Here is a 72,089-nt window from a genome sequence, read left to right on the forward strand (position 1 = left end):
GCACTAGGGTAGAGGTTAATCTAAGATCACTGGCGGATCTAAGAGCACGGGTTGGGCGATAGACTGAGATAAGAGAGGAGAGGTAGGGGGGTGCAGCATTATACAGAGCTTTATGGATGAGGGTTATTATTTTAAACTATTCGAAAGGAGACTGGCAGCCAGTGCAGCTACTGGCATGAACTGTAAGCATACATGGTCCCCTTATCAAACGAGCTGTGTCAGGCAGAAATTTGGGTTGTTTTCATGGCTTCCATGTTAATTTTGTCGCCACCCTGCTGTGTAATCCACAAAATATACTGGCAAACTTTTATCATGTACCGATATTATTTGAGCGCTTCTTGCTCACCTCCTTTGGTTCCTCTCTGACACCCATTGGTTTGAAGCCTGAGTCCAATTAGGGTATGTCGCCATGCCACTCTCTAGCCTGCTGCCGCTGCCTCTGCATGCCGTCCCCTATAGTGTCAGGGTCAATTATTGGATGTTTTAGATGCTATCTAGCTTCATTCTGTCACTCTGTCATGGCCATGCTGTTGCCCATAATTTTGGCATAATGGTGCGATTAGGCAGCCTCAGAGGCATCCATGCATGCTGCCCCTGCTGTTTCCTGTCCATTTCCGTGGTGTTTCCATCCTTTTCTGAGGTTCCCAGGTGTTTGGCCAAGCTTCCCTGTGCAGAGCCTTGGTCCCCTTGAAAAATGCTCGAGTCTCCCATTGACTTCAATGGGGTTCGTTATTCGAGACGAGCACTCGAGCATCGGGAAAAGTTCGTCTCGAATAACGAGTACCCGAGCATTTTAGTGTTCGCTCATCTCTATTAAAAACCTTTTAATGTACATTGTGGGAATAGTGGATTATAAAACTATGAAATAACAAAAAACACCTAGAAATACTCACCTCTGCTCCTCTTCATCTTGATCCCGGCGGTGTCCTCCACTAGTCTTGACATGGCGGGATCACCTAGAAAATAAACTTATAATTAGCCATCCGGAGTGCGAGGACAACATGTCCGGAACTCTGGTTTGCTAACTATGCACGCCCCCGTACTCCCCTCTCCCATGGGAGGTGACTCTACGCAAGAGGTGTGAATTCATCTCTTATTATTCTGGCATTTGGCAAATATAAATAATTTTGGTAATCCTATATGACATGATATCATGTCACCTTGCACACCCCCATTCATGCTCCTCCACCCGCACTTTGTCAGCGTAAGAGGGAAAACAATCACAATTCCTGGTACTGTATTGCAATAGGAATTGTGATTACTTTACGGCTTTTGCGGCAAAAAACTGTTGTACAAGGGCTGATAAATATCTCCCAATGAGTGTAACGTCTGTATTTCACTGTAATCAAAGCATTACACCATCTCACTGACATGTTTCAGACTAATTGGTCCTTATTCACAGCTTTTCCATACTGAATACATTGTGATCTTAAATACAAGTATCGAGAACACTACCACCCATTAACAAGTGCCGGCTAATGAGCTTGTTAGACAATACAAGAGCAAGTCTCTGTTCACATCATGGTCCATTACAGTAAACAAGACAATAACATTGTTTTCACCCTTGCAGGATGTAATGTTGAGATGTAACTACTTCAACACCAATTATTTTTATGTTTGAAAGGCATACCACAATTTACTATGTGTGCCATTAACTCTTTCCTTTATTTGTGATTAGATATATAGGTATAGTAATAACCCTCAATTGTAAAAATACTGTAACTTTCATGTCAAATATTACAATGTTACAGAATTTCCAGCAAGACATAACATACCCCAAAACAAATGGTTGCAAAGGCTTTTCATGAATTCTTAAAAATCATGAAATGGGGCAAGGGTGTCAAAAACAAGAAAACATACATACCTTGCTCCAGTCCTCAATTTCTACATGACTCCATTTGTTCTAATCTTCAGGGCCTGTTGGAACTTTGGCCTATGAGTTTTGCTCTTTGTAACAGAGGATAACACTTACCCCAGGTCCCTTGACCCTACCTCCCTTACTCAACTGCTGAAGATTTGGATGTCCTGGAGTTTGTAGTCAGAGCAGGGTAAGGCTGCACTTAGGCTATATTCACACTGCCGTTGCCCGCCCGTACCGTAGCGGGCAACGGCAGTGTACGGGGAGAGGAGGAGGGGGTGAGCGCAGCTCACCCCCGCCCCTCTCCATAGCAACCTATGGCGCACGGCGCCGTATTACGGGAAAAGATAGGACAGGTCCTATCTTTTTCCCGGGTACGGAACGGTACGGTGCCGTGCGCCCATTGCTGCCTATGGGGGACGTATATCGGCCGTATATACGTCGGCCGTATATACGTCCCCCATACGTTAGTGTGAATATAGCCTTACACAAACATAGCCGGGCAGGCATACGTTCAGCGTGCTGGAGAGGAGGCAGGGTGATGCCTACCCTTTCGATTGAGATGCACGGATTACGGCATGTCCTATCTTTTCCCTGTGTATGGAGAAGTACACGTGGCATCGCACTGCTCTGTGCGGCCATTGCAGTCTATGGGGGGGGGGGGGCAAGCATCCCCCATACATTTATTTATTTTTACATCCTTCCTAGACCTCCTGGAAATTTCCAGGATTCTTGGAAAACCCCTGTAAATATGCAGAAGTGTACCTTATTATCTCTTCTATAGAAAAAGCTACACAATCTGCATTTGAGTGAGATGTTAAGACTCCCATACACATAAGAATAAAATTGGTCATGCTGCCTCCTGTCTATCCCTCAACTCTCTTTTGATGGCAGATATCAGGATAATAAGGACTAGGCTACCTGGAGGAACCTGAGTATTTTGTTCTAAGGAGACAAACGCTGCCAGAGCACCTTTCCAATGTGTATGGGGTTCTTTAAGCTACAAAATCAGATCGGCTATTGTTTATTAAATATTAAACACATTTTCCATCAGGAGATAACTAAACCTGATAACAATCACTGTAAGATGATACAGTTTCCCTGTTGAGTCTAAATACAAAGGGCTGGAGAAATATATTCACTTAGCTATACTAATTCTAATACTGGCAGCAATCCAATAGCCCAGAGGGGAATCATCTTCTTATTAAATTGATTGTACCAAGTATTCTTTTTATCCCATAGGATAGGCATAACTAATGACAGGTGCTGCAACCCCCACTGACCATGAGAATGGACTCTCACCGATCCTGAGAATGGGGGTCCCATTCTCATGAATTAAATAAAGGGTGAAGGTTGAGTATGTGTTTTGTTACTCTAATCAATCCTATGGGAACATCAAAAGTTTCAGAACCATAGCTCAGCCTGAGAGAGCTAAAAATAGCACCAAGCTATGTGCCTTCCCATTCCATACTCTCCAACAGTATTGAATGCAATGGCAGGACATATGCTCGACCTGTCTCTTCTTTCAATAAGTGACTACAGGAACTGTGGTACAGAATAACACTGTAGCAAACCTAAAGAAATAATTCCTATTAAACAGTTGGTAACATGTGTACGGGCTCAGTTACAAAGTCCCATGAAATGTGTGAAGTAAAAAGATAGCAAATCTCAAGATTAAAACTGGATGATGTTACAACCACAACATTTGGACTTGGGGGAATCAGGATTTTATCTGACGTTGTTTAATGCTTCAGTATCATCTTATTGATTAGGACAGTCAGAAAATGGATTTTCATGTCCTATATGTCACCTTGAAATGGAATTGGATCTCCTCGTAAGTCTCAATATCTGATATAACTATCTAACATTTTTTTAAATGGAAATGGACAGCTGTTATTAACCCAATAAATCGCTGATAGTTTCCTATCAAGCAAATTAAAGGAAAACTACCAGTTACGTTACGTACCGGCTTGCTACTGCAAATGCCCGGCAGACGTCCTGTTCTAGCCAGAGAGCTGTTTTTTGTGAATGGTCGCTATGCGCATTCACATATTTCAAGCGGGTCCGGAGACCAGGGAGTCCCTTTCCATGTGCTTGCGTGGCCACCACTCGTCATCAGCAAAGTTTAAAAAAATCCCCTGCCCAACATACAGGGGCAGATTTATCAAGCAGTCTGAAAGTCAGAATATTTCCAGTTGCCCATGGCAACCAATCACAGCTCAGCTTTCATTTCACCAGTGCTCATGAATATTTTAAAGGGGAGCTGTGATTGGTTGCCATGGGCAATTGGAAATATTCAGACTGCTTGATAAATCTGCCCCACAGTGCTACATATAAGGCACTCCCTGAATTCTTCCAACATAGTGACATGTAAATGTCACCCTCCTGTCTCTCCAGCTTTCTAATTGCAGTGCCATGTGGACATGTGACGAGCTCAGAGAGTAGCCATCTTCCATCCTGTACCTGATACACTGGGAAAGAGACACAGGACTATAAGGCCAATATCATTTTTATTATTCATTACTATTCATTATATCATTATATGTCCACAGCATTTTTCTGCTAAGAGGAGCAAAATTGGTAATACTTTTGTGCATAAGCAGTAAAATGATAAAACATTCTGGCATGGGCCCCCATGTACATATAGAATGGGAGTATATTGGAGAGTATTATTACCAGATGATGCTTGCTCTATACATTTATGATATCTTTCCCTTGCTACCCGTTCAAGTCTCATCATCAAACATCTGACAGGATTTGGCTTTCCTCTTTTTTACAGAATAAATGTAACATATACAATGAGCTAGAGATACTGGAGCATACCCCTCCTTACCCTTTCCCTGTTCTCTTACTTAAAGTAGTACTCTAGAAAGAGAAAGCTTACAGGGAGGAAAAGGAAAGTCCTACCAATTAAGGCTACATGCACACTGCCGTGTGCCCGCCGCACCGTAGGACAGCGGGCACACAGCAGCGCGTGGGGAGAGGAGGAGGTGAGCGCCGCTCACCCCCGCCCCTCTCCATAGGAACATATGGGCAACGGCGCCATAATACGGGAAAAGATAGGACATGTCCTATCTTTTCCCGGGCTATGGAGCGGGACGGTGCGCACACGTACGTCGGCCGTACATACGTCCCCCATACATGTGTGTGAATTCAGCCTAAGACTGTAATCAAAACAAAGTTCGCCTTATCTTTGTTGAAAAAAACCTATATACAGGCGGTCCCCTACTAAAGAACACTCGACTTACATACGACCCCAAGTTACAAACGGACCTCTGGATATTGGTTATTTATTGTACTTTAGTCCTTGGCTACAATAATCAGCTATAACAGTTATCACAGGTTTCTGTAATGAAGCTTTAGTGTTAATCCTGAATCTTATGACAACCCAACATTTTTAAAATCCAATTGCCACAGAGACCAAAAAAGTTCTGGCTGGGATTACAATGATAAAATATACAGTTCCGACTTACATACAAATTCAGCTTAAGAACAAACCTACAGACCCTATCTTGTATGTAACCTGGGGGCTGCCTGTATATCATAAAACCTCCACATTACAGCAGGTAAGTACAGATCTATAAGTATAAAGGTTTGGAAGTGATGACTGGTTACTAGAGAGCTGTCTATCTTGAGATCCCCCCTTTTTCCAATATAAATATTCACTTGTGTCAGAAATGCTTATGTCGTGAAAGCGTTCTAGTAGAATAAATCAAGTGCAGCAAAGAGTACAAGGAATCATAACATAAAATATTTCAAGCTAGGGATATGGTTAGAATAAAAGATATGCTTAGAATAAAAGATTCTCAAACCTATCATCAGCTCCATTTCAATCATCCAGCTGAACGGCCTTTTACCACCTGGTGCTCCAGCCATGTCTATATGGAAATGCGCACTGTGGTGATCCAATTCTAAGAATTAGACACCATATAAGAAGCAACATACGATAGATTAACATTCTGCATATATCCCTGTTCTTCATTACACATATAGCGAATTTACCATCAAATGTAATTCAAATTTTTTCCATTTGTGCTGAAGAGATTTCTTTTTATTCTTCCTAACATACACTGTATAGGTTTGGAAATTTCGGTTCTCTACAGTAGTTAGCATTATCAAGCATGTGAAGATCCTTAGGCAGTGGCTACGCAAGTGGCACATTTTCCAACTGCCATCCACATGCTGCAAAAAAAAAAAAAAAACCTGAAAAAAAGTATTTACGCTGCAGATTTAGAATCTGCTACTGTAATTAGTGTTAAGCGGACCTGAAACGCAAAGTTTGGGTTCGTATCTAACTTTGTGGGTTCAGGATCCCTAGACTGGACCCTGAACTTCAGTAGCTTCATTATTGAACTTCTCCTCCTACGATTAATGCCTGCCAGCTGTCAGGCACCAGGGGTAGTGGACCCACCAGACCACCGCAGACGATGACGCAAGCCGACACCTGGGAGTGGAGTCTTAGTGGTACACAGTTTTCACCAAAGCCCGCTGTAAAGCGGGTTGGACTTGCTGCTGCGTGGTACCACCAGGTCGCTCCACAAGCATGACTTGGCATAGTAGGCATAGTAAAAAATCGTCAGGCAAAACTGTGGTCAGGGACAGGCAGAAGGTCGAGACAGGCAGCACAGGATCAGAGTGATAGGTCAGGGCAGGCAGGATTGAAGGCAGGATCAAAGTCAATAACAGAACCGGGGTCACAAAAGGAAATCACAGAATAGGCACAAGGCATAGATAGTAAGCTTTCTTAATGGCCATTTGGCACAGAGATCCGGCGGGGTGTGCAGGGAGAGGCTGGCTTATCAGGGATTCTAAGAATGGCCAGTACCAATCAATGGTGCGCGGGCCCTTTAAATCTTCAGGAGCCAGAGGGCGCACCCTAGGAGGCAGGAATGCATGTGCCAGACCGCCGGAGCCAGAACAGGAATGAGGACAAGACATGGGTCTTGAGGGCACCTGTGACAGCAGCAGTATTAAATTGTGTTTGATGATGTTGTCGGTGTAACGGTCACACAGACAACAGAACTAAAAGTCTCTATGGGAAGAGTCCGGTGGGAGGAGTCTGTGGATCCTCTGGACCACCGCGGGAGATGGTATGAAGCCCTCGGGGGCAGCCAAGGTACAGGATATGCAGGAAACAGCCCGAGGCTGGGATGACAGCAGCAACATGGAGGAACACTGGTAATGCTGGCACGGACTGCAGACACTGCTGGACTGGAGCCCTGGAAGGCACAGCAGGAAGCACGGAGGCAGACTGAAGACACAGGATAGCAGGAGCACACGGAGGTACACTGGTAACACTGGAGGCAGGGACACGGAGGTGTCTGGGAACACTGGAGACACACAGGAACAAGGAGGCGTCTGTGAACGCAGGAGACACACAGGAACACGGCAAACCGTCTGGGAACGCTGATGGGCTTTCTCTTCTACAGGAACGGCTTAGGAAAGCCTGGTATGGAAACCATAGGAGATCCTAGGAGAAGATCTGGCAGGGAGGAAAAGGAGGTGCCAGATTAGCACCGGGAGCACGCGGCCTAGAAGGCAGGAGGCATGCGGCCTACACGCCGGGACCCGAAGCACAGCGAGGAGCCAGGAGAGGTAAGTCCGGGCAGGGCAATGGGACCAGGCATACAGTGGAGCACGGGTGTACGCGCAATCCGAGACATGGATTGCGGCAGCACCTGAGACAGTTGTGAGCAATGACCCACCCCAAAATGTCAGCGCACAGCACTAATAGCATGCAAGTACTTTAAATGCTGCTGGCGACTTTGCCAGCAACACACCTGACACCCATGATTGGAACCCGGACCTGATCAAGACTGAAAACTGGTCTGCTCATAATTAGTTGTAATTGATCTACTGCAAACTCTTACCCTACATTATACAGTATTTTTTTTTACATTGCTGCAGGTCTTTTTGTCACTTGGATGGGATTCGCTGCTGGGGCAGTGTGTTCCCCTGGCGATATAGAAGGTAAATTCCTCTTCCTGCATCAGGCAAATAATTGCTGATTCTGCTGCTAATATCTGCAGAGTCCCTTTTAGTGTCCTGAAAATGCTTTGCTCTTAGCACTTTGCCTTCACAATGCATCACAATTCCCTTTGTTTTGCTCTGAGTAAAAGCTGGAGCAGGTTTCTTGATGAATACCACAGCAGTAACTCAGAGCAGATAGTAGAGACTGTGAAGCCGTGTAATGAAGAGATCGAAGTGAACAGCAGTGAGGGGACATTTTGCTTTTCTGAATCAAACTACAATCTTGGAATGTAAATTCAGCAGCCTTGCTGCTACTCAGGGGCCACTGGTACGGTTAGACTCCCTTAAAGAGAGCCTTAGTGCTACTCACGGGGCACTGGTACTGTTTGACTCCCTTAAGGATAAAGAATTGACCCAATGTTATTTTATGCAGATTAAAACCTACCAGTGTGGGCCAGTGTGGGGGCATCCAGAATCATCTTTGAAGTGAGATGTTAATTGTTTGGAGAGTTTAGCACTGAAATAAAGCTCTCCCACTCTCTGAATGCTCCCTCCTTTGTGATTAACATAATTAATCAGACAAGGAGAAAGGCAGATACTTGAATCCCTGTGTGAGAGATATATTCCTCTACAGGCACCATTTTGGAGATCAAGCGGACATTTTAGTTTTAGCCGGGGGCCAGGCTGAGCACTGTCCAGCCAATGTCATGATCAAACTTCATTTTTGTATAACCTGTTTGCTTGTTTGCCAGTTTCTCCTTGACATTTGTTAGAGATAGTTGTCCTTCAGCCTGTTTTCTTCCCCTTATCTTGTTTTGGTTAGCAAGAAGCTTTAGGAGCCATTCTTGGTACATTTTGTAGCTGGGATAATATAAACATATCTGAAAACAAGGCCTTGCAGAAAACAGTTATTAACCTTTTGGTAGAATGTCTTAGAGAATGTTCTGATATATTCATTATGGCCAATAGAATTGCAGTATTCTATCACCTTTCCACGCCTCCTATGCTGATGATGTTATGCTTTATATATGCTGCTGCGCAGTAATAAACTGGAGAGTTTCTGCATTTTCTAAGAGACTGGTGTGTCTTAGTTTGTTCTCTCATCCCGGTACCGGGGAACCATGAAAGGGTCAATATGAAAGTCACCTTGCAAATGATAAGCACTGTTTTAAAAATCTCTTACACTTGGATGCAGGGCTGTCAGTAACATTGGATATTCTTAGGTCAGAAGAATTTGACTCTCCGCCTCCTTGACTTTACGTTTTACATCTTACTTCAAAGTTGATTTTCTGGATGATGCCACCACACTAGTCTTTAAAGAAACATGGAATCTGGAAGGGTTAACCCATTTAACACCACACTGTATTTGTTTTTATAGTGATTTCTACTGACTGTTTCCCCTTTAAACCCATTCTGACAAGGATTTCATGAATGGGCATTTTAAGCCAATTTTCATACTTAGTGGTTTAAGGGCCACAACTTTTTTGTGCAATATCTTAAACATTTTTGCTGAATTTTTTTCATGCCCCTCTTAATAATAGTTAAAAATAATAACATTTTAAATAACTTGTTTTCACGTTTTGGGGGAGGGGATTAAAGTTACAAAAAAAGAGAAAAAATGTATAGTAAATATTATTTTTCAGTTTTCAAATTAACTCAAAGTGACCATTATAAAATTATTCCCTAGTGTGTGTATAGTGTCGGGCAAACGGGTATATTAAATATTTATTCATATTTTGTATGTGTGTAGTTTTTTTTACATTATACATTATTAAATTTTATGAAATCATAAAAGACCCCTGGCGGACATTTCCACCATGTTAGTTATAAAGTTACTTGGATGCTATGACTATCTGCCTGAAAAGCAAAAAAAATTGAAATTTGACAAGGAATAATGTTTAGAAATTTTAGCCAAATTTCAGTTTTTTTCATAACTAAACACAAAAGATATGAAAAGGTTTCTATTACTTTGCAGTACAATGTGTGACAAGAAAATAATCTCAAAATCCCCTGGATATGTTAAAGCGTTAGAGATGTATAACCTCCTATAATGACACAGGGCAATTTAAAAAAAATCAGACTTGGTCCTAAAACCCTAAAATGGCTTAGGGCTATTTGAGTCACAATAATAATAATACTGTATATACTCGAGTATAAGCCAACCCAAGTATAAGCTGAGACCCCTAATTTTACCACCAAAAACTGGGAAAACCTATTGACTTGCATATAAGCTGAAGGTGGGAAAATGCATTTGTCACAGCCACCCAATATCTAACCAGCCAGTGCCCTGTGGTATATAGCCAGCCCCCTGTGGTATTTATCCAGCCACCCCCCTGTGCTATATAGCCAGACAGCCCCCAGTTTGCCCAGCACATAAAAAAAATAAACTGACATACTCACCTTCCGGCAGTTCCCGATGCTCGGCGCAGCTCCCCGATGCTCCCGTCCCCGCTGCTCCACTTCTTTCTCCCCTCTGCTGTAACAGCCAGCAGAGGCATGGCCATGCGCTCTGATGGCTGTCGCCTCTGCCGGTTGTTACAGCAGAGAGAGGAGAGAAGAGGAGCCGCGGGGAGCCACACAGAACATCAGGGAGCCGCGCCGAACCTATGGGGGAGTATTCAGTTTATTTTTTTATAGACTCCTGTATAAGCCGAGGTGAGGTTTTTCAGCAGTTTTTTTGTGCTGAAAAACACGGCTTATACACAAGTATATATGGTAATAGTCCTATACAGATCATGAGGTACATATACAAACTAAATAAGACATCACAGAGTTAGTCAAGATGAAACAATACGAATTAGGTTGCCCCTAGCAAGAGCTTAAAATCATATTATCATTTATCATATTACTAATAAAGAGTAACAATAATTTCACAGATGCAAAGCTATAGGATATCAGAGAAGAAAATTAATAAAACAATAATCTCAATAAAAAAGAATGTCTAAGGACAATGATGTTTCAGATTTATAATAAGGGCACAAGTGTAATAAAATATAATATACATGGTTGGATCCCCGGTGATCAAACATTTATCCTCTATCCTGTGGGTAAGAAATGAATGTTTTTAATGACTTCTCTGCTTCTTGAACTTCATTGCATTTTAGTGATGGATGAAAATGATGACAAAAGTTCTACTGGTATAAGCAGTGATACAATGTAAGGATCTGTTGGAATGTGTTTCCCCTCCTACTGTGTGAGATTACGGCTGGTGGGGAGTGTAACAGCCTGTCTCCAAAAGCCCTTCTGACTTATTATCATAATTTTAAAAATTGATTTTAGAACAAGACAGGCCATGGATAACAAATATAATAAGATTTCCACAGTCACGGTGCCTGAATCTCTTAGTAAGTGTCCCTGCTTTATAATGATGGATTTTGATGTCATATTTCCTTATATACAATACCTTTATCTCTGCCTATATGGAAGAGGATAGCAACAACTGAGAGTAACCCTACATTTTCAGGTCACTAGAACAATGAGTGTGACAAATATAAAATAATGAAAGACATCTGGAATTGGGCGAATACTTTTAACATGATGTACAAAATTGAGGAACCTTACATTTTGTAAGAGTACATTCCAGAAGTAATATTTTATGTCTTGTTGTCTCCAGTTAATGTGTTCGCAGTGATTCCATACATCCCAGACACCCTGACAAATTACTTATAACACACAGTTCCGGTTCAACTCTCTTGTTGGATTAACGTTACGTTTCGGAGCCATTTGAAGTTCATCTGCTTTGGATTTTCAAACATGATTTTGATCCTAACCACAAAAGATTATCTGTGTCTCTATGTCTATTTCAATGTCTTCCTCTGTATCCTGAAACACAAAGATCTTCTTTTTTCCTGTGTAACTTTCCAAGTCTCCACAAGCCTCTTTGCGTCTGTCTTCCCTTTATGTCGGTTTCCAATATTCTTCTGCATAAATTGGATGCGAGGCAAAGTGCTTTTAAATATTATTTTTCAGTCTTCACTCAAATCTGACATTGCCATCTGATACATTGCTTTTAATGTTCTACACCCCACCTGTGATATGCTTCTTACATCTGCTATCGCTATGTTATTGGCTGCAATAGGCAAGTGTTATCTGCACATTGCCATAATGTTCTGTCCTGCAAATACGCTGAACCTTCCAGTATACGATTCCTCACAGAATCCATTTAAGTTTCACTTCTTTTAACTTCAGTATTCAGAGCCTGGAGCTTGCTCTTTATCTTTGATATCCTACCAGGAAAATGGCACACTGCTGTCATGCAAGTAAATATATATCTATAGTTTCCAACATGTGAACACAATTTCTTCTGACACTGTGCAGCTGGTGTGATGCATAATCTCCATTATATACAGAAAATGCTAACTGGACGCTGTGGACATCACCAGAATAATGATCATTGAGATCTATAGAAAGAAAGACAATATTTTGTTATGTTACAAGTTAAATTCTATATATTGTATCTATCACATAGAGAAGCCTCTTGACATTCATTCCAATAAAAATGCTGTAAATTAAGACCTTTGTGTTGTAATGGGCCGGTAGTAGTCCGATTGATAAAATGTTTTGATTTCGTACTGTTCATATGAAATTATTTGAAGCTCAAAATGAACCTGTCACCATGAAAGAGCAGGGAATTTTACAGGTAGTAAGTTACTGAGCAGGGGATGCTGAGCAGATTGTACTTAGTGGGAGAGATTTATTCATAATTTTGGAGCACAACGTGGGACATAGATATTATCACGCGGACACTGTGAGTGACTGAGCTATTTTTAGGGGCATAGTGTGGAGATGTGCTGAAAGGAGTTGAAGGTATAGTTTGCATCAATAAGTCACAGCTGAGAAGTCCTCTTTAACTTTTGGACCCAAACAAGTGAAATTGTCACCTGCGAGTTGTTAGTTGTTATATATGCTTGTGTCTCTAAATTGCGACATAATTTCCAACACCTTTGTGTTGTGATGGCCATCCATAGAGTAGTCCAATACTATACTAATAATTTGGTACAGCTTGAAAACATGTTTACAGAAATAAATAATAAAATATCCAGGAAAGATGGAAAATGTAACATAAAAAATATGGAGGAGCCACTAATACGGCATACTCCCGTATATGCCACAAAGTCACAGAGTCAAAGATATAAAATTAGTGCTCTACTCCTTATACTGTTTGTCAAATGGTGAGAGCCTCTCACCACCTCTTCATGGACTGGAAATAAAAGATATCCCCGACTCCTTTAGTGGGTTGAAACACAATCCTCGTCTCGTTACCGTGTCCACGGCGTGTTCCCAATCCTACATCAGGAGGTATGCGAAAGGATAGTGCAGATTGCCTGGTTCAAAAAGGAAATAGTATTTATTGTATATACTCACACATTCCAATTTAAAAGCGCGCATGTAGTAAAAGCATAAGACGCCTAAAACACCTCGCCCGACCCAGGTTTCGCCTATTCAGGCTTCTATATATATATATATATATATATATATATATTTTAATGATACTATAGATATTCATTATTTATCATAATTGAATATACAGGTGCACCTGACTTACAGACGACTCCTAGTTACAAAGGGACCAATAGATTTTTAGAGTTTACTTTACTTTAACCCTAGGCTACAATAAACAGCTATAACAGTTATCAAAGGTGTTTGTAATTAAGCTTTATTGTTAAGCCTGGATCTTAGGACAACCCAACAATTTTTAAATCCAATGGAGACCAAACAAATTTTGTCTGTAGCTAAAACTATAAATATACAATTCCGACTTACATACAAATTCAACTAAAGAACAAACCTATGTAACCTGGGCACTGCCTGTATACATATACCGTATATACTCGAGTATAAGCCGACCCAAGTATAAGCCGAGGCCCCTAATTTTACCACAAAAACCTGGTAAAAGCTATATTTTTTTTTACTCGAGTGTAAGCCGCGTTTGGGTTTTTCAGCACATTTTTTTGTGCTGAAAAACTAGGCTTATACTCGAGTATATAGGGTAAAATTGGAATGGAAAAAGGGAAACTATACCTCCAGAGCTACCCTCAAGTTAATAGCCAAACCAGTAAGCCTCTTCCAGAACAAATATATACTTAATTATAGACAGTGAGAGTTTGCTTCTTCAAAGTGGAGCATTGATAGATAAGGAGTTGCCTTCTTTTGAAAATCTGCAGACAAAGTGTAATGGCTACAGAATTTACCTCAGTGGTTGGCTGGTTTCTGATGTGTTTTATGACACAATGTTGCCATAGTAGTTTGGGGAGCTGAACCTTGGCTTTGCAAAGATTTATTTCCACTCCATAATCCACAACAATTAGACTACACTGCTACAGTATCATTCTGCTGATTTATTGCCTGGAAGTACCATGTGGCAAATCCACAAGTAATACACTTTGCTTTGGTACCCTTAAAGCGCACCTTTGTATCGCAGGCAGACGACATTGGCGGCTACAGAAAGCGATGTTCTTCAGGACTTCTTTTATTATAACCATCCCTCTCTTTCTGTACAGTCCATAGAGCAGGTGACGGTTGTGACTGAGCGGGACTGATAGCGCAAAAGTGGGGGTGAATAAATTAAAATACGAGGCGCTCTGAGGCGCTCCGGTGGTATAGCCGGAGTGCCCCAGGCTAATTAGAATAATTTTATAACTCTATATTGTCCTTTAATGTCCTTTAAGACTCCAGACACCTTTTAGACTCCCTTCCTGTATGTTGCTCTATTTTGGCTAGAGAAAGAGGTATTTTCAGGTTCTATTTTTACCCATTTCAAAATTTGTGAGAAAAAAACTGAAGGAAAAAAACCCCAGCCTCCCTGTGTATTACATGTATCTTCCAGCATTTATTATAAATATGTAAAAAGCAGGCAGCACTCCTTGGTTCAAATTTCAAAATAAGAGGTGAACTTTATTGAAAAAGTGGCGATGCTTCTGTGTATAACACCTTTATCAAGCAACTAACAAATGATCCTCACTGAGTATATATAGCAAAACATAGTAGGTGATTAGCATAATGAGGCATGTCTTAAAGTGCCAGTGCAATATTGTGTAATTCATCATTGTACAAACACATAAAAAATACATCCAAAGGTAAAGTGCATCGATTTCAAATACAAGTATATAACAACGTCATTATTTGATGTCTGTTTATACAGTACAAAGTGGAGATGGAGCATATATCACGCTCACATTCTCCAACGTGGGCATCCAAAGCCACTGCAATTGGCAACCTACTTTGTCCCACATATATGTGGGTATTTAGTGGCACAATTTAGCCACAACCATGGATATATTATATGGATATATGTTAAAGTAATCAACCAGCTGGCACAGGGCACAAGATGTAAAAAAGAAAAGACAAAGCAAAAATCATAATGGTTCATATGAAAAAATTGAGGTATCATCCACCAAGCGAGATGTCATCTATGCAATATATATGTATTCTGATCTTTCTGATACCGCTCCCTATAAGCATCAAAGCCAACCTTGTCAAAGACTGTGATGGTACAACAACATCGTGAATGAAATAAATTCTTAGCATGCTTCTAGGGGTTCTTAGAAATTCCAAGGAGCATGAGAATCACTTGGGAAACATCATGTTTGGGTCCTTGAAAGCAGTGCTAGCAGCACCTGTTCTCAAGCAACCTCTTGTTTACTATTGGCAGTTCCAAGAATTGGATATTTACTGGTATCTTTTCAATGAATGTAGACTTACGGTATATATGCACTTTTTATATATTCCGTTACACAGTTCTTGTGTATATAACATTAAATGAAAGAACCAGATGCTGACATTGTTCTCTGAAAGGGGGTTTAAACTACCTTTTACTTTTTTTTACATTTTTTTACTAACATGACCAATCCATAGGAGGCTCATTTGTGGTTGATATATAAGGGGTGTGACAACCTGCAACCCAACCAATCAGTATAAAACAGTGGGGCCAGCCAAATATCCTCAGAATATATAATCTGTGTCATATCAATAAAAGGGAAAAGAGCTGGAAACAGAAGCTTCCATTTCCATAGGTATAGGCGCTATGCTGTGAGTAACGACTTGTGCTTCTAACTCTGCCCATGTATAACTTCAAGCACCAGAGACTGCCTTGAACAGGTGTTAGCTGTGGGGTCCACATTGATCTGATGCTAATGACCTACAATGAAGATAAGACATCAGTATAAAAAATGACCCCTAGTCCAGACACCATCTCTAAAGATTCTATAATCACTAATTCTATATATTTGATTATATATTGGCAAATTTTCTTTCCATCAGTGCCTAATACTGTCTTTTTTGTTTTGTTCTTACCCATCCCGGATATTTTTTGTGATAGGTAAATATAAGTAAACAATACTAATCCTCTATTGGATATTATATTGTGCTGAACACATTTCCAGCTTATGGAGTAGCTAAATGTTATACTTTCAGATAGATTAATTGGGAAGGTACAGTATGTAAAGTTTGGAGGGTCTTTCCTGGGTCACAATATTTATCCCCTATCCTATGGATAACTCATCAATATTCAATCAATATAGATTGTGAGCACCCACAGGCAGGGTCCTCCTTCCACCTGTACAAGATCTCACTAGTCTTTGTGCTTGCCTTTCTTCTCATCTTAATGTAATATATGTGAACACCTTATTGAATGCCCTGCACCACAGGATTAATGGTAGAAATAAATAATAATCAATTGGATTCTGAGTAGAGATGAGAAATACATCCAAGATTTGATTTACAGAAGCATTGTCCAATCTTTGAAAATATTCAGATCGGGTCCAAATCTCTTCAGTCTGTAGCAATGTTGTTCCAATTATCATGGAAATGGGTATATAAAAAGCTCCTATTTTGGAATTATTTTAATTTCCATCTTCTCTTCTCAAGATCTGAGATGAATGATAGCTCTAGCCAGCCTCCATTTTAAAAGATTCTGTAATGGAAGGGATGGAGACAAGGACAGAGAGCCCTGATACTGAACCTAAATGGTGGCCAGTTCATGGGCGTCAGGCCCACCCTATGCCAAATTGCAAATATGTAACATGACAAAGAGAGAAGAATAGTCAACAAAGTATCAAATCACAAAAGCAGAAGAGCAGCCTGAACACGAGCCAAGATTGCAACACCAGAAATACAGCAAACAGAATGTCTTTGAAGCGGGTCAAGATAAACTATAACCACCAGTGAACTGAATGTGAGCAGAAAATTATTGGGAAACCAGACCCCCCGCTCCAAACTGATTGGTGCAGAGCCCTGCTCGTTACAACAGTTGCATGGACCAGGAAAGGTATGGTGAAATCCACTCCTAAACAGCCAGCAAGCGAAGTCCATGTTCACACAAACAAATAGAATAAAATGCAAAGACAAAATCAGTGTCTCTTCAGTCACACATCACAGATTGAGGATCACTCTGACACAGATGTTACAGATTTGTTTGAAGTGAATCATAGAAAAGATTTTGATTCAATATTGGTGCCTTAAAATGCCAGACTAAATTTACAAATCAACAAATATATTCACTGATCTCTATTTCTGACACTGTGCACCCCTGTGATCAGCTGACTTCAACAGCCTCTAGCGCTCTGCTCTTATTTAACTTTTCCTATTTAAGTGAATGGGAGCATGGCTACCAAACCCTGTCAAAAGAGATGATGTACAGTCTATCTCTATTAAAGGACATTTCTAAATTTGTGATTTTAATTTGCCACAACTCAACATTAAATATATACGTTTAACTAAGTTGTATCATTAACATCATGTTATACCACCCAGTGTTTAGGCTTCTCTGTTACGTGCCATGGTATTAACAGATACTCTTTTTCTTCTCTTTAATCTCCTTTTCTTTCTTTTAACAAGATGGCACCTTGCCGAGTACTTCGGTGTGAGCTATAATTATATCTGATGTGTTTGTAGATTTGTTCATTTCCTGTCTAGCGCTGCCTGTAAAAGACCACATCAAGATATAAAAACAGTATATGATACATGGGTCGTTGATGGATAGGCCAAACAATGTCATTTTACTTAGTTAAGGGATTTGGTATTGACTGCATTCTGCAAAAACCCTCAAATGTATAATGCTGTTATTTAACCCTCATTCAAATAAAAGTCTCATTTTCATGTTCCAGTATGACAGCAAGATCAAAATATCTAAACTCATCTTGGATCACTTTTTTGTGAATTATTCAATCACTGTTAACCATTAACAGAAGCTAACATATTATGGAAGAATTTACTATAGAAGAAGCAGTGGCGTAACTAGGAGAGGCAGGACCCCATAGCAGACTTCTAAATGGGGCCCCCTTCCCGCTTCTAAATATACATATTGCACTCATATATACACTCACATTTATATACCAATATCCATGAACACACAGTTATTCACTCATACACACACATTTAAACACTCTTACACATACACACACCCATATAGAGCATATACACACACATACAGTGCCAAATACAGACCTGCAGTATATATACAGACATATTGTATATACACACCATTACAAGATTTTTCCAACGCAATTCGATTCAGTGTCTGAAAAACCTCAACTACCTACTGAATCTGCAAACACACAAATAGAATCACTAATCTTTAGTTTAGTCTATATATTTCATCCATTTTTATGTAGCACTTTGTTCACCATATTATACTAGCGGTCTAGGCTTCTAATAAAGAAGGAATCACAACAACTAGACCAATAAGCTGGGGATTGCCGGTGTTAGCTTGTCTCATGGCTCATCCTTATTATATAATCAGAAATTACCAGATAAAGATAAAACTGTATTCTGAAATCATACATGTGTTATATTTAGATAACCATTATGGGAGGAATAGACGCTATGTGGGAGCAACATTGAGCAGATGGGACTTAACAAAACATGCTTGGACTAAATACAGCTCTGTTCTGAGAATAAACCATTAATGAAGGAAATGGGCAGATTGCGTTGGTCATTTATTTTTCGCCCAAAGGTCCTTATTTAGAGTAAATGTATTTAGTGGTCAGTGAACACAGCGGAGATGTAAATAGGGTCATTTAAAATAACTGGAAAATTGTGTGAGATGGCACATGCTCTGACTGCTGAATAAATCATTATATCCAGCCGAGTCTTCACAAAGACTAAAGTGGATTTTCTGAAAGCCTGCAGGTCGGAGAAAGGTGAACTCTAAAAACTTTGTGCTGCGTTCTTTCTATGAATAACACATTTTCTCTGTTTTTCTGATAGTTGCTACTAACAGTTTACTGCAGAATATATAACATATAGCCTATAGGATTCAACACTACTTCACCTCTGTTATTTACCAATGGGTTTTTATAAGATACAATGTGCTGACCAAAGATTTTTGAGCAAAATTAAAAGAAAAAAAAAAAAAAAAAAAAGATCCCTTTAAATTGTTGTGTTAAATTATTAAAAATAACATGTCGATTTGTCTCTATTCCTTTCTTCTGTATCTCTACAAATTGTCAATTGCAATGCCTATGATACATCTCCTGAGCTGGCCATTGGCAACATGGATTTCACTTAAGAAGCAACAAGGTATGGTTTGGAAAGTGACGACCAAAGGGATAAGGCACTGGCACACTCTGGAGGCTCAAGTCTTTTCTCAGGGTAGATCAGACTTAACAAAAAATGTATTGCATTCACACTAAAAATAATACAAATATGGTCAACTCACCTTATGATGCACTGAAAAGCTGCTATGAAGTCCTTCAAACTGGTGCACGGAGGAAAGGACAGGGAGGGAGGAAACCGCATCAGCCAATGGTGTGAATATGATCCAAGGGAAGAAATTTGCTCCTCCAGCACACAAAATAATATGGTACAAAAATCTTGGTTCCTTTATTTAATCCATACTGAAGTTTAGACTCTGCATTTTCAAGGAATAATTCCTAGTTAGAGCAGGTAGAAGGAAAAACCCACATATTACACTGGTACAAAGGTAAAAATCCAATAATGGCATAAAAAGAAGGCAAACCTACACGTTTCAGACCTTTACATGTGGCCCTTACTCATGGGCCATGAGTATATTTATGTTCTGTAAAAGATATAGTGGCGAAAGACCGTTGTATTGGTTGGGGTCATTGTGGTTGGACTCCATTAGTCTGAGAATATACTCTACTTTTTAGGAAAGGAAACCTTTGTATTTTGGATAAGTGCTGTAGCCTCATCACATCTTTCCGACATACATTTTACAGTGACTTTTCTTGGTATTACACATCAGCCCCAATCACTTGAATAGGACTGGGTTGAATAGCCTCGAGCATGGTCCACCCCACAGTGAAGCAGCAAACAAAAGAAGTTCCAGGTCCAGCTCATGGGATGTGGCATCCCTGGCCTGTAAAGTAGAAGTGACACTAACAAGATTATTATTTGACCCAGGTGCTGGGCTTTGAACCCAAATCTGAAATAGTGACTTACCCTAAGAATAGGTTATCTAGAGTAACCCTTTAAGTAATACAAGACAACGAAAAACTATGAACTGACAAAGTTACATTTTACTGGATAGTTTGAGAACTCATAGCAGATGCTGGTATTGTTTACTGCAGTATAACAATATGAGGATGACACTCCTGTAGAATGCGAATCATTCCAAAATCAATATCATAAACCTATATTTAGAATTGTAAGCTGCCAATATTTTATATTTATCTGTAGTCATTACTACCTCTAGTGCCTACAAATGGCTTAGTCCGACCATTCAACTGCTGTTTTTGACATTATGTTAGAAGACCGCAGGAATTAACATTTATTTTATCTTTTTTTATTTTACATCCCACATGTTACCATGGAAACTAAAAGATGCAATTGTAATGTGTAATATTAATGGAGCACCTTGAAGAAAGGGAATTGGGTCTCTCTAATTGAATTTATTCCAAACGGAAGCTCATTGTCCAGATGTGACTCTTCAAGGCTTTGTTGTAACTTTTGCAGATTTCTTTTTCATTGCACTTATTAAACAGTTTGAGTTCAGGTTTTTTATCCCTCATTTTTAATTTAATCATGAAAATAGACTTTATGGATCATGACTTGCACTAATAAAGGACAGACCAATATTCTGTATTGCAGAACATTATATATTGGTGCTTTGGGTAGCCAGGAGGTCCAAAAAGCTCTCATTAAACATATAGAGGGTTATTTATCAGGGCTTGTACACCAGCTTTCAGACTGGGCTGGTGTGGGGCATAGAATAAATGCATACATCAGGAGGCCAAAGTCTCCTGATACATCTGGCTCCAAAGATTATATCATACACTGCACATTTAGCACCGTCATATGATAAATAAACCCCATAGTTTTCCTTATTAATACGTGTGGCATTTGAGGAGTTAAGGTCTTTATTGAATTTGTGACTTTTTTAACTAAAGTCACAAAAAACTTTGAAGGGAGAATGTCTTAGGTTGCAAAAATACCGTATATACTCGAGTATAAGCCGACCTGAGTACAAGCCGAGACCCCTAATTTTACCACCAAAAACTGGAAAAACCTATTGACTCGAATATAAGCCGAGGGTGTAGTATACAGCCAGCCCCCTGTAGTATACAGCCAGCCAGCCCCCTGTAGTATACAGCCAGCCTGCCTCCTGTAGTATACAGCCAGCCTGCCCCCTGTAGTATACAGCCAGCCTGCCCCCTGTAGTATACAGCCAGCCTACCCCCTGTAGTATACAGCCAGCCTGCCCTCTGTAGTATACAGCCAGCCTGCCCCATGTAGTATACAGCCAGCCTGCCCCAAGTAGTATACAGCCTGCCCCAAGTAGTATACAGCCTGCCCCATGTAGTATACAGCCTGCCCCCATGTAGTATACAGCCTGCCCCCAAGTAGTATACAGCCTGCCCCAAGTAGTATACAGCCAGCCCCCAGTATGCCAAGCGAATAAAAAAAACAAACTTAATACTCACCCTCCAACGATACTCACCTTTGATGCTCAGCATGGCTCCCGGTCCTCGGCGGTGGCTCCCGGGCCTGGCAGCGGCTTCCGAACCTCGGCGGCAGCTCCTCCATTCTTTCTTCACTGGCGGCTCCCGGTCTCTTTGCTTACTTCGCTAGCTGGCAGTCGCGTCCATGCGATTTGCTGGCGGGCGCACACTATGATGCGGCAGTGTCGTCGCCGATGACATCATCAGCGGCGACAGCGCCGCATCATAGTGTGCGCCTGTCGGCTAGATCGCATGGACGCGACTGCTGGCTAGCGAAATAAGCAAAGAGACCGGGAGCCGACAGTGAAGAAAGAAGAGAGGAGTGGAGCCACTGCCGAGAATCGGGAGCTGCCGCCGAGGATCCGGACACCGGAGGGTGAGTATTATTATTATTTTTTTTTAGTTGACTCGTGTATAAGCCGAGGTGAGGTTTATCAGCTCATTTTTTGTGCTGAAAATCTCGGCTTATACACGAGTATATACAGTAGTTTCAAATAAATAAGAAAAATCCAAGCCAAAAATTACATATATGAGCCCCATTGTTGGAAATGCGCATTACCCGTCAGAGGGAGAAGTGGAAGGCAGCTGGCACTTTTGATAAAACCGCCTTGTGGTTTTACCAAAAGCGCCGGTTGCCTTCTACTTCTCCCTCTGACGGGTATTGTGCATCTTCACCACGTCTTTTCTGGAATCCTGGTCTGGCTTAAAGCATGGATCTACACTGGCCTAGCTGCTACACTTACATAAGGCGATCTAACATCTTCTCCAAGGTGAGAGTCCCATCTTCTCTCGCTATCGTTACCAGTTGTTATAACGTTATGTAATTTCTGTTTCATAGCATTTGGAATTTTTTTTACAGCCTCCCGGTATATTGAGTTGGATACTAAATACTGACACTAGGAAGGACAATTTTCCCCATACAGCTATATAAGAACATATATAAAACTAATATAACTAATTTATCTAATATAAATTCTTCTTGCCCTTCACCCCAATGGTAGATATACCTTGTGATGACCCTGAGACTGCTTGTTTCTAGAGAAAGAGTACAAGCCGGTAACCCATGTATTTCTATTTGTTGCTGGAACTGGAAGAGGGGCTCAGAATGGCAAAAATAACAGCAGTTTTTGCACATGCCCAAAGGTATTTGTGAATTAGCCTAATCTTATGTTGATAACAAAAGAAAACTTTGTGTACATGCAGTAATTTTCATGATGCCACACAAGTACCCCAGCTACTGCATTGTATAAATTGGCCCAGAACAACTACCACCAATTTTCATTCATCATCTCTAAACATTTACTGCTAAATTATATGTGTTAGGGCAGCATTAGAAATAAAACAAATTGTAATTTCAATATTACCATAGTCTATCACAAGATACAAAGAATTTAAGTTGCCGTATCAGTGTTCACAGGTAAAACAGAAGCATAAAATGTTTAATGCATTCATGCAAAACTTCTATGTGTAGAGACAGAATATATTTATTGTATTCTCATCTGAACGTCCCTGAAACATATTGTTATTGTGCGCTGTGAACTTCTACATTCAGAACAATTTTTATGGTTTGGATTTTACAATAGCATTTTGTTTTTCAGGACTCACATTAGGTCTCTGCACACAATCGTTCAGTTACATACTTAATGCTAATGGCATGCTTTCTGTATTTGCTTCATGTCAGACAAAAGTAATTTTTTATGTTAACTTTTTTATAATAAATGTACAATATCAAAGTTATACTTTGATACTTAATTTTTTTTTTTAAAATTTAATGATTTCAAGGTGTTGTCTGGGTACTAGAAATTGATTGTTGTCCCTTCTGATCATCTGCCAGAATTCTTCTTCTGAGCACCGCTGTACCTTCGTAGGCCTCTGAGGTCAGCTTCATTCATCACCTTTATTTTATAACTAAAACCAGATAGTAAAACAAATTTTTTGTAATGTGTTTCTCTCTTATGACTCACAGGCAATCATGTAAGTAAAGGAAAAGGTTTTGGGATATTCTAGAAACATAATCCAGGTCTAGATTGATACAGTAGGATAAAATGGTGACCTTCCAAAATGGTGAAACCTACCCCGATAACATATAGCTCATTAAAAACTAATTTTACTCCACCATCCAATCTGGACTACTTTGTCCCGATGTAACAGGTTAGAGAATACCCCCAGCCCAGACTATACCACAGTGTATAAAGTGGCCTAGACCGTATTATACCCCAGATATACTTTGGTCTAGTCCAGACTATACATCAGGGTATAAAGTGGCTTAGCCCAGAATTTACCCCAGATATACTTTGGTCTATTCCAGACTATACACTGGGGTATAAAGTGGTCTAGCAGAGATTATACCCCAAAAATACTTTGTGTCAGGACCGGGAGTCTGTGGACCCTCTGGACCACCGCGGGAGGTGGTACTAGCTGACCTGGGACCAGAGTCTAAGTGGAAACCCGGTGTTCACCAGAGCCCGCCGCAAAGAGAGATGGACTTGCTGCGGCGGGAACCACCAGGTCGTTCCATGGGTGCGACTAGCCCGCGGTGGCTGCCAAGGTAGCAATACAGGAGACAACACTCACGTCAGGAATCGCAGGAGCTGGCACACAGGAACGCAGGACCACAAAGACAGACTGGCACACAGGAACTGACTGGCACACAGGAACGCAGGACCACAGGAACAGACTGGCACACAGGAACACAGGACCACAGGAACGGACTGGCACACAAGAACGCAGGACCACAGGAACGCAGGAATCACAGGGGAGCTTTCTCTTCATGGGGAAGACTTGAAGATCCAGCAAGGGTCACAGGAAGAGGCAGAACTTCTAACAGGCCAGCGCCAATTACCAGCGTGCTGGCCCTTTAAATCTGAGCGAGCTGGCGCGCACGCGCCCTAGGAGACGGGGAAGCGCGCGCCGAGCCGCGGGAGCAGGAGAGGACATCGCTGGAGCCGGGGAAGGTATGCAGAGTGGAGCTCCGGAGGAACGCCGAGGGGCACGGGTGCGCCCGCGATCGGAGACAGAGATCGCGGGAGCACCCGTGACACTTTGGTCTAGTCCACACTACAATAATTACTGATAAAATAAGTTCACAGTGAACCACAATAGTATGCACATCAACCATCTAGTCAGCAAAAAAGGGAAAGGGACAGTACTGGGACCGCCCTTGTCAGGGCGGGAGCAATATTGCGGGGTCAGGATACAAAGCGATCGTAGGGCTTAATAGGTCCTGTACCTCCACACCAGTACCACTCGACCAGGAGACGGAGCATCGAAGACTGGTTAGATCCACCCTATTATTCCTTACTGTCCGGATTAATGTTGGTCCGTGGTTTTGAGATGATGCACCGTGTCATATGCTATACAGGAATGCACTAAGGCATGGTGAGGTATTACTGGGGACCGTGTCAGACGAGACATATTGGAGGTCTGAACGAGCTCCCTTTCTGATGTGTTTTTGCTGACTAGATGGTTGATGTGCATACTATTGTGGTTCACTGTGAACTTATTTTATCAGTAATTATTAAAAGTTACATTTTACTTATGGTACTGGTACATTCTGCTGGATTTCTTATCGATTTATGGATGTATTTTTCTTGACTTGAAAAGTGAGTTAGCCAACTAGGCAACCTTTTTCTGTCTTGTTCGGATTTAGTCCAGACTATACATCAGGGTATAAAGTGGCCTAGCCCAGATTAAACCCCAAATATACTTTGGCCTAGTCCTAGTCCAGACTATACACTGGGGTATAAAGTGGCCTAGGCCAGAGAATTCCCCCCAGGCCAGACTATACCCCCATCAGTAGCATTGTGATATACACAAGTATTACTTATTTTTTCTATTTTATTGGGGATTCAGCTCTGGTAAGTTAAGTGAGAAACCTAAGTGTTTCCAAACACATAACATCACTGTGAGGCTTTATTCCCACATTGAGGTTTTCTGATGTAGTTTTGTAGCAGGTGCAGATCCTACTGTGTGAGATCATATAATGGAGATGCTGCTCCTCCTATTATGTTTTCTCCATTTCAGGTTTCGACATCCAAAGCTCCTTTACTGCTGTGCTGTTAGGAGGGAAAGAAGGGCCCAGGAGAATGTCACTAATAAATTTTAGTTCCGCCATCCATCTCAGGCCCCTGTGTAGCACGGGCCCCAAAGCAGCCACTACGACTGTTGTTACGCCACTGCTCTGGCGGCCGTAAACCTGGTTAGCGCAGAGACAGGAGTAACACCAAAAGATGTTGCTTCAGAATCCGTACCAGCTGATGCCTAAATTCAGTGGGCAGTCTGAGAAGAGTTAACTGCAGTCACACGGACCACAGACATAGTCTGGAGATGTTCATTGAAATATACCGGACCTGTGCTGAGGTCATTGTGCAGGGAGGGGGAATACATAAGCTGTGGTTATCACCTATAATGAACTGTAAATCCTATAATAGAAGTAACTGTATTGTAATCCAGCCATTGAGGATAATGAGTTAACTGCTGAAAGGCGATGAGAATAATGTACAAAATTTAGGCTTAGTGATCACTGTGTAGTGAACAATGAGGCCCAGAGGTGCTACCACTTAATTTCACCTCTACAAAGCTCCACCGCTGTTTTGTAGAAGTGAACATCCACATTGTAGCCATAACTTTTTATTAGTGATTAGCAGAGGCCTTTGTTTTCACATGTAATTTTATCTTGATGTAAATGAGGCAGAGATGCTTTGGGGGGCACAACCAAAGCCCTTCTAGGCTCTTCATTCCCCATGCAGCACTTAGACCATGCCTTCTGCTTCGCTGGACCTTCCTTTAGTAGATGACAACACCCAGCTCTCGAGACTTTTTGCCCGAAAGCACCAGAGAATGCAGAAGGCATGTACCTCAGAGCACTTCTGCCTCATTTACATGAGGATTACATTAAGATTCAAAGTAAAGGGGCCTGCTGATGTAAAGGTTTGGATGCAATGTTCCCTTGTACTAGGCAGTGGTGGAGCTTTGTAAAGATAAAATTATGTTTTAGATTTATCTTCATTTATTAATAGGTATACGCCTTAGGCTCCATTCACATGGCCATATGGTGGTTGCTGATATGGTTGCACAATTTGTGGCCATATCATGGCCCCCATAGAGTACTGTAGCACCTGGTAATGGAGTGATGAGTGATGTCCTATAACATGCCAATTTTTGTGCAGCCCCTTATGTCCTTCAAAAGTTAACTTTTAAAGTTGTGTACTGAGCCAGAAGGGCTCTAGGTGGTGTTACCAGAGGCCCTCCATTCTGCAGATTTATAGACTGTTACATTCTCCATTAACTGTTGCTGTTTGTATCAGTTCTATGTTCATCTACAACTATGGTATAGGTTCCAAAAACATTGGCCCACATTTACACTACGTGCACTTTGCTTCGCTAATGTGCAGTGGACGACGCCGACATAAATGTGGCGGCCGGAGCAAGTACGCACCGGAATGCCCAATTCTGTGCTCGGGATTGTGTTGCGGAGTGCATAGCGCAGCCGCGATACAATACTAGCGTAAACACTTCATAAATACATGTGCAACTAGTTTATGTGCAGTCTGCATAGAAAATGTGCCCCATTGTATTTCATGTCAGCTCATATGAAATAATTCGGTGCTAAATGTTGTTATAAATTAAAGCAAATGATGGAACTTTTAGATGTTTATTAAATGAATTCATCATCCGAATTGTAAGTTATATTCTTAAGTTCATGTCACTAAACTAATAGAACCAGAAAAACATATTTGTAATGCAATTTGCTTAGTGATAATAGCAAAGACCTTTCCCTAGCTCTGTCTTTCAGCTACAGTCTGTGTAACAATGACAGATTCCAGCATGTCTTGCATCGTGACAAACAAGCCATTCTCTCTGAGTTTTCAAGGTTCTGCAGAATCGGTAACATTGTTCCCAAGCTCATTCATGTAAACTTCTTCCGGAATAAATGTTTTTCAGCAAATTTATAACAATCTCTCAGTTTGTAAAGATGGCTATCCAATGCTTTTTTTATATTTCTACAGAAAATATGACTTTTATGCCATATTGTTTGTGGGTCTACATTATGACAGTTTGTTCAACTGGTATTCTTGGCAGGATAGACTGATGCCCCCATGGCATCTGTTGCCGAGATATTTTATTTTCCTGGAAGCATTTGTACCCACAGATTTCAACATTTTGCTGTAGGAATAAACTATTCTGTATGTGATTTTTAAATGAGAAAAAAACTGCAAAACAATTAAAAGGTTGACAAACTTCATCAAAGTTGTTTTACATACGTAGTTTCTAAAATTGGGCAATTTATGATGTTTTACCATAATTTATACCTTTCAAAGTGACCTGAAATCTGAGCAGGTCCCTCAAATGTATGATTTTGCGTTTTTATGAAAAATCGCACCTAAAGTTCTAAGCCTCTTAACATCCTAAAACATATGATAGGATGCATAAAAAAAATGTGTCAACATAAAGCAATAAAGCAGACATTTAGTAAATGTTAGTTATCAAGTAATTGTGCTATTATGACTATATGTTGAAAAAGTACAAAATTGTAAATTATGAAAATTGAGAATTTTTCTAAATTTTCACCAAACATTGTTTTATTTTATAAATTAATGCCAAAAATATCACCAACATTTTTCAACTAACATGAAGTATAATGTGTCACGAGAAAACAGATTATGGATTATGGAGGCCAATGTGCTCTTAGGAACCTTGAGTGCTGAAGAAATTCTTTTGTAACCTTGGGCAGATCTGTGCCTTGCCAAAACTCTGAATCTGAGCTCCTTGGGCAGTTCCTTAGTGCTCTTTTTCTTGTTAAATAAATTAGCAAAAATATCTACGTTTCTGTTTATTTCTGTCACAATGTGGTGCAGAGTGCACTTTAATGAGAAAAAAATAAGACTTATCAATTGGCTGCAATGAAACAAACATCACTGAAATCAATATATGCACAGTGGATATTTTTTCAGCCCCCTCTAGATTTTGTTTTCTTTTAATACCAGCCCCATGATCCCTTTCCTAGAGCTTGCAGAACAGTGAAGTTACGACTAAACTTGATTCTGCCAATGGTTCTGCACCTATATTTATATAATGAGCTTATTTCTGGGGATGTATTTATAAAGTGACCTTGGCAGTGTCATTTTTAGATATTTTTGCTATTGTTATGCAAAAAAGGTCTGTGCCCATGTTGCGTCAAAAGTGCTCCAAAATTGGGAGATGCAAAGTTAGACATTCTCATATTTATTATCCAGCACCAGACACAGTGATAAATCTGGTGCAGTATATGGCTGACTGTCTTACTCAGATATAAGACGCATTTTTGATAAATTTATGGGGCTTATTTAGGGTCTGCGGATCACTTTTATGACGGACTGTTCATGGTTTTCGGGGATTGCACTGCTGTGACAGGGATTTAGCAGGGGATTGTGTCGCATACGATTGGATTTTGGCACAACAGCACCGGCTTTCCCGCAACAGAAATGGGGGTGGGACCGTCCGACGATCCGGTTGATTCGGACTAAGCATGGGATTTAAGATTAAAATTGTGTCGCAAGCAATGCACTTACATACACTGGGAAGAAAATGGTGAACTCCGGTGGACCTGAGCGGGGAAGCGACACATGTAGGATATTGGCCGCACATTGTGTCAGTACCTATCCAGCAACCGCGCAACCACAACCAGGCTTGGCGCTAGCTGTCAGACTAGGTAGGTGGTGGCGAACTCACCCTGCGACGTCCCTGCGGGCTAAGTCCCTGCCTAAAGCAGATAAACCGCCCTGGTAAGGGCGAACCCACTATCAGGAACCTAACTGACGGTCCCTGAGTGACTCTACAAAGTGACAGGAAAACCTACTTTGTCTGGAAGCTGCTGGATGGTGGAGCGGACAGGTAACCGGGATACAGATATAGGTCAGTGTTCACACTGGTAACAGAAACTGACACAAGACAGACAGGAAGGTGGAGTCACACTAGGAGATAAACGGTACTGAGGGACAAACAACAGATACGGACAGACAAGCGGAGTCAAACAAACCCGGTCAAAACCAAGATGGCGGCAAAGGTACAGATTCGTAAAGCAAATAGAATGGTCAGTAGGCAAAGCAGAAGTCAATACACAGAATAGCAAGAAACGCAAGAGCACTAGATACACAGATAGACTGCAATAACAAGCACCAAATGAAGGGGCTGAGCAGAATATAAGGCAGTAATGGACACTACCTCCAGCACTGACTGGCCCAGCTGTCCATCACTCAAACCGAAGCTGCAGGCAAAACGAGTTCAGACACACCCAGCTTTCCCAGGATCAGAAATGGAGCTGTCAATCACAGGCAGCTCTGGGTGTGGTTTTCCAGCAAGAAGCCTGAAACCTGATCCATTCAGTACAATTTGCGAGTCCTGAAACAATGTTTGTGAATCGCGGCTCAGTGCATTGCCGTCGGACAATGTACTCTCGGGAACTCTGAGGGACTGGGTAAGTAAATGTGCCCCAATGTGTTTAATAATGTAATAATTTAGTAATGTCTCTTGTGTGTTTCACACTTCAATAAGGAGCAGTCTAGTATTCTTCTTAGTTACATGAAGGGTGGACCCAAAAAGGTCAGTAGGCTATACTAGTATTCTGCCCAGTATAACAAAGTTCCAGTGTGACGGGTGGTATCATGAATGTCACATGATGCTCCCAGTCAAGATAAATCACGCCCCATAGGGCTTTAAAACTAGATAAAAGCGAGATGTACTCTGTCTCCGATGCAATTGTGCAAGTGAGCTCTCATTGGGAGTTCTATGTTTAGCCTGTGTAGTCAGTAAGAGCGAATTATTCGAGTTCTTATTAATTCTGCTGTAAATGGTCTATTAGAGTGGGAACTCAATATTGGTAATAGCAGTGAGAAGATGTAAGACCTGCCACTATTCCCCAGACATTAAATAATCTTCTTGTAGTACAAGTCCAGCAAATGGCATCATTAAAGGAAACCTCTAAGACATACATATCAGTGTGGTTTAACAACCAGAACCCCCACATATCAACTGTTTGAAGGGATGCCATGCTTGGACAAGCACCCTGTCCTTACTATCTCGGCACTGCCCCATTCATTTAATCAGTGAAGGCTATGGGCGTCAGACACCTGCTGATCTGATATTGGTGACCTAATATTTTAGTGTCAGGGATGCTTTTAATGTCATTGTAAAAAAGAGTTTAAAGCCCCAGCGTCAATGTGTTCATAGAGGTCTGACTGACATTAGAACACCGCATGAACCATGTATAGTTTCCGCAGGTTGAGTCTATAAATACACTTCAATGAGCGAGGTCATGACTCATGAGCTGTTATTCCCCGTGTCGCTTTAATAAATGCCCTCTTCAGGTTACATATGATGAATACATCATCTAGTACAGGAAAATGAAAGCATTTAATAGTTATGATTGCGGCTGTTATCTGCACATTACGTACATTAATCTGACTGCCACTTTACATGGTATCTGTGACAGTGTTGAAAATATCGGCTATTAAACCTAGGGACATCTGTCCCCATTCCTGAAGTTTCATCTCGTTACGATAATATCTCATCTAATTATGATATAACGGTGGAGATTGCTTTTGCTATTCCGCAGTTATAAACACTGGTCTTCAATTGAACCGTTGACTGTAGGGAAACCTAATACACAGTCACATCTGATAATATGTTTTGTGACTTGAGTAGGTGTAAAGATATTTATGTACAGAGACTAATGAGAAGAGATTTGTAGATGTCAATTTGTTTGCATGTTTTTCAGCATTTAAACTGGAAGAAAAATTCAAAAATGTTATAGGTAATTTACCAAGTTCCCATTATAAATCAGTGTCTTATCACCAAAGGACTTTATAGGTCATGTTACAGTTAAAGGGGTTGGAAACTTTACCTCATGTTTTTTGTAATGTGTGTGTAAGTGTGGGGGAGAAGGATATTAGGCCTTTCACCAATATTCATCTAGTACACGTTCTCCTCCACTTTATTGATATGTAAAGTGAAGCCTCCTGTCTTTTACCTCATCAGCCAATCATTCCTGTCCATAAAATGGCCGCAGATGGAGGGTCATGTGATTTCTAACTGTCCTGGACCTTATGGTAGAATTCATGAATATAAGATCATGGTCCTGGCAGGGTAATTATTCAAGAACAGATATGAGATCACATGACCCTCCATCTGCGGCCATTTTATGGACAGGAATCTCTAGCTGATGAGGTAAAAGACAGGAGGCTTCACTTTACATATTAAGAAAGCGGAGCAGAAATACTAATAGATGTATATTGGTAAATTACCTAATACCCTGCCCCCCTAACTTACACACATTACAGAAAATATGAGGTAAAGTGGCCAACCCTTCTAAGGATGTGGGGAGAGAACACATGGGCTCACCCACAGAGGGCGCCTGCTGATAACAAGTTTACTTTATAAGTTGGGTGAAACCTTACAATGACACCTAAACAGCAGGGATGAATAGGAGGCCCATGTTGGGGGACACTATTCAGTTGTCATGACAGCTGAGACTTTCTCAGACTGTCTTTCAGCATTTCCTAATACAGTAACATTAATCAAAGTATTAAATAGGTTTAGGTGTGAGAATATGTTGATGCAGAGATCATTTTTTTCCAAAGTTTTTAAATGAATTAAGATGTAACAAAACATTTAAAGCACAGCTAACATCGGGGTGAAAGACTGTATCCAGGCTCCATTAACACCCATGGGGCCTGGAGCCCCGCAGGCTCATTTGCATACAGTCCTTCATCCTGGTGATAGATGCTGTTTAAATAATTAGTTTCTCCTTGATTGTACTGGCATAAAGAATAAAGGAGATCTGATATTAGGAACACACAGTGAAAACTGCTAAAACAAAGACTTTCTTTGTCACATTTCAATGTGTAATCAGTAGATTGCACAGAATCATGGATGCAACGCATAGCAACAGATATGTTTTACTGATGTAGGCCGCACTCAAAACCCCAGGTAGAGTGACCTGCCACACAACACTTCCTAGTTTTTTGTCAAAATAGTCAAAAGGTGGTTGGATTACTAATAAATAGTGCTAAGCGAATCCATTTAGATTCGGGTTTGTCAAGTTCAGTCGAACCTCGAGCTCCCTACTGTAAACACCTGCAGTCGGTGCTCATTCCTACTGATAAGGTCTGTAGTAAAGTCTTCATTTGCTTAGACCACAGACCTGATAAGGACGTTAGCTGCTTCTTCTCATATTATAATATCTTGCTTGCTATTGTGGTACGTCACCCTCTCTATCCTTTATTTACAGTATATACATGTACATATATACATCTTGTGCATATTAATAGGCATACTATCTTCAAACATTTTAATGAGGGCTTGAAAGATTTCCCTCTGTGAAGTCAAACTGAAAATTTAAATCTGAGATTCCCCAAGCACCAGGAGAGGTCATGTTCATTTACTAATTGAGACAAAACTGAATTTTCAATGGCTGTCAGCGTTTACCGGAACAATTCTTAGTGTTAAACCATGTGGATCATTTCAGAACATCAGGAGCCACTGTGCAGGCATCAAGATGAATGACAACAGAACAGAGGCTCACCGGAGTTTGCCTTCTAAGGAATTTAACCCATTTCGATTCAGATGGCTTGGTACAACTTCACCAAAATGACAAAATGGCAATGAATGTTAACGTGGAAAAGTAATGATTTGTGCTTCCTCCTGGGAGCAAGTTACGGATTAGACATCTTCATCAGTTGCTTACGTCTTCACAAAAGGAGGGGAGCTGCGATCTTTTTTCAGCACCATATGTCGAAGGATTAGCATATCTCACAACTGTCCCTCTTTTGTTCCTCTTTTCTTTAAATAGTGACGTTTTTATGTCTAACTTATTGATGTGTCTTCGTAAACGTCTTCATTTTCGCACAAATTTGCTGCAATAGTGAACTATTTCATGAGGTTTAGGGCTTTGTAGTGGTTGTTGTTATGTTGTCTATTATGGTAATTTGTATCTAAAGTTTGCAAAGGTATGCATGATTCCTTGTGAAGATAAGCACAGACACATCTGTTAGTTTAGTATAGAGAAATTATTTAAAAAAAGAGTACAGTTTACTAGTTGGACCTTAGAAGTTGCCCAATTCATGTGAACTTTTCCCCTAAATTTTTTGTGCAGGTAGAATATACCACTAATATATCTGGTAATTTTCCCTTCTACTCCTCAACACTCGACCACTTACATTATACTCATTAGACTTATCTCAGAATAATAACAGATCGTATTATGGTAGAACATTCAAGATGCTTTTTAGGGGGTTTTGTTCAGAGAACACCATTTATGTGCTCGTCTTCCATGTGCATTTTATCTCCAGATGCCCTTAACTAAAGTTTATTGTTGATTTAAAAAAAAAAGGAGTTGTGCGGAGGTTGAAAAACATGGCTACTTTCCTCAGCAGCTCTTCACCTGACCATGGGTGGTGCAACTAAGTTCCATTCATTTCTATTTGGCTGAGCTTTTTAGCGGAGCAATACAGGCACAAATCATGGTCAGGCGTGGTGCTGTTTTTGGAAAAAAGCAGCCATGTAGCTCTACCGCCAGGCAACCCCTTTAACACTATGGTTTTTCTATAGGTCTCTACTCATGAATGTCTCGCAGTATACTGATATTAACAACCTATCCATTAGTGTCCGATGCTCAAGTCTCATCCAAACTCTGACAGCCTCTCAGTGCTGTACTAATAAGACATAATAAAGCCTGAAGTCCAGCTACATTTTCTATATAGTGACTCGGGTTGTGAACTGCAGCCATGGTCCTGTTCACTTGAATCGGAGCTCTACCGCAATGCCTGGCCACTATACAGGGAACAGAGTTCTGGCTCTGTTCCCCTTTATTATTCTAATGCCTGAAGACTTCTGTACAAAGCCGGTGTCCCAAATATCATTATACTAGAAAACCCCCTATTTATTTGTTATTAATAATAATTCGTTTCTGAAAAAGGCTTACGTACCTCACGCATGGCTCCCGCTTAGTTCCTTCCAGTGTGGACCAGATGTGATGAATTTACATGTGGACAGATGGTGAGTGGTGAGGCACTGTGCTGAGTCTGCTATACAGTGATTGGTCCAAATGGGACCACATAGGAGCAGTGCACCAGGGGGGTAGGTGAGCATGCCTTCCATTTTGTTTTACAACTACCCCAGTAACTAGTGGGTTTGTGGTTGATATGAATATATCATTCATTGAAGGGAAAAAGTCTTATACCACTGGAAAGAAAAAGTGGTCTGTTCCTATGAGATTATAGGAAAGTTTCAGGTTAATAGTCTACAGCAGTGTTCCCCAACCACCGGTCCATGGCCCAAGAACGGGCCATGGAACACCTGGTTCCAGGCCGCGCTGGACCTCTGTAAAAACAAACAAAAGAAAATATATTCACCTTCCACGTTCCCCTGCAGCAGTCTTCTCTCCCATTACTTAAAGGGGTTATCCGGGTTTAAAAAATTTTTTATGGCCGGGCTGGGGAGGGATAGTTAAACATAATAAACATGGACTTACCTCCTCCGGCGCCGCCGATGTCCCGCGCTGCGGTCACTTCGATCCGTGCTCCTGTAAACAAACAGGGGCACGGAAGCCGCGCACAGGGAGCTTCCGGTCTGCGTTGTGGACAGCTCCTCCCATCCGTCCCTATCTCTCAGCGTTGTAAGCGCTGGGAGATGGTGCGCATGGGAGCATCCGGCCGGCCGGAAGCTCCCTGTGCGCCCTTGTACTGAAACCGGCGCACGGAGAAGACGGGCCGCGGCGCAGGACATCGGCAGCACCGGAGGAGGTAAGTACATGTTTATTATGTTTAAATAGCCCTCCCCAGCCCGGCCATAAAAAAAAATTTAAACCCGGATAACCCCTTTAATTTCCATGTAAATGCACTGTTCTATTGACGGTGAGCGAAGAGAAGACTGCTGCAGGGGAACAAGGAAGGTGAGTATTTTTTTTGTTTTTAGTTTAGCTGGGAAAGTAGAGAGGGGGGGGGGGGCTTCTTCAGGAAATTGGACAATATAAGCTAGGCACACAGGGAGTTATGTGGGGCATGCAAACTTACATTTTTGGCTATGAAACAGAAACCAGGCTGTATCCCCCCCACCTACTGGTCCCTGGAGAAAATATATGTTTACAGACGTTCCCTGGGCAAAAAAAGGTTGGGGACCACTGGTCTACAGTATATGACCATACACTGTAATCCTAGAGATAGATTTTAGGATGACCTCAAGTTTGTGTCATAATGTCCTCAGTACTGACAAGTTTGTAAATATCACACGGGTCAGTGGTTTTATTAGTATAGATCTAGTGATGAATAAGAAATGAACATTTTCTTTACCTGAATTTACCTTCTCAAGTTGTGTCTGACATTTCAATGACTCATTCATGAATCAGAAGTTGCTTACATGCGTTTGGCTTCCTGTTCCTTTTTTGCACAAATGTCAGGTTACCCATTTAATGGTTTACATACTGAGAGGATAATGGACAAAATTGAAATTTTCAATGGAACCAGAATAACACATTTATGGCTATTTTACAATTATTTCAATGCTTTTACCATTTTTTCTCTCCTGCTTTCATTTTTAAGCCATAGTCAGATGAGGAATTAATTTTATTTTTGGAAAATACTTTAAACATATTTGTTCCCTAAATAATTTCTCAAACCTATAAAGAGTCAGTTTAGTATGAGGAAAAGATATTAAGCAGAGCCACTGGAGAAATAATTTTTTGTAAACATTGTACCTAGAAATATTTAAGGAATCAATTAATTTAGTGCTAATTCATCAATATATTCATGTAGGGCCAGCATGGTGGCTGAGTTAGCCTTGCAGCGCTGGAGACCTGGGTTCAAGTCCCAGGTTCAAAGAGTCTGCATGTTCTCTCTATGTTTGCGTGGGTTTCCTCCGGGTCCTCCAATTTCCTCCCACTCTCCAAAACATACTGTTAGGTTTTTTAGATTGTGAGCCCCATTGAGGACAGGGACTGATTTGGCAAGCTCTGTGCAGCGCTGCGTAATCTGTGTGAACTATATAAATAAAGCAATTATTATTATTATTTATTATGTTGACGCTCTTTATATTGGTACTCTGACTCTGGTCAGGAGATGTTTGCTATTTTGTTTAAAGAACCCAGCCCAAAATCTACAGAAGACTGCTGTGAAAGGGAGGAGAAGGCAACAGTTTTTAGAGTGTAACAAATAATGGAAATACACAAAATAATGTATACAAGTTATATTATACATAACATTTTAGGGTGTACTACCTTATTATCTATAGCTGCTTGAAGGGGTATTCTCATCTTCTCATTCACATTTAATTTTATTTATTTGCCATACACATACATTTCTTCATATGGATGTTATAAATAAAGCTTGCCTGTGTAAAGATAATTTCCCATACATGTATTCACAAAGTCCCATAAAAATGTAAGACAGCTGTCCTTGGATACGACCACCGCTGCTGGAAAGATTACACAAAGAGACAAATAATTATTACATATGAAATTGCCAGTAGTTACTGCGTGTCCCACAGCTGTCCTGTGGAAATGAAAGTTGAATCCAGGCAATCGGGCGCCTCACTAGTGCATGTGCTCCCACTGCTGTCAGAGTTCAGTGTTGGTATCCAAGGGCCACTATCTCAACATGCTACATTTATAGGAAATTATATTCACACAGGTACATAATTTTTAATAACATGCAATTGAAGAAAGGAATAATAAATACCATCACTATGAAGTACAATTTGTATGGCAGAAAACAAGCCGTCACTGAGCTCTTTACGTTTAATAAAAAAAGTTAGAGATTGATTGTGGGGAGTGAAAAATGGAAATGAAAAAGCAAAAAAGTGCGAGGTCTTTAAAGGGTTAAAATGCAATGTGAACACATTAGGCACATTTACTAAGGGTCAGAACGCCGCATTTTTGTCAGATTTTGAAGTTTTTTACCGTTTTGCCCTGAATAGCCACAGGTTTTTGGCGCACGCAATCGGATTGTGTTGCATTGGCGACAGCTTGCATGGGACAAAAATTGGGAGGCGTGGCCGTTGGACACCCCAACTGATTCGGACAAACCACAGAGTTTAAAATTTGTGCTGCAAGATCAGCACTCACATGCACCAAGAAGAAGAAGGTGAACTCCGGCAGACCTCAGCGGGGGCAGCGACACATGCAGGAAATTGGACTCACGATCTTAGTGAATCGGACATTCTGGAACGGAGGCGTCAACAGAACGGGTAAGTAAATGTGCCCCATTATGTCAATGCAGCCTGAAGCTTGGGGTTATGGGTAGAGGTCTTATCATGACAGCACCAATAGGGGGCATCAGCACTTTGACTGACAGTGTATCACCACTAAATACGTCCCTGCCATATCAAGCGATGAAGGGGGACTTACGGTACCATACATACAACCTGTGCCCAGGTGGCAAGGGAGCTACTTCTCACCAAAAGCAGCCTGCCATTGTCCATAGAAATTTGGGTGTCAGTATATGGTACAAACATAATAAAGTCATAATGTGGCTCTGATTCAGTCACGGTGCGGCTAGAAAAAAATAAATTACTACGCTATTCCCTTAATCTATTAGAAACTGAGTGTTTGCAAGTAACGGTTGTTTTATATCCTAAAAAACGAAGTTATGAAACACTCAGAAAGCAATCAGTTTGTAATGAATTCATGGAATTCTGTGGTCATTTCAATTTCCATCTGTGCCGTGACCACTTCACTGCCACATCTCTCCTGTATCATGACAGCACCAGGTTATGCCACTATTACTGATGGATTCTTAGAAAAACATAAGGATGGCTGCTTTTACTAAGAAATGGGGGAGCAACGTGCCCATTCATATGATTGCACCTCCACAAGGGTCCTCCACTGCATGTGTTTGCTATGCTTGTCCGATTTAAATGTGTTACATTGATTTATTTGGGCCAAATACAAATGGCGTCAATACAAACAATGTTCTTTAAAACTAGTTGAACCCATGGACCCCCCTATATTCTCCCAGCAGTTCAGCACCGGGGGTGGGGGGGCAGTAGTGAAATCTGCGATCACATAGGAATCAGGTTTCCTCACTGACACAATTGTGTTGGTTTTTTTTCTCAAAGGAATTGAACATCCACTTTCCATGAACAACATCTCTATAGCAACATAGCAGCAAATGTTAATATCTCAATAATCCCGGATGTAATGTTACAATATTGAAGATGAATGTACAATGTGGGCATCTGCTCTTTCCTGTTTGATGTCCAGACTATCTTACCTTTCATTTCTCCTTATATTTGGCCTCATTGGAAAAAGGAGGAATCCAGGGGGAGCTGTTCACAAACAGATGAGCGTGCTTCCAAAAATGCTTCATGTGTTGGAAGGGCGGATTAACTCTTCCATCCCTGGAAACAACACAGAAAGAAAGATACATTTGTTTTTATAGGTATTATAACAATATTGGAGATTCAGATCAGGAGATTTCTAATAATGACGATGATGTATATCCGTGAGCAAGCCAAAAACAGCAGATCCCAATACCTTGTAAAATATAAGCTCACTGCCTACTTAATACATATGATTGGAAGAGGGGAGGGGGAAGGCTGACACAGGCTGCGCCCCATCCCAGGACTCGGCTTTAGCCAGGCAAAATTAATCTTAAAGAAAATCTACCATCAAAATTAAGTATGATAGATCCAGGCAGTGTAACTGTGGTGATCTTCTTATATTTGTTATCCATGGTTTCAGTGAAAAAATTATGTTAACGAAGCTTAGAGGCTCTGGTGGGTGTTTCTAGAGCCCCTCAGTGATGTCTTTTCACAAGCTGTTACAATGAGCAAAGCAGGTCTCCCCCCCCCACATTTCCTGCTGCAGAGGAGAAGTTAGGGAAGGGGGAGACATGTTCTGCTCATTGTAACAGCCTGCGATGCTGCAGCACTGAGTGGCTCTGGAAACACCCACCAGAATTCCAGAGGCTCTTTAGCATAATTTTCAAAATGTATTTAAAAAGTAAGGAGGCCATGGATAACAAATATAAGAAGATACCACAGTCACAGCGCCTGGATTTATGAGTAAATGTCCCATGCTGGATTTTAAAGGTAGGTTTCCTTTACATAAAGTACTCAAATGATTCAGAAAGGCATATTAAAAATCAACATAGCATATGCTAATGGAACCTGTCGCCAGCTAAAAATGAAATTCCTGCTGACAGGTTCACTTTAACAATCAATTAATTTTTTACCTGCAGTGACCTGGTGTATTTTTGATTAAAATGATTCACCAATGTAATGACCTCTACTCTCATGAACGTGTAAAGAAAGTTTTGACTTTTATAGTCAGCATGTGTTTATATATCTTTACCCATCAAGGGCAATATGTATAATAAGTGGGTTGTTAAATAATCTAACAGTGCATTGACCCCCCTTTCCCTATTTCTTCTGGGTGGATTATAATTGACTTCTCCTAATATATACACCTCATATCTTAGGCCATTGTGCCTTTATATGTGGCTTTATATGAACAACCTATACAGAATGTCTCTTATCTGTCAGTGGTGCTTGTATAATTTTTCACATTTTATCTGTGATATTTGCCTGTATTGAGGTTTAAAAGTTGTATAATTTGTGGGGCCGTTATTTACTATATTTATTAACACATTTATATTGGGGGTCCGATTCTCTGTATCTTAGTGTGTTTCCCTGTTAAATGACAACATTTAGCTTGTATTTCAATAACATTTACATTTTCAACTTGATAACATGTAACATACTTTTATTATAATGGTCTAGCAGTGGTTCTCAACCTTTCTAATGCTGTGACCCCGCAATACAGTTCCTCATGTTGCGGTGACCCCAAACCATGTACAAAAATATTGTATTTGTGCCAAAAAATGCTATAAAATCGTGGCTCCGATGGCTTTAGGCGACCCCTGTGTTTTGGTTGTTCAACCCCCGCCGGGGTCGCGACCCACAGGTTGAGAACCACTGGTCTATAGCCTTTGTCACTTTTTTGGTTTAGTGTTTTATTATATTGAAGAGCTGCCTTAGAGCCGCCTGAGGCACTAGGTCAGTGATGGTGAACCTTTTAATTGCCAAGTGCCCAAACTATAGCTAAAACCTATTTATTTACCACAAAGTTCAGCAATTTGATCAGCAACTTATTGCTCCCTGCTCTGCCACAGCTTTCAGTCATATTGGCGTCTTGAAGACAACAATTCCATTGAAAGAATGAGAGAATATTCGGATAATCATTGTAGCTATACTTCCGGAAACCTCTTGAACAGGTAGAATAACAGGGCAGAAGCTTTAATAATAATCTAACCCTGTCCATCCCTCCTTGCTCCTCCTGCAGTCCCAGGAAACCCAGGAAGTTGCGCTTTAACTCCTTGCAGCGTTTGGACGTTCCTGAACGGGCTGAGCCCTCTTCACACTCACCGGGTGTTTGCTTCACAATGTAGCAAACACCCATTGCTAACATCCGCTATCAGTGCTAGCACCGATTGCAGGTGTTGACCGCTGGCAAAGCTGCTGGAGGCATTAAAGAGCCGGCGGCATCTTGGTTCTTAATGGATTTACAACTTTTACAATCACCTTACATAATTGGTAAATTGGAGCGGAGCTTAATTTTACGCAAAGCATAAAAATTTAGATGTAAATGGCTGAGCTTCTGGTAAGGATAAAGTTGTTTAGCAGAGAGCAATCCCTTAAAAGTAATGTTTCTGCAATGTGTTAAAAAAAAGTCAGAAAAAAATTACACATGAGCTAAAATACATTAGAAGTGAAAAGGTTTCCGTTCTCTATTATACTGACTGCTATAGAAAACTGACATTAGGACAAATGGTTTATAATAAAAGCTCCTTTTTCCAGAAAGCATTACTGACCATGGACAGCAGATGGCGCCATATGAACATTGCGGTCCTATGTGACAGTACAAGGATGGCACAGTGTCATTATGAAACGTTCAGATGTCACTTGCTATATCTATACCGCCCTCTTTACTTTGGAGGGAAACACATTTTCAGCCATTCTGCCAATGAATCTAAAAATGAGAGCTAAAACTGAAGTCCTGCATGTATCATGTCCAGTTCTGATGTGCATTTATATCAGGAGCATTGCTGGGGTCTTAAAAGGACAATATACCAGGGGATATGGTTTGTCCCAGTGAATTGTTATTACATGGCCTAGATACAGCACCTCAGTTCTATCTATGGTAGTCAGGCTGTGATGTGAGTGCAGTTACATCCACTGTGACATAGTCTATGTCTGTCATTTGGGTAATTTATGAAGAGCATGACTGGGAGGTAGTAAACACTATCCATTTGACTACACATTTAGTTAAGATACATAATCCTACCCGTAACATTAACCCCTTCAAACATTAATAACTAAACATAACTAAGAAATTATGACACGAGGCTTCCTGTTGGGCAGAAAAGGTCACAGCTATTTATTGCTGATAAACTCAATTATTATTATTTTAATATTCTCAAAATCAACCGCAATCTCCGTCCATCTCTTTGTAAACCATAGCTGCCGAAGCGTTTTGCTCATCCGGACTCCCGAACCACCACTTTGACTTCGGGGCAAAATACACATCAATTCTCTTTTCCGCCAGCTGTGACTTGAGATGATCACTGAAAAACAATTATTACTTAATACTGTAAAAAATTAACCACAATCTCCGTCCGTCTCTTTGTAAACCACAGCTGCCCTAAGCGGTTTGCTCAACCGGCCTCCCGAATCAGCACTTCGACTTCCGGGCAAAATCCACATTAATTCTCATTTTCCATCAGCTGTGACTTGAGTTGATCACTGAAAACCGAAAACATTAAAACACAAAAACCAAGTAACAGTAGGGAGGGAGGGAGGGACAGCCTGAAGATGGCGCGGGCAAGAGGATGTGCAGGCCCAGTGCCTGGCCTATAAAGGCTCAGCTATGGGAGGGATTGAGCAGCAGCAGCAGGGAGGAGAAAGGAAGCAAATACCACCCCTATTTAAAGTGCAAACGTTCCATGTAATAAATTGCAACACCCGTGAAGACCCTCCTCATACAGTCGGGGGCACCCTTCAGGCTTGCGTCAGTCTTGATCCCTCCCCCCACCCGCACATGTCGCATTGTGTATATTAAAAAGGCTCAGGTCTGTTTATCTGATGTATAATTGTGCACTTGGATCAATTCCCTGCCAGACAGGAGCCTATTACAGGGTATAGTAAATGCCCCACTCTGCGCCCTGCCCCACCCAGCCCACTTGCTCAGAAGTTTATAATTGGTAAAGATTTTTACTCATGTTTGGTAAGGAGTAAAGTTAAAAAATAACAAACCTACATTATATACAAATAATAATTTCATGCAGCTATTTGCTAGAGATGTCACCCCATGGCCAATCACATTCATGGCTCACAATATCACTGGGTCAAGCGGAATGTACCCAAAACCCCATACCTGAACTTAAAGTTTGGGTCCATTCATCTCTTCTCCATAGTATTGTTTCATTGCCCAATGATGATTTCCAGCCAAGCAGGAGTAGTTGTTATAGACCTTACTTCAAAGTACGAGGGTTGAGGGTCTTTAAATGATGGAGGGAGATCGGTGAAGTTATGAAAATTATGGCTGAGCAATATATTACACAGTAATACAAATTCTGTAAAATTAAAATTCTTTAATTCTAATATTAAATTAAATTATATTTATCAAAACTGAATCAACAAATGCACCCACTTATGCCCTGCCATTCTGTCGGCTAGTAAAACCTTTGATTCCGTTAAATTGAGGTATTTATGCTAAATACTTAGAAGTTTTGTTTTTAGATTTATTTTTGGGATACAATTATTTTATCACCTTCCAAGAACTGAGATTGGTTATAGTTAAAGGGGTATTCCAGTAATAAGCATAATTCATATTCAAAAGGGTCAATGAAGGGAACCTGTCACCAGGAGACCCATTTTTAGGAGACCACCCCCACGTCTCCATAGAGCATACACTGCCAAACAGTTTTTGTATGAAAAATCTGTTTTACAGAAAAAAAAGATAAGTTACCATACATACTGTATATACCGAGCATAAGCCAACCCGAGTATAAGCTGAGACACCTAATTTTACCACCAAAAACTGGGAAAAACTTATTGACTCAAGTGGGAGCCAAGGGTGGGAAATGCATTGGTCACAACCTCCCAGTATATAGCCAGCCAGCCCCCAGTAGTATATAGCCAGCCAGCTCCCAGTAGTATATAGCCAGCCTGCCTCCTGTAGTATACAGCTAGCCTCCCCCCTGTAGTATACAGCCAGCCCCATGTAGTATACAGCCAGCCTGCCCCCTGTAGTATACAACCAACCTGCCCCCTGTGGTATAAAGCCAGTCCCATTTAGTATACAACCAGCCTGCCTCCTGTGGTATAAAGCCAGCCTGCCCCATGTAGTATACAGTCAGCCTGCCCCCTGTAGTATACAACCACTGTGCCCCCTGTAGTATACAGCCAGCCCCTTGTAGTATACAGCCAGCCTGCCCCCTGTAGTATACAACCACCCTGCCTCCTGTAGTATATAGCCAGCCCAAGCAGCCCTATGTGGTATACAGCCAACCAACCAGCTCAACCTCTGGCAGCCCCGATCCTCAGCGCGGCTCCCCGATGTCAGCGCAGCTACTCTTCTGCCTTCCCCACAGCTCCTCTTCTGTTTTCGGTCTTCTGTAAAAGCCTGCAGGGCGCGGCCATGTTATTTGCCGGCAGGATTTTACAGAAGGGAGAAGGGCCTCTCACCTGTGCCCAGACACAGGTGAATGTGGAGACCTAGCGGCCTGCTCCACTTCACATGTTTTGTACATGGTTGTGCACATGAGGCCTATCGCTACAGAATTACTGGATAGAAATTATGTGTGACAAATCTGCCCTTAAATTGCTGTTTACATGGGAACTGTCCTGTCCTACTAGTCACCTTTACTTGTCATTTGGGATCAGTCCTGTTCAGCTATTATGAATATTATTCAATACTATCAGCTAATAAAAACTATATTTATTATATTTGATTTTCATGATCTGCACCTTCCATTGATTCACCTCAACACAGGAATAACACAGAATTAACAATGTCAAGAAATTGGTTTATTCTCTGTTTTCCCATCCATCCAAGATGAACCAAAATTGCTTCTGAAAAAAAATTGTGGCTGCTGAACCTGGCAAAGCCTGTGTGATACCAACATCAAATATTATCATAAAGTCTATTTGAATAGCTTGGATTACACTATCGTCATTTATTTTACAAAGACGAGCGCTCTTTCATCAGTGTCCAGAAAGTTAGGAATTTGGAGATTGCTGCCCCACAGTGCACACAGCCTTTACAATAATCAAGTGTAATGTATGGGAATTATTCACTAACAGTTTTGAGGATTAATTCTCAAAAGAATTAGAATAATTGTTTAACAAGGAACCTGCTGCTGGGAACAAGTCGTCTCAGAAATTAATGACACATACTTTTAATGCAGCTAAGCAAACAATTGCCCGGCTGACTCCTGCTCTGAGTTTTAACAAAGTTAAGACACGTTTAGATTAGATTGTATTGATTAAAACTCATGATTTTTTTCCTTGTGCGAGACACATTTCTAAACTTAGTCTATGGAACGGGAGCAAGGCTTAAGGGGAAAAACTTTCCTAATTTACAAGATACATTTATTTTGTACTAGGCTTTGCATGTTATTTTTACTAAGCATATGCCTACACAGTAGAAAGGAAATGGTAAGGTGAAGTTTATAAATATTTATTATATTTCCTATTTAGTGCCAACATTTTCTGCAGAATTTAAGAGGTTTTGCCATCAGTTACTGCCCCTAGTAGAGGTCATAAATAGTGATAAGCAGACCCTTCAATATCTCAAAGCAAAGAAATGGACAGCACTCCGTTTACTGCAGTGCTCCGTAGCCAGCCAATGCCGAATCAATCAGAAGAAATAAAGGTCCTGGCACTTGCAAGTTGCTCTCAGCTTGTCTTTATTTTAGCAAGCAATACAGTAGGGTGTATTTCGTCCCATGCAAAAGCCTTCAACTACTAAAAAATGATAAGGGAAACAAATAATATTTGTATATATCTTGTAATATATACCTTAAGTTGAATTTGTATGTAAGTTGGAACTGGTATATTTTATAACTGTAGCACTATAGAGAAAATTTTTTTGTCCCAGTGACAATTGGATTTTCAAAGTTTTTTGCTGTCATGGGAACATGGATTATGAATAAAACTTCATTACAGACACCTTACAGATGATCATCGCAGCCTGGGACTAAGGCTATATTCACACTGCCGTTGCCTGCCCGTACCGTACCGTAGCGGGCAACAGCAGTGTACGGGGAGAGGAGGAGGAGGTGAGCGCAGCTCACCCCCGCCCCTCTCCATAGCAACCTATGGCGCACGGCGCGGTATTACGGGAAAAGATAGGACATGTCCTATCTTTTTCCCGGGTACGGAACTGTACGGTGCCGCTCGTGTGCTGCACCGTACCGCTCCCGTAGGGTGCCGTGCGCCCATAGGAGTGTATGGGGGACGTATATCGGCCGTATATACGTCGGCCGTATATACGTCCTCCATACGTTCGTGTGAATGTAGCCTAAAGCAAACCATCCAGAGAGCTTTACCAGAAGAAGAGAGGTTAGTCTGTGACTAGGGGTCATCTGTAAGTAGGGCACTGTCTGCAACGTATCAGAAGCGACCCTTCCCACTGACATCACACACTACCACTACTCCTGTGGTGCCATGTAGTGATAGTGAGGTATTCTTACATTTTGATTTAGTTTCCAAAAGGAAGAACAAAATAGTTTCTTTAATTTGTATACATATTTTGCAACATACAATATAATAACATGGAAATATTTGTATGATCTAATCCTTTAAGTCACAAGATACATAATGTGTATACCTCATGACAACGGAGGAGAGTTTTAACGTTACCTCCTATTCTTAGTACCTCTATCTGCTCAATAAGTGATACTTAAAGGACACCTGTCATCAAGTCTCTGCAGCTAATACTGTCACCACTACCTGTTGGAGCAGCTCACAAGGATCAAACATAGCCTTTATCTAGTCAATTCATACATTAATCATTGCAAAATCATATTTTCTTTATTATGTAAACATGGTCAGAGGCAGTGATGTCACCCCTGTTACTCCTCCTCTCTCCTCCCCCTGCTCATGTCTGTGTGTAATGTATAGTAAAGCATGGCTAGTGTGTGTGCTGCATCTGCTGACATGTGAGAGACACAGACATCAGCTACACATGTACCTGACATGTTCTGCTATAACATGGCTGCCTGTAGCTGTTGTATCTCTCCTATACACACGCAGGCTGCAGGGAGCACCAGCACCAAGAAGCACATGGAGGAGCCATTACACCATTTTACATCACACCATTATACAGGCTGTCAGTCATGTGTATAGGAGTATCTCATACACACAGGCTGCAGGGGGCGCCAGCACCAGGAAACACATGGAGGAGCCATTACACCATTATACCTCACATCATTATACAGGCTGTCAGTCATGTGTATAGGAGTATCTCATACACACAGGCTGCAGGGGGTGCCAGCACTAGGAAGCACATGGAGGAGCCATTACACCATTATACCTCACATCATTATACAGGCTGTCAGTCATGTGTATAGGAGTATCTCATACACACAGGCTGCAGGGGGCGCCAGCACCAGGAAGCACATGGAGGAGCCATTACACCATTATACCTCACGCAATTATACAGGCTGTCAGTCATGTGTACAGGAGTATCTCATACACACAGGCTGCAGGAGCAAGCACCAGGCAGCACATGGAGGAGATATTACACCATTATACCTCACACCATTATACAGGCTGTCAGTCATGCACTGGGGGTGTGGCTGTTCCTTTCACTCATGAATAAGCTGGACAGCTTGAATATGATAATGACTCATTGGACATCTCACAGGTTATTTGCATACAGCTTTAGGACCTCGTTGCTTAAGTTTACAGGCATGTAGAGGGACAATGAAGGGATAGAGGCGATGCTTTCTAATGGCAGTTTATGAATATATATATTTAGTTTAGGGTGTTAATTTGCCTGACGGGTTCTCTTTAAGTTGAGCAATGGTGTGGCACCTTGAATGAAAAGTAAAAGTAAAATGGGTTATTACATCTGGTTGTGGAATAATTTGTATTAATCCGTGACTTAATGGGTCACACCGTTTTACCAATTTATAACTACCCACTTGGACATTTGATTAAACATATTATTATATTTATTATGGAGGATTCCTTCAAAATTTTAAAACCCGGGTCCAGGTTGGGATATGAAAGCTCAGGTTCCCCACCATCAAGACAAACAAGGGAGCCATAGCCATCTCCCAGATACCCTGACCTCTCTACTTTTTTTAGAGTTTTCAAGACTTTCAAGAAATTTTGCTGCATCCAGGTTGATGCACCAGGCCATGCTGAATTGAGCTCCAGAACGTCAGTCATGGCTTCCAAAACCTCTCATTTAAGAACTTAATCCTATATTTTCAAAAAATCTGTTGAATCAGAAAAATTTGTAGAATTTTTTATTTATTTGCTAATCTCTAATTACAACAGCCAATCAGTTTCTGTAATTAACAGTTCTAGCTGAATAAGAGAATAAGACTTGACAGAACCTTTTTAGACTTTAGACTTTACTTTTTACATCAAAACACTTTTCCTGTTCAGCTCTTTATATTCAATACCCCATTATTTAGTAGTACTTATTATTTTGTCATCCTTGAATTGATAAATTGTTCCTGCATTGCTAACACCTTCAACTTGTATATCCATCACACATCATTCTGCCCTTGTTGTTAATGATATTTAATCATCACAATGTGGGGTTCCCCTGACCTTATGAGGGAATGGCGACATGCTACAGTATCACACTTTCTTCTGTTTTAAATTTTGTCTTTGAACCTGGGATATGTGTATACATTTTATGACAAAGCTACAATTTGTGAAATATAATGCATAAAGCAAGGTGTGTATATATGTGTGCAAAGTACAGTAAGGCAGGAAAACAAAGAGTCAGAAGAAAGACAATGGGGCTAAGTTGAAAAAACAGGGTAGAAAAACAAAGGTGTCGGCGAGGTACAAAATCACAAGGCAGAAGAAAGTCTAGTTTCATGCAAAGGGTCAGAATCATATCAAAACACTGTAAAGCACAACAGAGCATTACAAAGACCCAAAAATGGTAATTTAATGGCAGCAATAATAAACTGAGCAACCATGACCATCCTATTAGCTGATTAGATCAGCACTCCCATCTGATTGGGGGCACACACAATACTGGCTGAGATAGGCTTCTGAGCTGCCAATCAAAACAACCTTCTGTAAAACATACACCTTGGTGTGGTCCTCAGTCAGTAAAACTCAACTGCATAGCTAGCACTTGCAGAAGTTCTGATAGAGGTTCAAAAATGCAGAAGTTCTGTGTGTCGCTGAAGAGAAATCAGCTTCCTCATTTACCTCTCCCTCAGGAATTCTCTTGAGCGAGTCACACAATGAGTATCTCTCTCAGTGTTAGCAGTGTCAGTTGCAGTTAGGAGGTGAACATGGATGTTTTGTAACGTAAAAAAAATCTTATTTAGAAGGATGGTGACTCTATTACCATGTATAGAGCCATCAGTGAAACATGTATACAGACATTTAAAGGTTTTTATTTGCTTATAGAATTTGAAATCAAACAGTTACCATTCAGCTGTGTGTAATGCCTACATTGTAGAATAAATATGGTGTCTGTTTTGTGACATATGAAGTGAGCAGCAACTGTTAAAATTCTGGGGCACATTTACTTAGAAAGTTGGAAACTTCACTAAAAGTGTTTTTTCCATGTATAATGCTTGGGGCGACCGTTTCATTAAGAAGGTGCACCAGAAATCATGAATCTGTTGCTTCCCTGCACTGGCCCAACAGAGTGCACCAACTTTTTCGTGGTGCAGCTTTAACATAGGGCGCGCGAAACAATTTGTAAGTTAAATACAGTGTTTAGTCAGAATCAGTTGGACCGTCTGATGGCTCACCAAAAGCTGCTCTGAATAGTCTCAGGGTTGCAGTTTTAAAAATGGTGATTTGTGGGGTGTTTCTTATTAATTGAACTTTAAAAACCCTTAAAGATGAATAAAATAATTGAATCTAAAATTTACTCAACGGAAATCAACCACAAAAAAAAACAAAAAAAGGCTAGAAATACTCACCTCTGCTCCTCTTCATCTTGATCCCGGTGCGGTTTGTCGCTAGTCTTGACACGCCGAGTACACCTAGAAAAAAACATAATAATGAATTATTTTCTAGGTTATCCCTGTGTGTCAACACTAGCGATGGACAGTGGATCATCATCAAGTGGATGATTTCCTTAAAAATTTGGAAATTTGCTCTTCGAACTATAAGCCCCATAATTTCCTAATAAAATTAAATAATATCTAAAAATTGATGTCAACATAATCAGACATATGTTTAAGGTCAGTTAACAAACAATTTGGGCGATTAGACTGTATGATTAGCATAACATTTAGAAATCAGAAAATCACACATTTTTAAACTTTTCACCAAATTGACATATTTTTAAATAAATAAGTGCAGAAAATGGCAACCAAAATATAACATTAATGTACAACGTGCCCTAAAAAAAATCTAAACATTTAGGGGTTAATTCAAGTTAACTAAACATATATAACTCACTGAATGATATAGGATTATCATATAGGAGTAAGGTTTATTTTTTTTAAAAGCCCGCCCCAGCCTGGCCCCAATTTCTTGATACTCTCGGACATCCCCTTTAAAGGCAGACTGGTTCAATAAAGATGTGTGTGCAACATTTTTTTATAAACATGCAGGCAGTCCCTGGGTTACGTACAAGATAGGTTCTTTAGGTTTGTACTTGTTGAATTTGTATGTAAGTTGGAACTGGAATATTTTATAATTGTAACTCCAGACTAATATTTTTTCTGCTGCCCAGTGACAATTTGATTTTCCAAATTTTGTGCTGTCATGGGAACAAGGATGATCAATAAAACTTCATTACAGACACCCAACAGCTGACTAAAGTAAAGCATCCAGAGACCTTCACCAGAGGTCACAGAGAGGTCTGTCTGTAACTAGGGGTCGTCTGTAAGTCAGGGACCAACTGTATATTAGAAAAGTGTATATCTATCTTTTTTTTATCAAACAATATCATGAAACTACTCAACCAATTATTACAGGCACATGTTATATATAGGTAGGCTGACACATGTGTCCCTTCTATGAATCTGTATGACCAAATCTTTGCATAGAAATATAAAACCAAAAAAGAATCAAGAGTATTCAGATCCAATTAAATCAATACTTTATTAAGAAAAAAGACATAAAAATAGATATGAATGACACACATATTAAAAAACATCAGTGATGGTACTCCAAAATAGACTATATGCCATCTAGCCCGATTGAAACCCAGGAAATATATTGTAGAAAAAGGTGCAAGTGCAATATATATATATATAAAATTTAAAATAAAAATATAAATTTATATATATTTTGCACTTGCACTTTCAATCGGGCTAGATGGCAATATAGTCTATTTTGGAGTACCATCACATATGTTTTTTAATATGTGTGTCATTCATATCTATTTTTATGTCTTTTTTCTTAATAAAGTATTGATTTAATTGGACCTCTCCTTATTAACTTATCTTTCTCATTACATGTGGCATGTAGTAATAATATAATAATATGGAAAGGAAATATATAACTTTATATAAATATTCCTGCAATGTTTTGACCACTGCCAGTGTCAAAGAAGGCTTGGCGGTAGCTTTAATAGTTATGCAAAGTCTCCTTGGCTGCTGATTTAGTCATTAAATATTGAGCAGCCTATGAATTTGGTCTTGGCGCCTACAGAATTGACAGGTAAGTAGCACTTGCTCATAAAACATTTATTTGTCAAGAAAAAAAAAGAAGCAAATAAATTTTTGTCATGATTCTGGAAGAATCGACAATCGTGCTGTTAGTTACGAACTGGGAAATCATTTATCTGTCAAGAAATATAGAGAAGCCAATACATTTTGTCATAATTCTCCGTGAATCGACACGCAGGCTCTTAGCTAGTATATCACAGCTCATGCAGCTCACAGCCCGGGTTGTTGTGCGCTTAATTAAATGCTAGTTGTGTGTGATCATATTTAGATTTTGTCATCCAGTTTGAGTCACTTTTTAGATGAGAAACAAATTGGATTTTATGCTTCCAGAATGGTTCTTGGAAGGCTGTAAAATACACATTTGTTGGCTTTGGTTATTGATGTAGACATCATGGATTGTGCTGATTACCTTTTCTTAACTCAGTTGGGCGGGCTTGGATTCTGACTTGGATTGTCTTCTTGTCCCAGGCCACAAAACAGATGTCACAGCAGAAGGGTCATAGATAGAGATGAGCGAGCACTAAAATGCTCGGGTACTCGTTATTCGAGACGAACTTTTCCCGATGCTCGAGTGCTCGTTTCGAGTAACGAGCCCCATTGAAGTCAATGGGAGACTCGAGCATTTTTCAAGGGGACCAAGGCTCTGCACAGGGAAGCTTGGCCAAACACCTGGGAACCTCCACGGAAATGGACAGGAAACAGCAGGGGCAGCATGCATGGATGCCTCTGAGGCTGCTTAAATGCACCATTATGCCAAAATTATGGGCAACAGCATGGCCATGACAGAGTGACAGAATGAAGCTAGATAGCATCTAAAACATCCAATAATTGACCCTGACACTATAGGGGACGGCATGCAGAGGCAGCGGCAGCAGCGGAAGGCTAGAGAGTGGCATGGCGACATACCCTAAATGGACTCAGGCTTCAAACCAATGGGTAGCAGAGAGGAACCAAAGGAGGTGAGCAAGAAGCGCTCAAATAATATTGGTACATGATAAAAGTTTGCCAGTATATTTTGTGGATTACACAGCAGGGTGGCGACAAAGTTAACATGGAAACCATGAAAACAATCCAAAATTCTGCCTGACACAGCTCGTTTGATAAGGGGATGATGTATGGAGGCAGTGAACTAGTAGTAGATTAAAGGTGCTGCAGTTAAAACTATGTTAGTTGGTTCTTGGCATGGAGCTGGCGCTCCGCTGCCAGGCGAGCTTTCGCCAATCCAAGCCCCTGTCTCTAGGCTACTCCCCAAACAGCACTTCTAAGAACCTTTCGGATAAGATCAAGTGTAGTAGCGTTCTTATAAGTTTGGGATATGGCGGGTGAGGGGAATGTAAACATCTGCGCAAGAAGCGCTGAAATAATATCCGTAAATGAAAAAAGTTTTCCAGTATATTTTGTGGCTTACACAGCAGGGTGGCGACAAAGTTAACAAGTTTGATGTGGAATGCCCTGCAATAGCTCTTGGGCGGTGTGCCTTTTATCACCTAGGCTCAGCAGTTTGAGCACCGCCTGCTGTCGCTTAGCAACGGCACTGCTGCTGTGCCTAGAGCTACCGACTGATGGCGCCATGCCCACGGATGGTAATTCGGAGGAGGTGGAGGAGGGGTGGGAGGATTTGGAGGTATAGTAGGCCTTTGAGACCTGGACCGAGGTAGGCCCCGCAATCCTCTGCGTCGGCAGTATATGACCAGCCCCAGGGTCAGACTCGGTCCCAGCCTGCACCAAGTTAAGTGTAGTAGCGTTCTTATAAGTTTGGGATATGGCGGGTGAGGGGAATGTAAACAGATGCGCAAGAAGCGCATGATGCGCATGGAGCTGGCGCTCCGCTGCTAGGCGAGCTTTCGCCAATCCAAGCCCCTGTCTCTAGGCTACTCCCCAAACAGCACTTCTAAGAACCTTTTGTATAAGATCAAGTGTAGTAGCGTTCTTATAAGTTTAGGATATGGCGGGTGAGGGGAATGTAAACAGATGCGCAAGAAGCGCATGATGCGCATGGAGCTGGCGCTCCGCTGCTAGGCGAGCTTTCGCCAATCCAAGCCCCTGTCTCTAGGCTACTCCCCAAACAGCACTTCTAAGAACCTTTTGTATAAGATCAAGTGTAGTAGCGTTCTTATAAGTTTAGGATATGGCGGGTGAGGGGAATGTAAACAGATGCGCAAGAAGCGCATGATGCGCATGGAGCTGGCGCTCCGCTGCTAGGCGAGCTTTCGCCAATCCAAGCCCCTGTCTCTAGGCTACTCCCCAAACAGCACTTCTAAGAACCTTTTGTATAAGATCAAGTGTAGTAGCGTTCTTATAAGTTTAGGATATGGCGGGTGAGGGGAATGTAAACAGATGCGCAAGAAGCGCATGATGCGCATGGAGCTGGCGCTCCGCTGCTAGGCGAGCTTTCGCCAATCCAAGCCCCTGTCTCTAGGCTACTCCCCAAACAGCACTTCTAAGAACCTTTTGTATAAGATCAAGTGTAGTAGCGTTCTTATAAGTTTAGGATATGGCGGGTGAGGGGAATGTAAACAGATGCGCAAGAAGCGCTGAAATAATATCCGTAAATGGTAAAAGTTTGCCAGTGTATTTTGTGGATAACACAGCAGGGTGGCGACAAAGTTAACAACTTTGATGTGGAATCCATGAAAACAACCCAAATTTCGGCCTGACAAACCTCGTTTGATAAAGGGACGATGTATGGAGGCAGCTATATGGACGACTTTTGGAGGTAGCAATGGAGACAACGTGTGGAGGCTGCTATGGAGACAATTCAATTTGGATAGTGCCTGTATGTGGCAGTCCAAAAAATTTTTCAAACCAGAGGAGCAGGTAGGTGGCCCTCCAGAAAAATGGAATAGATTGAGTGCCTGTATGTGGCAGTCCAAAAAATTTTTCAAACCAGAGGAGCAGGTAGGTGGCCCTCCAGAAAAATGGAATAGATTGAGTGCCTGTATGTGGCAGTCCAAAAAAGTTTTTAAACCAGAGGAGCAGGTAGGTGGCCCTCCAGAAAAATGGAATAGATTGAGTGCCTGTATGTGGCAGTCCAAAAAAGTTTTTAAACCAGAGGAGCAGGTAGGTGGCCCTCCAGAAAAATGGAATAGATTGAGTGCCTGTATGTGGCAGTCCAAAAAAGTTTTTAAACCAGAGGAGCAGGTAGGTGGCCCTCCAGAAAAATGGAATAGATTGAGTGCCTGTATGTGGCAGTCCAAAAAAGTTTTTAAACCAGAGGAGCAGGTAGGTGGCCCTCCAGAAAAATGGAATAGATTGAGTGCCTGTATGTGGCAGTCCCAAAAAATTGTTTAAAACAGAGGACCGGAAAGGTGGCCCTCCAGAAAAATTGAATAGATTCAGTGCCTGTATGTGGCACTCCCAAAAATTGTTTAAAACAGAGGACCGTGTCGGTGGCCCTCCAGAAAAATTAAATGCATAAAGTACTATACCTAGAGCCAGTGGGCCCTGTCAAAAAACAGCCAGTTTCCTCTGCTTTACTGTAGAAAGAGGAGGAGAAGGAGGAAAATGAGGAGGAGGAGGAGTGGATAAATTATTCAGGTTGAGCTTCCTTCACCTGCTGGAGATTTGAAATTAGGAGAAATCCATGCTTTATTCATCTTGATAAGCGTCAGCCTGTCAGCGCTGTCAGTCGACAGGCGTGTACGCTTATCGGTGATGATGCCACCAGCTGCACTGAAAACCCGCTCTGACAAGACGCTAGCGGCAGGGCAGGCAAGAACCTCCAAGGCGTAGAGCGCCAGTTCGTGCCACATGTCCAGCTTTGAAACCCAGTAGTTGTAGGGAGCTGAGGGATCATTTAGGACGATGGTATGGTCAGCTACGTACTCCCTCACCATCTTTCTGTAAAGATCAGCCCTACTCTGCCGAGACTGGGGACAGGTGACAGTGTCTTGCTGGGGTGACATAAAGCTGGCAAAAGCCTTGTAAAGCGTACCCTTGCCAGTGCTGGACAAGCTGCCTGCTCGCCTACTCTCCCTCGCTACTTGTCCCGCAGAACTACGCACTCTGCCGCTAGCGCTGTCAGAAGGGAAATACTGTTTCAGCTTGTGCACCAGGGCCTGCTGGTATTCATGCATTCTCACACTCCTTTCCTCTCCAGGGATGAGAGTGGAAAGATTTTGCTTGTACCGTGGGTCCAGGAGAGTGAACACCCAGTAATCGGTGCTGGAATAAATTCTTTGAACGCGAGGGTCACGGGATAGGCAGCCTAGCATGAAATCTGCCATATGCGCCAGAGTACCAACGTGTAAGAATTCACTCCCCTCACTGGCCTGACTGTCCATTTCCTCCTCCTCCAACTCCTCCAACTCCTCTTCTTCTGCCCATACACGCTCAACAGTGTAGGACTCAACAATGGTCCCCTCTTGTGTCTCGCCAACATTCTCCTCCTCTTCCTCCTCATCCTCCTCCACCTCCACCTCCTCCGATATGCGCTGAGAAACAGACCTAAGGGTGCTTTGGCTATCAACAAGGGAATCTTCTTCCCCTGTCTCTTGTGAGGAGCGCAAAGCTTCCGACTTCATGCTGACCAGAGAGTTTTTCAACAGGCCAAGCAGCGGGATGGTGAGGCTGATGATGGCGGCATCGCCACTGACCATCTGTGTTGACTCCTCAAAGTTACTCAGCACCTGACAGATATCAGACATCCACGTCCACTCCTCATTGTAGACTTGAGGAAGCTGACTGACCTGACTACCAGTTCTGGTGGAAGTTGACATCTGGCAGTCTACAATCGCTCGGCGCTGCTGGTAAACTCTGGATAACATGGTCAGTGTTGAATTCCACCTCGTGGGCACGTCGCACAACAGTCGGTGAGCGGGCAGTTGGAGGCGGCGCTGCGCTGCCCTGAGAGTGGCAGCATCTGTGCTGGACTTCCTGAAATGCGCACAGATGCGGCGCACCTTCGTGAGCAAATCAGACAGATTGGGGTATGTCTTGAGGAAACGCTGAACTATCAGATTTAACACATGGGCCAGGCATGGCACATGTGTCAGTCTGCCGAGTTGCAGAGCCGCCACCAGGTTACAGCCGTTGTCACACACAACCATGCCTGGCTTCAGGTTCAGCGGTGCCAGCCACAGATCAGTCTGCGCCGTGATGCCCTGTAATAGTTCTTGGGCGGTGTGCCTTTTATCGCCTAGGCTCAGCAGTTGGAGCACCGCCTGCTGTCGCTTAGCGACGGCACTGCTGCTGTGCCTAGAGCTACCGACTGATGGCGCCATGCCCACGGATGGTCGTTCGGAGGAGGAGGTGGAGGAGGGGTGGGAGGAGGAGGAGGCATAGTAGGCCTCAAACACCTGGACCGAGGTAGGCCCCGCAATCCTCGGCGTCGGCAGTATATGACCAGCCGCAGGGTCACACTCGGTCCCAGCCTCCACCAAGTTAACCCAATGTGCCGTCAGAGATATATAGTGGCCCTGCCCGGCAGCACTCGTCCACGTGTCCGTGGTCAGGTGGACCTTGTCAGAAACGGCGTTGGTCAGGGCACGGATTATGTTGTCTGACACGTGCTGGTGCAGGGCTGGGACGGCACATCGGGAAAAGTAGTGGCGGCTGGGGACCGAATACCGAGGGGCGGCCGCCGCCATGAGGCTGCGAAAGGCCTCGGTCTCTACTAGCCTATAGGGCAGCATCTCCAGGCTTAGCAATCTGGAAATGTGCACATTAAGGGCTTGGGCGTGCGGGTGGGTTGCACTATATTTGCGTTTCCGCTCCAGCGTCTGGGGTATGGAGAGCTGAACGCTGGTGGATGCTGTGGAGGATCGTGGAGGTGACGATGGGGTTTTTGTGGCAGGGTCCTGGGCAGGGGGCTGACTATCAGCTGACACAGGGGAAGGAGCAGTGGTGTGCACGGCCGGAGGTGAACGCGCTTGTTGCCACTGAGTGGGGTGTTTAGCATTCATATGCCTGCGCATACTGGTGGTAGTTAAGCTAGTAGTGGTGGAACCCCTGCTGATCCTGGTTTGGCAAATGTGGCACACCACAGTCCGTCGGTCATCCGGTGTTTCCTTAAAGAACCTCCAGACTTCTGAAAATCTAGCCCTCGCCGCAGGAGCCCTCGCCACGGGAGCTTCACTAGTTGACACATTTGGCGCTGATGCACCAGCTCTGGCCCTGCCTCTCCGTCTGGCCCCACCACTGCCTCTTCCAACCTGTTCTGGTCGAGGACTCTCCTCCGTCTCAGAAGCACTGTGTTCACCCGGCCTCTCAACCCAGCTTGGGTCTGTCACCTCATCATCCTCCGATCCCTCAGTCTGCTCCCCCCTCGGACTTCCTGCCCTGACAACAACTTCCCCACTGTCTGACAACCGTGTCTCCTCATCGTCGGACACCTCTTTACACACTTCTTCCACTACGTCAAGAAGGTCATCATCACCCACAGACTGCGACTGGTGGAAAACCTGGGCATCGGAAAATTGCTCATCAGCAACCGGACAAGTGGTTTGTGACTGTGGGAAGGGTCCAGAAAACAGTTCCTCAGAGTATGCCGGTTCAAATGGCAAATTTTGCTGGGAGGGGGCAGACTGGGGGGGAGGAGGCTGAGGTGCAGGAGCTGGAGGAGTGCCGATTTCGGTGACATGGGTGTACTGCGTGGAAGACTGACTGGTGGACAAATTGCTCGAAGCATTGTCGGCAATCCACGACATCACCTGTTCGCACTGTTCTGGCCTCAACAGTGCTCTACCACGAGTCCCAGTAACTTCAGACATGAACCTAGGGAGTGTAGCTCTGCGGCGTTCCCCTGCTCCCTCATAAGCAGGTGGTGTCTCACCCCGCCCAGGACCACGGCCTCTGACCCCTGCAGTAGTTGGACGCCCACGTCCCCGCCCTCGTCCTCTACCCCTAGCCCTCGGGTTAAACATTTTGAAAATGAGAGTTATAACTTGTATTTTTTTTTTAACTTTTTTTTTTTTTTTTGTTTTTGTGTTTTTTAGTTTTTAAAACCAAACGATGCTATCCTATTGCTATGGCTATTTTCTAGCCAAGTATTACAGCACACTACTATGCCAGATGAGATGACGCTGAGTTATCAAAAAAATAAACGTAAAATAAAAAAGGAAATGGCAGACTGTGCCTAGTTGAAATACAACCCCGGGCCCTAATAAATTTTCCCACTTCCGTCTTTGCGATGGATATGTGCGTCACTAAAACACAGTGGTCGCAAGTCTGACTCCAAATTGCTCCCAATTTGATAGTAGATGCACTGCAGCAAGTACAGCCACCAGCAGATCAACCAGAAATCAAATATATATAACGCTACTGTAGGCGTAATTAAGACGTTTGTATTCTCCTATGGCTATTTTCTAGCCAAGTATTACAGCACACTACTATGCCAGATGAGATGACGCTGAGTTATGAAAAAAATAAACGTAAAATAAAAAGAAACTGGCAGACTGTGCCTAATTGAAATACAACCCCGGGCCCTAATAAATTTTCCCACTTCGGTCTTTGCGATGGATATGTGCGTCACTAAAACACAGTGGTCGCAAGTCTGACTCCAAATTGCTCCCAATTTGATAGTAGATGCACTGCAGCAAGTACAGCCACCAGCAGATCAACCAGAAATCAAATATATATAACGCTACTGTAGGCGTAATTAAGACGTTTGTATTCTCCTATGGCTATTTTCTAGCCAAGTATTACAGCACACTACTATGCCAGATGAGATGACGCTGAGTTATGAAAAAAATAAACGTAAAATAAAAAGAAACTGGCAGACTGTGCCTAATTGAAATACAACCCCGGGCCCTAATAAATTTTCCACTTCGGTCTTTGCGATGGATATGTGCGTCACTAAAACACAGTGGTCGCAAGTCTGACTCCAAATTGCTCCCAATTTGATAGTAGATGCACTGCAGCAAGTACAGCCACCAGCAGATCAACCAGAAATCAAATATATATAACGCTACTGTAGGCGTAATTAAGACGTTTGTATTCTCCTATGGCTATTTTCTAGCCAAGTATTACAGCACACTACTATGCCAGATGAGATGACGCTGAGTTATGAAAAAAATAAACGTAAAATAAAAAGAAACTGGCAGACTGTGCCTAATTGAAATACAACCCCGGGCCCTAATAAATTTTCCACTTCGGTCTTTGCGATGGATATGTGCGTCACTAAAACACAGTGGTCGCAAGTCTGACTCCAAATTGCTCCCAATTTGATATTAGATGCACTGCAGCAAGTACAGCCACCAGCAGATCAACCAGAAATCAAATATATATAACGCTACTGTAGGCGTAATTAAGACGTTTGTATTCTCCTATGGCTATTTTCTAGCCAAGTATTACAGCACACTACTATGCCAGATGAGATGACGCTGAGTTATGAAAAAAATAAACGTAAAATAAAAAGAAACTGGCAGACTGTGCCTAATTGAAATACAACCCCGGGCCCTAATAAATTTTCCACTTCGGTCTTTGCGATGGATATGTGCGTCACTAAAACACAGTGGTCGCAAGTCTGACTCCAAATTGCTCCCAATTTGATAGTAGATGCACTGCAGCAAGTACAGCCACCAGCAGATCAACCAGAAATCAAATATATATAACGCTACTGTAGGCGTAATTAAGACGTTTGTATTCTCCTATGGCTATTTTCTAGCCAAGTATTACAGCACACTACTATGCCAGATGAGATGACGCTGAGTTATGAAAAAAATAAACGTAAAATAAAAAGAAACTGGCAGACTGTGCCTAATTGAAATACAACCCCGGGCCCTAATAAATTTTCCACTTCGGTCTTTGCGATGGATATGTGCGTCACTAAAACACAGTGGTCGCAAGTCTGACTCCAAATTGCTCCCAATTTGATAGTAGATGCACTGCAGCAAGTACAGCCACCAGCAGATCAACCAGAAATCAAATATATATAACGCTACTGTAGGCGTAATTAAGACGTTTGTATTCTCCTATGGCTATTTTCTAGCCAAGTATTACAGCACACTACTATGCCAGATGAGATGACGCTGAGTTATGAAAAAAATAAACGTAAAATAAAAAGAAACTGGCAGACTGTGCCTAATTGAAATACAACCCCGGGCCCTAATAAATTTTCCACTTCGGTCTTTGCGATGGATATGTGCGTCACTAAAACACAGTGGTCGCAAGTCTGACTCCAAATTGCTCCCAATTTGATAGTAGATGCACTGCAGCAAGTACAGCCACCAGCAGATCAACCAGAAATCAAATATATATAACGCTACTGTAGGCATAATTAAGACGTTTGTATTCTCCTATGGCTATTTTCTAGCCAAGTATTACAGCACACTACTATGCCAGATGAGATGACGCTGAGTTATGAAAAAAATAAACGTAAAATAAAAAGAAACTGGCAGACTGTGCCTAATTCTACTCAAACCCCTAATAAATTTTCCCACTTTGGTGTTTGAGGTGGATATGTGTGTCACTAAGAGCTAAACACAACGGTAGCAAGTCCCCCTGCTAATTCCTCACAATATGGTACTAGCTGCAAATAAAAAAAAAAAAAAATTATAACGTTATTGTAGCCCTAAGAAGGGCTGTTGGGTTCTTTAAGAATCACTCCTGCCTAACAGTAAGCTAATAGAACACCCTAACGCTTTCCCTGAGCAGCAGCAGCTCTCTCCCTAGCGGCATCCAGACAGAGAATGATCCGAGCAGCGCGGGCAGCGGCTAGTCTATCCCAGGGTCACCTGATCTGGCCAGCCAACCACTGCTATCTACGTGTAAGGGTACCACGTCATGCTGGGTGGAGTGCAGAGTCTCCTGGCTTGTGATTGGCTCTGTTTCTGGCCGCCAAAAAGCAAAACGGCGGGAGCTGCCATTTTCTCGAGCGGGCGAAATACTCGTCCGAGCAACGAGCAGTTACGAGTGCGCTAATGCTCGATCGAGCATCAAGCTCGGACGAGTATGTTCGCTCATCTCTAGTCATAGAACATTCATTTTTATCTCATAAAATCGACTTTCTACCACATTTAAATTGTGTTTAGATATACATTGTTTTCACCTTATCTGTAAAGGCGTTTTTTAACAGGAAAGGGGTGTGGCTTGCAGGAAAGGCAAATAGCTTGAGATGGGACAAGGTGGGGCAAAATATTTAGCAATTAAAGACACTTAATTGGTGGTATAAAAATATACTAGACAGTCTAAATATATCACAGATTTATTACCCAGCACCAGCCACTATGATAAATCCGGCACATTTTCTTTAGACTTTCTAGTCTCTGTTTAGTTTAAACAGGAATAGTCAATGTATTCACACTGCAAATGCTCTCCTGGACTGTATAACTCGGGTGAACACACGGACAGCAAGAGAAGGGAGGGGAATCAGCGCTCCTCACTTCTCCATAGAAAGACGAGCGGCAATCTTCCAGGGTGAGCGGGTCACATAGACCTTAAGAAGGTCATGATCTGGTCAAGGTCATAATGATGTAACCACATTCTTTTTGTGTGAATATGGCCTTACACCAATATCTAATGCTAAAGGTCTGAGGAAGAACATAAAGCTACATGAAATCAATATTACTTTATCCAGTTTTTTATACAGAAAACTTTGGGGCTTATTTACTATGGGTCGGCGGACCACACTATTGTCTGATATTGTGCGGTTTACACTTTGCACCACATTTAACATGAGTTCTGGCACACGCGATCGGATTTTGGCGTATCAGCGCCGGCTTTCATCCGACACAAATTGGGGGGACGGGCTATTCGACTGATTCAGGCTAAGTGTGGGATTTAACATTTAAATTGTGCACTTACATACACCGGGAAGAAGATGGTGAACTCCGACGGACCTGAGCGGGGAGCGACACATGCAGGGTATCCGGCGCACGCTTGTAGTGAATAGCGGCACAATCCATGATTGTCGGACATTCCGGATTGGGGGTCGCGACGTGAACAGGTAAGTAAATATGCCCAATTGGATACTATAACAAAACAGAGATCCATCACTTATTCCACTTCTATTTAAAACCAAGTTTCTACTTCAGCCATCAATTTATTAAAGCTTGTCTGGTTATCTATTATAGTGACCTGATTGCTTATAGTGTAGAGTACACAGTAGTCCAGACTCACTAGTCGGCTATACTCTCAGTCAGCACCCACTGAACAGCGTAATATAGGTTGTACCAAGTGTAATCTGTTCTATCCAAAAAAATTGTACCCTGCCCTGTGGAGAGGAGCTCCTGCTACACTAACCTGAACATTTAGTTTCTCCATCATCAACCTATGGTTATACATCGCCCACATTAGAGCACTGTACAGAGATCTTAAGTGATGTACAGTGAAGGTTTCTAATCTGAGGAAGCCAACTCCACCAACTTCTGCGCAATGAGTTTCCTTGCAAGCACTAGGTGGTCCATGGCTAGCAGCTCAATGGGGTAGTGGGCATTGGGGGGCTTGTTGGGCACCTGCCCATTCAGATATACTATTGTATCATCAAAATCCATCAAGATAAACCAGGGACACTCATAGACCAAGTCTCTGTGACTGTGGTAATCTTCTTATATTTGTTATCCATGGCTTCCTTTCTAAAATTACCTTTTAAAAATATGTTAATTAGCCGGAAGGGCTACGTGTACAAGGAGTCCTTCCTCGCTTCCACTATGTGCTGAAATCATCTCCTTGATATTGATGCTAGATTGTCTTTAAATCATTTTTTAAGCATGAACGTTTAAATAAATTGCAGTTCTCGTTTCAGATCTTATGTGGATCCTTTTTCAATTAAGGTCATCATCCAAAGACTTGCATCTCCAAACCACAGTATAGGGGTTAAGTGTATAATAGCAATGGTTGCAAACATTGGGAAACCAAATGATGAGAAGAAATGGGGGGAGTCAGAAAGTCCTCCGAACTACTACACTTAGAAAGGAGGATGCAAGTGAATAGAGTGCAGGTTGGGCATGTTCACCTGCACTCAGTGGCATAACTTGAAGTTGATGGGCCAGAGTGCAAAGTTTGTGCCAGGGCCCTGACTATAATGTATCGTTTATAGTACTAATCTTTTCATATGGGAAAGTGACACCTTATGGGGCCCCAAAGCCTCTTGGGCCCGGTTGCGACCCCCTGCAACCCCTCAAGTTACGCCCCGGCCAGCACTTCATTTTGTATGGGGAAGTGCAGGGGACTTTCATTTGCCTGTTTTTCTGATTATTGGAGGTCTGTGCGATCAGTCCCTCAGTGATCGGACACTTATCCATTTTCCTGTATAGAATATTTCATTTAATTTGTGTTTCTTTAAACCAATTGCTTTATTGTCTGGTAAAACACTGGCCTCTTACCTTCTCGACATTTGTGTCATAGTCAGGAGACACTGAGCCCATACCACATTATGTCACTGATACATTTACTTCAGTTGCCACATGGATATGACCTCTGAATCTAAACTCACAAAGAACAATTGTTTATACCCAGCCTTATCCTTTACATAGGTCAAAAGAGATGCTGCTCCAAACTGGAGGGAATCTGGATCACTTACATCTTGACAAGCCCCGGGAATAATTCAGTTGTGTTGCTCTATATGACATAATGTACACAAAGTCGCTCTGATAACGCCAATTATAAGTGAATCTCTGACTTAAGCCATTATTCAGCCAATTTCTAGAGAAGGTCACTTGTTTCAAGCCTTGGAATTTTTGACAGCTCCCAAGATGCAGCGCTTGGCTGAATTTTGTTAATATTTAGTGTTCATTTAGAAAATGTTTCTTCCATATGTAACTATAGCCAGATGCCCATTGGCGAATGAATATTTGTGCTTGTTATGGGCAACCTGAATGTGACCCATTCTTATGAGCAATAGATACATCATTATTGAATAAATTGAACAAACTAATAGCTAACATTTGTGCTAGAATGTGAAGTTGTTTTTCTGTTTCTGGCTTTGAGATGCTGTTTACTGCTTGAGCTTATGTACAATTTAGAACAGCTTTCATTAACTATAATGATATATATATATATATGTACATATGTAATATATATAGTTGAAACCAGACGTTTAAATACAATTCATAAAAAATATATATGCTCGTTTTTCTCACTATCTGACATGAAATCAAAATAAACCTAAACATATAAATTATTTATATTTGCCAAATGGCAGAATACTGAGATACAACATTTAGGCATTTGGGCATTTTTTGTACTTTCTACAAAGTCAAAAGTTTAAATACACTAAGATTACTATCCCTTTAAACAATTTGAGACAACCCATTTTATGATGTCAACTCTTTGGAAGCTTCTGTTTATCTGAGTTAATTAGAGGAACATCTTTGGATTTATTTAAAATCAATCAGCCAAGATATAAGGAAGAAAATTGTGGACTTGCTCAAATCTGGTTCATCCTTGGGTGCAATTTCCAAAAAAACTGAGGGCCTTGTTCATCTTTACAAACAATAATCCCTCAAGTACAAACATGAGGGGGATGTTCAGCCATTATAACGCTCAGGGAGGAGACGGGTTTTATGTCCCAGAACATCCTTTGGTCCAAAATGTACACATCATCCGAGCAACAATATGTCATTATCCACAGTGAAATGAGTACTGTATCGATATTGACTGAAACACCACTTTGACAGGAAGAAACCATTACTTTAAAAGAAACATAAAAAAGCCAAATCAATGCTTGCAAAACCTTCATTTTTAGAGACATCTCCTTTGGTGGAAGAAACTAAAATGGAACGTTTTGGCCATAATGACCATTGTTAGATTTTTAGGAGAAAAGCTTGCAAGCCAGAAAAGCATTGTGAAACACTGGGTGGTAGCATCATGTTGCAGGGTTGTTTTGCTGCAGGAGGGACAAGGGGACTTCACAAAATAGATGCATCAAGCAACATCTCAAGATATCAGCCAGGAAGTTACAGCTTGGGCTCAAATGAGTCTTCCAAGTGGGCAAATCTGTAGTGCGAGCAAGACGGCTACAAACATGGCTCAGAACTGCCTCAATTCTTCATGGCATAGATTCAACAAGGTGCTGGAAGCATTCCTCAGAGATTTTGGCCCATATTGACATGATTGACATGATGCGAATCTCCTGTTCCACCACATCCCAAAGATGCTCTATTGGATTGAGATCTGGTGACTGTGGAGGCCATTTGAGTACAGTGAACTCATTGTCATGTTCAAGAAACCAGTCTGAGATGATTCCAGCTTTATGACATGGCGCATTATCCTGCTGAAAGTAGCCATCAGATGTTGGGTACATTGTGGTCATAAAGGGATGGACATGGTCAGCAACAATACTCAGGTAGGCTGTGGCGTTGCAACGATGCTCAGTTGGTACCAAGGGGCCCAAAGAGTGCCAAGAAAATATTCCCCACACCATGACACCACCACCACCAGCCTGAACCGTTGATACAAGGCAGGATGGATCCATGCTTTCATGTTGTTGACGCCAAATTCTGACCCTACCATCCGAATGTCGCAGCAGAAATTGAGACTCATCAGACCAGGCAATGTTTTTCCAATCTTCTACTGTCCAATTTCGATGAGCTTGTGCAAATTGTAGCCTCAGTTTCCTGTTCTTAGCTGAAAGGAGTGGCACCCGGTGTGGTCTTCTGCTGCTGTAGCCCATCTGCCTCAAAGTTCGACGTACTGTGCGTTCAGAGATGCTCTTCTGCCTACCTTGGTTGTAACGGGTGGCGATTTGAGTCACTGTTGCCTTTCTATCAGCTCGAACCAGTCTGCCCATTCTCCTCTGACCTCTGGCATCAACAAGGCATTTCCGCCCACAGAACTGCCGCTCACTGGATGTTTTTTCTTTTTCGGACCATTCTCTGTAAACCCCAGAGATGGTTGTGCGTGAAAATCCCAGTAGATCAGCAGTTTCTGAAATACTCAGACCAGCCCTTCTGGCACCAACAACCATGCCACGTTCAAAGGCACTCAGACCATCTTTCTTCCCCATACTGATGCTTGGTTTGAACTGCATGAGATTGTCTTGACCATGTTTACATGCCTAAATGCACTGAGTTGCTGCCATGTGATTGGCTGATTAGAAATTAAGTGTTAACGAGCAGTTGGAAAGGTGTACCTAATAAAGTGGCCAGTGAGTGTAGACAGGGACCTGGAACAGATTTTTCACTGGTGCCCAAAAGCTTAAATTTTTGCCACTGGACAGAGCATATGAAAGCAGATGCTTATCTAACAATATTGATCAATGAATGATGAATTCATTGAGTACTCAAGACAAATTTAACCAGATGTCTTTTTTAACCTGTGGAACTATTTTGAATGCTGTAATGGTTGCTAGATTATTTTTAAATAAAACACGGAAGTCTGAATAGTATTGCTCCTAGTTTTCTAGGACTCTGCTTGCTGTCATTCATTTCTAACTGTCATCATGGGATGCACACACAAGAGCACAACACAGTAATAAGAGCTTGGTCCTGTAACGAGTTGTGCCCCTCTGTGACATCACATCACCATGGACTGACTTTTATCCTGCTGAACTGGACCCCTTAAATTGGTTCTCAAAAATAAATCAATATAAATGTATGACCTATTCTTAGAGAAAGGAGCTATGCTTCAGCCAGGGAAAGCTGAATGTTGGGGGTGCCAAGGGGCATGATAATCCTTAACTTGGCTATGCAAATTGGACAGAGTTGGCCATATCTGACAATATTCTTTGCTTTGTTAACTTGCCAGAGGTGCCTGGCATTAGCTTATTTTCCTCTTCACATTGAAAATAATATGAATCCATTTCAGAACATGCTTTTTGCAGAGGCGATGGGAATAGCTGACTAGTGAACAGGAATTTGGGCAATAGCTATCTACCATGTACACTGTGAGTTACAATCCAGAATTAAAAAGCTTGTGGGGAAAATGTGCATAGAACATCTCAACAACTTCTAGATTATATTAATATTATATTAATATTGTCCACATAGATGCATTTACAGATATAACTTATACATTCCAAGAGAATTCATTGATATATTGATGGAAATACGTTTTCCACCGTGGGAAATGATAAGCAATGCCTGCTTTTGCTGCCATGAAAGGCAGCCCCCTTAACACAAAAGCAGTATATCTATTCCAGAAGAAACATATTTCCACTTTGAAAAATGTATTTGCATATTTCCCAGAATTCTCTGGTGGAGCATCAATAGCTTTAAGTCTCCACATGTCTATAAGGTAGCCATAATTGCCAATCTCTCCAATCTCATCTACTACCTGCCCCTCGATATTTAATGATGGTCACTGTACTGATTGATCACTGTACTTCCTAAAGTGTTAACATAGACATGCTTTATTTCCATTCTGCCCATGCTGAACACTACTGCCATTTCAATTTATTACAAATATATAATCTGTGAAGACATTATTCCACAAATAGGGGGCTCCTACCGTGCTGCTGTTGTTGTTCCTGACCCTAATGATGACATCACTAGCCCTGGTCTCTCCTTCGCCCCATGCTGCTGGGTTCTCCTGTAGATTTATCGCTGGTTACCTGCATTGTACCACTACTGAGGCTTCTCTATCAAAAAACAAGTGAAAGACTTCAGTCTCTCATTATGTTTATCATGCAGCTCTGGGGTCTTTATTGTTCAGGAAGTTATGGGAACTTATTAAACTCTTGTCTATGCATAACACACTAATTATTACAGTAAAGCAGATGTAGATGTTATTACAATGATGGGGTTTAGATTCATATGGGAAGAGATATAGCAGTCAACATCAGCAGCAGAAATCCATTTTTTTATTTGTGCCCAGTTGCAAAATCTCATGGAAATGCAGGTACAGGAGTTCTGACTTTTGCTTGGCTCTGCATCTATAGAGATGGAAGAGGACTAAAAGCCTGAGTCCTTACTATTACGGGTGGGTGTCAATAGTGGATTAAAATATAGGCAGTTTGGACAGTAGCTCGGGGCCAAAGCCTTTTTGGAGGGCCCATAGCCACCAAAACCATCCACCAAATTGAAACCCTCACCAAACCACCCACCAAAATGAAACCCTCAGAGCCATTTCAGGACCTTTGGAGGTCCACCAAAGTTTCTGAAACCGTAGAATAAAAGCAGTATGAAGGGATGCTGCTTACATTCCTCAAAAAGCTTGTTTCTATTCCCATGTGTAGAAAGTGAATGCCAGACTTGTAGGGGCTATAATATTCATACAGCCCAGGGCCCATGTAAGTTCTTATCCGCCTCTGGTAGATTGGTGCTTGCAAGACTGCAGAAAATAGGAGGGGGCGTCGGAGCTGAGACCCTTATATTCTTTGCTATCAATCAACAATTACTACATCAACAGTATTACCATATATTGTACAAGTTTGCTCCTGCTCCCCGATGTCTCTGTCCTGCTCCACATATATATTGTTCTTCACATGCTATTTTGTTCGCACCGTTCCGCGCGTATCTTCCAACAAGTAAGCAGATGTGCAGAACATCTGTAATCTATTCTTCACTGTGTTTTTCACTTAAATGATCCTGTGTTCACTGTGTTCACTGTTTTTATTCTGCTAACTTGTCAGGAGATAATATACGTGCGGAACAGAGAAGAATAGATTGCAGATGTTTGCAAACAAACAATTAAATAACACATTTTATTCCCGAACCATGTTCCCTTTGAAAAGCATCAGGAAAAGTTTGTCTCAAATAACGAGCACTCAAGCATTTTAGTGCTCGCTCATCTCTAATAAGGAACAATAAGAAAACCCTAAAAACCCCTCTCCTTTCCCTAAAATAATAGTAATAATAATAAATGATATCTACATTAGGAATCCATACATCCCAAAATGCCTGGTCTATCAAAATATAAAAATTGTTGCGGTACTGTGCACTTTCTCTCACCCAGTTTCATAGAGGAGGTAGAGTGCTGTCAATCAATGCTGGGTGCTAGGAATAAAACTGGACAAGAAAGGGTATAACGCACCACGCAGCAAGGTCCATGGTGCATGGAAATCCTAAGAATATGCATAAATACATGTGGAGATTTCTCTTCTTCTGTTTAGGATTTTAGTTTGATTTTAGTTTCCAAATACTGATTAAAATACTGATGTGTAATGTGTATAAGGCTACATTCACACTGCCGTTGCACGCCCGTACCGTACCGTAGCGGGCAACGGCAGTGCACGGGGAGAGGAGGAGGAGGTGAGCGCAGCTCACCCCCGCCCCTCTCCATAGGAATTAATGGCGCACGACGCCGTACTATGGAGAAAGATAGGACAGGTCCTATCTTTTTCCGGGTACGGAGCGGTACGGTGCCGCACGTGTGCTGCACCGTACCGCTCCCGTAGGGCGCCGTGCGCCCATTGCCGTCTATGGAGGACGTATATCGGCCGTATATACGTCGGCCGTATATACGTCCTCCATACGGGCGTGTGAATGTAGCCTAATACTTCGTAAAATACTGTTCCCTTGTACTTTAAAGGATATCAGACATATAAGGTAGTCCGCTCCGGACCTGAAAAGAACTTGAAAATTCTGCATGGGTTTGGGTTAGGTAACCGACCGATAACACCCACCATCGGTACTGGCACCTATCATGTGTGTTTTACCTTTAAATGCTGCCAGTATTTAGAGGTATGCTTATCATTACTTATCACCTGAAGTTCAGGTTTTGGTACAGGGACAAGAACCTGCAAATTTCAGCACAGATTCAAACTTTGCGGTTCATGTCTGCTCAAGACTAGTCACTAAGTTACTTACTTACAGGTCACACAACCTAAACTAGGGGCATCATAGACCCCTGTCTGGATTGGTGACCATAAAATGCTTTATATAATACAGCCCGTGTTCTGTTCATCTGAATGAGCCCAGTTATAGGATGCACCATGTATTATTATATTTCGAATAGGATGTTTTCTGACAAATCTTACAACACAAAAAAATTCTTAAGCATATCTCCATGAAAGTATTTTTTCCAGGCACTTAATAAGGAAAAAAATAGTGCAGGTCAGAATTGGACCTTATTCTATTCCAATCAATTTAAGCTGCAGAGACGCGTTGGAAGGGATTCTTGTCAAGTCAACAAGCATAAAAAGAAGATGGGAGACGAGAACAGAAAGCGAGATTCACTGTTCAAGAAGGGAAAATTCTGTCATATGCTACAAATCCTGTGGCTATCTCAGTTAGTGCAACGCTGCCGCAGACCTCCCTCTCTTTCATGGTGTGTGAACACTAATAAATCTCACTGTCATTTCATGATATGGTGTCACAGTAAAGCAGCCATTCTCTTATCTGACAGCTGTAAAATATTAATCCCACTTGCTTCAGAAATTGTATCATCTAGATGCAAAATACTAAGTATTTTATTATTGCTGTATCGGAGCTGCTGAAAGCAGATACTTCCTTTTCTTCTGGCTCTTGATTAAACATGGTTTGCTGAAGAACAGAAGCATTCAGCGGGTGCTGCACCTACTATTATAATACACGCCAGGGAGGTGTAACTCTAAACTCACTTGTGGTATATATGTTATGTTAATGATAAGTACAAAAATATTGTCAGACGGAAGAAGCGTTACATATTTGCAGATGTGATGCCGTTTGATAAATAAAAGGGACAATGTTAAATTAATAAGGTATCTGATGTGAATCAGAATACTTTAGAGCAAGAGGACCTGATGAAATATTATACATTGTTCTATCGGCAGGCAGCATGTTATAGAGCAGGAAAAGCTCGTGCACCGCTATGGCAGCCGTGACCTAGCTGCCACGTTTATGGCTAGCTCACGGCCGTCATATCCAGACATGTGCATGAAGCCTAAGGGCAGATTCACATTGTCATGTGTGTTGTACCGTTTGTTGTGTGTTGTCTAAGTTTTTAAAACTGAAGGTTTAACATTGGTTAAAAAACATTACACGTGGCTTCCCTGCCTTATCACTGGAAAAATGGGACCTGTCATCATTTTGCTGTTGCTTTCAATAGGTCAAAACCGATGACCTTCTTTGTGATATCTTTTAATGGTTATTGGAAATATAAGATGTTACAAGCAAGCTTTCAGGACTGCTATGGCTCCTTCATCAGGCATGATACAGTATAACAAACCAATCATGCCTGATGAAGGGGTCGTAGCAGTCTGAAAGTTTGCTTGTAACATCCTATATATCAGTTAGCCATTAAAAGATATCACAATCTCAAGATGGTTATCTGTTTTGCAACAGGAATTATTTCAACTAGCTAAACTTTTTTTGTTGTGAAAAAATATGATAGGTTTAAAAAAAAAAATTTCCACTGACAATGGATCCTTGAAGACAAAAAACCAATATGAGAAAACCCATTGAAAAAAATGGACCGGTAAATCATCTGTGAAAGTCACCGAACCACAGATTTTAAACACCAGTGGGAAAGAGAGGTATACGGCTAGTTTCACATTGGTCTATTTGCTGGGCTACTGCTGCACATCCGTTGTGTTTTGTCTCCGTTCAGCTTCCGTTTTGTCTCCGCGATGTTTCCGCTAACATTGCTTTGAAAACATAGCACCAAACCAGGTGCCCAGTGAAAAAAGACTAATGTTTTATGAGGCTTTTTTGCAGACCCATTGGCTTCTATTGCCTTCTGGGATCCACATCAGTAAAA

General features: G+C 41.7%; 1 long non-coding RNA gene across 1 annotated transcript; it reads right to left on the bottom strand.

The window, feature by feature from the left end:
* Positions 1–13,066: 13,066 nt before the first annotated feature.
* Positions 13,067–39,095, bottom strand: LOC140125696 (uncharacterized). Its single transcript, XR_011854697.1, has 3 exons — positions 38,967–39,095; positions 19,485–19,698; positions 13,067–13,152 (listed from the first exon to the last, which is right to left on the bottom strand). It is a non-coding gene; the product is annotated as an uncharacterized lncRNA (long non-coding RNA).
* Positions 39,096–72,089: the final 32,994 nt, after the last annotated feature.

The sequence above is a fragment of the Engystomops pustulosus genome, chromosome 4 (assembly GCF_040894005.1).
Source record: "Engystomops pustulosus chromosome 4, aEngPut4.maternal, whole genome shotgun sequence".
Lineage (NCBI taxonomy): Eukaryota > Metazoa > Chordata > Amphibia > Anura > Leptodactylidae > Engystomops > Engystomops pustulosus.